Here is a 72,089-nt window from a genome sequence, read left to right on the forward strand (position 1 = left end):
AAAAGAGCAATATTTTGTGTACATATTTATAGTATAAAATTTGGATACACAGATAATATATTATATATGATTATGTATTATTTTATCTTTAATTTAAAATCATTCAATGATATGATGATACGCTCAAATTATATACTAAAAATATGTACGTACAATTTTATTATAAAAAAAAAAAATTGTGTATACAAGTATATAATTGTGTGTGTGTGATTAGATATTATTTTATCATTAATTTAAAATTATTTAATTATATACTTAAAAATATGTACGTATAATTTTATTAATAAAAGAAAATTTTCAACCAATGATTAAGTTCCCATTAATTTCCCTTGTATAAATGATAACTTCTTTATGCACCACCAAATTATTGGTTGGAAAAATTAGAAGGGTGATAATTTTTAGGGTAACTCATTAAAACAGGCTTTTTTTGAGTGGGTTTATACAATATTAACAATATTCTAGGGATATAATTAAGATAAGAAAATGATATCTATTTTACCTCCATCTTTAATTTTATGTAAACCTTAATTACATTTTCTCATTTTCATACACAACTTTAGTTAAAAATCATGAATCCGGGACCAAATTTGTCTTAATCCAAATATAAAATCATTTAATTACATAGTTTCTCATATTTTTCAAAAATCAAATAAGAAGAAATCTATTTTTCTGAAGTCATTATTACTAAATTTATTAGACTGATTTAGTTTTAAAGCAACATTTCGATATTAGTAGAATTAAAGACTTTGTATTATTTTATTATATGAAATCTCCTAAAAATTATAGTTTGGTTGAATGTGTATATGTTAATTATTTTTCTGACCTTCATAAAGCTCACTCACATTTACGATATGTTGTTATTTATAATGACACAATAATGTTATGATACTTAGTCAAACAAACTTACGGTGCAATATCTTTGAATCATTAAGAGATTTTAACTCTTCATGAATCAAATCGAGAATGTATATGATTACTATCTATCATTTATTATATTCAAAATACGTGTAGTCCTCCTTTTGTAATATACATTTTTTCTATATTATATGAAGATAATGCAATTTGTATCATTTAAATTAAAGAAAGACACATTAAATGAGACAAAACCGAACTTTTTTTATCGAAATTCTTTTAAACTAATGAACTTTAATAGAATCAAAAGATTGATATTAAATAAATATGCTCTAGTGAAAACCTTATAAGTTTATTCACTAAGATATTATTAACATCAATATTTGAAAAATTACTATATAATATCAGTATGTGATAACTCAACAAACAACAAAATTAATCCATCTCATCTTATTACAAAAAGGGGAAACATTAATTAAGAGTGAATTCTTGAAATGTGTAACAAATTAGACAAAATATGCACTAAACATTTTTTTTCTTTGACCAAGTCATCCTAATCATGGGTTTTAGAATCTTAAAATATACAATTTGTACTTTATAATCAGGGTTAGGTTTGAATCGAGCCCGTTCGAGCTCGAGTTCGATTCAAATGAGCTTGAAATGAGTCAGCCCTAGTTGAGCTTGGTCGAGCTCGAGTTACTTGTTAAATTTTCTAATTAAAAATTTTGATATAAAATGACATTGTTTTGATCAATATGTATTAAAACGACGTCGTTTTAATAACGAAAAACGAGTTGAATTGAATTCGAATCGAGTTTGAGTTTAGTTTTCACGAACTCGACGAGCTCGAGTTTAGCTACATGTAAACCTAGCCGAGTTTGAGCTCGACTCAGCTTGAATCCAACCCTACTTATAATATGATATAGATAAAAACGATACATATAATGAAGTGTATCAAATTAATACTATATAATAAACATAACAACACGATACATATTACTGATATGAATCGATAATTTTTCAGAAAAAATGATGATATAATAGAAGTATATATAAGAACTTTTTATTTTTCAAAAGTGTTTATGATATTTAAAAAAAAAATGATAATATGTCATTTAAATTTTTATTATTATTTTATTAATTAATTTTGCAAAAGTCATATAATAAGATATGATGCTCAATCATAATATTACAAATTAGATTTTCAATATATAATATAATATATAATTCAATTATCATAATCTCATTAAATTTTCTTAATGAAGTTTTTAATAAAATAATTTAAACATATTTAACCTCTCTTCATATAACATTAAATAATTATTTTTTTTTGTTTTATTCTATGGAGCTCTTTCCTACCCAAGGATAATGTAATTATCCATTCCAAGTGGGAATCCAAGAAGTAATACAACATGTGGATTACCCACCCTCAGTTGTAGTAAGGCGATGGGGGAAACACTGAATGCCCTCTCTCACCCTTTTTCAACCTGAGTTGGTTTCAGCTCTAGAATAAGCGAGCTTTGAGAGTAATAGAAAAATGAAGAATTTTCTCTTTCGTACACTATACTTTCATTCTTTACATTTTAGTCCTCTTTTAATTTCTTCAACTACGTACACAACAAATAATAGAATTATTACCATTGGGAGCCTGATACGAACCTGGTATGCTCAGCCAGCTTCCCTGGAGTGATTGTTGGCCAGAACCTCCCTGTGCAGGTGTACTCAACTCGATCTGCAGAAGCTTCCTCCAGAAGCAACCCAGTTCAAGCAAGCAGAAGTCTCCCAGGGCAAAACCACAGACAACTATGTAATCCAGTTAATATTTAAGCTAGGAGCATCAACACACAACAATATCAACAATTGTATTAATTCAGATTGCTTCAATGAATAAACTGTTCTTCTACAGTACTCAGTTCAAATACATTAATTCAATTCGACATGCGATCTAAACACAACACCGAAGTACAAAATCAAAATCAATCTTCTGCAGTCATCCAAACCCCGAGAGGTTGGCCCCTTCCTGCTGTTCTCTTTCCTCTTAATTGCTTATCCCCTTTTTCTCTTCCTCCTCCCTTTTTATATCCTGCCTTCCCCTGTTGCTTTCCCGCTCTTGTAGTGCCACATCAGGTATAGGAGTTGCTATGGTCCTCTTGGCTTCTGCTGCAAGATTGCTGCTTCTTAGTTGAAACTGTTTTACTGCTTCTGCTCCATTTCCAATGGCCTCATTTTGCTGGTCTTCAGTAGCCTCTCTTGAGCCACCGCTGGCACTCCTTTTCTTGTTAATTTTATTCCTCACATAGACCTTCATCCTAACATCCATAGGCAATTTGTCCCCTTTGAAGCTTTCTCCTTATATATCATGAAAAATAAAAATAACATTAATAATAATACTAATTGTAAGATGACTTACAAATTTGCTCAGCAAATTGTTTGGAACAACAAAGTCCACAAGCAAGAGAAAACTCCAGTCAAACCTCTCACTGTGCTCAAAGTAAGCTTCTGCGCAACTCCCTGCATTACAATATATTCACACAATCCTACTTCCATAAATGCAAGCCCTGATAGTCCTCGTTATTGCACCCTTAAGAAAGATGGAGGTATATGCTATTGCCCTGATTGCCTGTGGCTCTGCGATTAAATCAATTCTACTTCTACTTTTTCGATGCAAAGTAGCACCAAAAAGAAAGACGTTAAGTTTCCCACAACCACAACTGTGAATAACAGAGCTAACGCTGTGCCTTATAGCGCATAACCTGAAGTTAGAAGGAGCCAATTTCAGGCAGTAGCGGCTCAAAAGATGGCATAACTGCATTTCAAGCTGGAGTGCCATTAGCTGCTGTAACAACTACAGCCACTGCAGCTTGTTTGAGTAATGATGAGGATGTGGATTTAGTGGTGCAGGCAACTGTGCAAGTGTGGTAGTTGTGAAGGTGACAGCAGTGGTAGCAGTGGTTTCATGGGTGGCGGAGAAAGTGGTAGTGGTGGTTGCAGTAGTGATGGTTTTGGGGGATGCTGAGTTATACAGCAACTCTTCTGTTATATACAAATAAAAGCTCTGGGAAAACTAGTTGATTTTTTTCTGAAGCTTAAGCTTAAGCTGGTTCTGGGCTCAGTTCGAATCCACCCTTAATTGTAATCCCAACCTACAAATATGATGAAGAATAAGACTGAAATAATATACCAATTGTACGTATAATTATAGAACTCTGTCTGGAGACTGAGGAAGTGAAACTCACTATGTTTATAGGTATGTTTATTATCCAGAATCTGGTATATTGATTGATTCGGTCTCCTTATCTTGGTTCCTTTCCCTCCATCTGTAGTCTGTGAAAAGCAATAATACCTATTGTAACTTCGAACACGAACAAGATTTACTGAGTATAAACTCTTTAATGATATTCACAGAGCTCGATTGACTGCAAATGCTATTGTAAGCAGATGAATACATGTTCTGCAAAAAAAGCAACTGCAAGAAGCAGAGAAAGGTCAGTTATAGGAATACTATGGAAAAAGAAGCACCAATAAAAGATTTTGCCGTGTCAATAGATGCAAAGCTCAAAAAAAGTACACTAGTGGTGATAAAAGCATATGCACACAACAATTAGTACCCAGAATTGGAGTTGTCCTCTCAAGAACAAAAGAAAATAAAGAAACATATGGTATCAACATAATCCTGGTTTCCACAAAAATTTAGTAATAGAATCTTATTAAGTTGATCTAACAGATGGAAACACTTTATAGTGACATTATATTATTAGAAACAGTTATGTCACATTTTAGGTAGCTGGGAAAACGAGTAAAGGAAAACCTCAGTTATCTTTTTCTGGCCATACATAAAGAATATATATTCTTATACAAGAATAGAAATCCATCAGATCTATTAATTAGTAATAGCGAGAGGAAAACATTCAAACAAGAAAATTTGAGAAAATATTCTTTAAGAAGATTTGAAAAAATCATTCCTTCCGCACATTGGATGCAATATTAAAGAAAATTTATCCAAATCCTGACCAAAAGAAAGAAACTTTGGTGCTGGATTTTTCCGTGTAATAATTTTGAAGGCATCAGTACAGAAATCTGGGAAGAACAAAATGACACAGGATGATAAATTGTCAAAATAAGTTTAAGACCTTTAAATATAATAGATTTGATCACCTAACACTGATTAAAGTAAGAAATAGGACAAATTGGGGCCAACAAAATCGAAAACCCCCTTTGATGGTCTGATGAAAGAGATGTTGAAACCCTCAAGAGGTAGCTTAAGTGGTAAAAAAATAGATTATATGTATAAGAGAGTATAAGTTTAAGTATTCTCTAACGACACTTTAGAATTAAATTTTTGACTTACTTGATTCAATGGTTGTAAGGTCAGTTATTGGACCTAAGGTTTGAACAGTTCGGTGTGATTGGTTCAATTTTGAAAGAACTTAGGTGGGGTTCCTTGTTACCCAAAAAAAACAGAGATGTCACACATCAAGTTTCAAGTGACCTCAGCCTGGTAGAGTATAAAAGATACACTAGTTTAAATGATGTATGGTTTACTCATAATCAATTCATCGAAAAAGTACTCTCTAACCAAATGTAATAACAGTGGTTCAAGTATTCAGAAGAGAGACAAAGGCAGGTATATAAAGTGAACGAAATAATGCTTCTGAGTGGCCCAAAAATCCCTGCAATTTGGAATTTGATCTGTATATAACATCACATCCTCACTGGCAGCTTAAATTAAACTTATAAATAAACCATTAAATTAAACTTATAAATAAACCAAAAACCATTTCTCTGAACTAAGGAATTCTCTTGTACACAATCTTTTATACATCAAAATGAATTGAGAAGGCAAAACCTTAGAAGGGCATGACTTTCCATTGAAGAACTCCTTCCATCCAATGATTGAGTTGGATGGCTTCTATAGATATTTACCAAGAAAAAAAAAATGATGGCAAAGACCTAACAAATTTTATGACACATTGATCAAAGGAAACCAGTCATGCCTAGGACAATCCAACTCCCAAATTTCCTTTGAAATTGTCCGTAGTATATCTTCAATCTCCTCCAAGTTCATGTGGCATTTTTCTCCAGCAAGAAACAAATGAACTTTGTCTTTCACAATAATCCAGCTGCAACCTGGACTCTTCTTTATCCCTTTTGATTTCTTGGCCACTCTTACTTGGTTCATATCCTTTGTTTTTCCCAAGATAGAATATATGCTAGACAAGACCACATAAGGGGTTGCACTATCAGGCTGCAACTCAATAAGGTGTCGTGCTGCAAGCTCTGCAAAATCAAGATGTAAATGCATTCTGCTAGCACCAAGAAGAGCACCCCAGACCCCGGCATGTGGTTTAACAGGCATTGAATGGATCAAATCAATAGCATCATCAAGTGATCCAGCTCGACCAAGGATATCAACCATGCATGCATAGTGGTCAGGTTCTGGCTCAATATTATATAAAGATTTCATAGATTTAAAACAGTTTAATCCATCATCTACTAATCCTACATGTGCACAAGCTGACAGCACACCAAGGAAAGTGACTTTATTTGGCTCTAGCCCTTCATTTTCCATCTTCCTAAACAACTTAAGAGCTTCATCCCCGAAGCCATTCTGTGCAAAGCCAGTAATCATTGTGTTATAAGAAACAATATTTGGTGCCTTAATATTTGTAAAGATCCTATATGCATCAGTCAAACCCCCACACTTTGAATACAATGAAACTAAGGTATTTTGAATGGATAAATCAAATTCCATATCCATTTTTACAACATGAGCATGAATCTGCGACCCTTGATTTAATGTCGCCAAACTAGCTGAAGCACTGAGGACGGCACTGAAAGTCATCTGGTTTGGCCTTATTCCTTTTTGAAGCATTTCAATGAACCAGTGGAAAGCCTCCTCATACTCCCCATTATTAAGAAAACCAGAAATGACAGCAGTCCAAACTATATCATCTTGCTGTGGCATCCTTCTGAACAACTCAATGGATCTCTCAACATTCCCTTTGTTAGAAAATCCAGCAATCATAATCGTCCAAGAAGCCATATCCTTTCCTGGCATAATCTCAAAAAGTCTATAAGCCTCTTCAATTTCATTATTGTGCACATAACCTGAAATTAAAGCATTCCAAGAAATCACATCTTTCTTATTAATTAACCAAAACATTTTATCAGCCTCATGAACAAAACCAAATCTACAATACATTATGATAATAGAATTTCCTAGAAAGACATCAAAATCAAACCCCAAATGCAAAACTAACGCATGCACCTGCATTCCCTCCCAATATCTACAAAAATTACCACAAGCCTCAAACATTATAGTCAATGTAGTAGAATTGACCATCACAACTCCTTTTCTCATACTCAAAAACAAGCCAAACCCCTCTTTAAAACATTCACTTTTCATATATCCATTAATCATTGTAGTCCAAGTAACCACATTTCTTTCTGGCATTTTATCAAAAACCTCTCTAGCCTCAACAACCTTTCCCTTCTTACAGTACCCATCAACAATTAGGCTCCAAGAAACCACACCCCTCACCACCATACCCTCAAAAATCCTAAGAGCCTCTTCAAATCTTCCCGTCCTCAAATACCCACTAATCAATGCATTTGAACAAACCGGGTCACGCCACTTAACTGGCAAACTAAAGTACAACACCTCCGCCCTATCAAACATCCCACTCTTAACAAAGCCCGTAACCATGGCCGCGTAAGACACCTCATTACGGTGCGGCATCCTCTCAAACAACTCATATGCTTTATCTACGTCACAATTGTTGTTAATGTAAGCCGTGATCATCGCATTATACGAAGCGGTGTTTCTTTGAGGAATTTCATCGAACAGTTTCTGTGCCTTTTCAATTAGGCCATTTTGCCCGTAAACCGTGAGCATTGCTGTCCAGGAAACAGTACTTTTGCGGGGCATGCGATTGAATATTGACTCAGCTTCTTTGATATTTCCGTTTCTTCCATTAAAAGTGATCTGTGTGTTGCAGTAAATAAGAAAGCTGTCACTTTTTCGGGCTTTCGCAGTAGAGAATTTTGAGTAGTGAAGTGAAGAGCAAAGACGAGAGCGATGTCTACACAGCAGTGTAGTCGCTCGTTTTCTAAGCATAATAGAGAAGTTTTTGAATCACGGAATGCAGCTAACAGCGCGCTCGGTTATTGAGAATTAATGATGGAGATTAAAATTGGGATGTGCCAAAAATACAGGCCCAACTCAACTAATTTAGTTCTCTTAAAGCAAGAAATATTTACCCAATTAGATTCATCACTCATCAGCATCTTGTTTCATTGATATCATGATATAGTAAAACTCAAGGTTTCATTTTCTTTCTTCTTTGGGAGAAAATTTCAGTCACAAACACAACTCGATCTGGGAGAAGATCAGCTAAGTGGCTCCATTCCATTGTTGCCAGTATATTTGCAGATTGCTTGAAGCAGACTGCTTTGAATTGTTCCCAGGTTTAAAATTGTTATGCGTATTATTTCCATTTCCAATTCTGTGTTCTATGAACGCATCAAACACATTGAAGTCGATTGTGACTATGTTCGCATTCAACACCAAGCCAAACTCCTTCAGTGTAGATTCGTTCCCTTCCATAAGCAGTTAGCAGATGTGTTAATTAAGCCGTTGATACTGCTTAATTTCATACAATATTTCAAATCATTAGTTTGAAGAAGGCTGACCCATCATAGCCTGACGGAGACACCATAGAATGTCCAAATAAAAAGGCCAAATGACTGTAATGACAAGTTTCTATCTTTTAATTATAGAAATATTAAATACCTATCCATGGTTGATTAAATTTAACAGAACTTTAATGTCTAAAAATTTTATCTCTTTTTATCCCCCTAAACTTTAAAAACTAAAATTTTTCCTTAGTTTAAGTTTTAAAAACTGACAGTTTCATCCTAAGATTTGGTTTTGAAATCTCTGGCGACCTCTCTGACTCCATTGTTGACGACCTCTCTCTCCTGAAGCATTCTTTCCTTCCAATGATCTCTTTTCTCCCATTTGGAGGGTCAATCGGTCTCAGAGACGTCTTGGGAGACGAAGTTCTTTGTCGGAAAGACCATCGTCTTCCCAGACGAAGACGAAGCCGTCGTCTTCGTTTAGAAAGACGATGGTCTTCTCGATGAAGAACTTCGTCTCCCAAGGCGTCTCTGACGCCGATCGATCCTCCAAATAGGAGGAAAGAGATCGTCGGAAGGAGAGGATGTCTCGAGAGGGAGAGGTTGTCGGTAATGTCGCCGGAAATTTCAAAACCAAACCCTAGGGTGAAACTGCCATTTTTTAAAACTTAGGCTAAGGGAAAATTTTAGTTTTCAAAGTTTAGGGGGATAAAAATAGATTATATTTTAGTTTATTTTGTAATATTATAGAGAAAATGATGATTTTACCCTTACCATCGTTATTTTTAACTGGTCATGGGTAGGTATTTGATATTTCCATAGTTAAAAGGTGGAAACTTGTCATTACAACATACCTTAGGTGGGAAATAGTCGTTTGGCCAAATAAAAATGTATGAGTAAGCTTTGATGTCATTATCACATCAAAGCATAGACGAATTATTACGAATCTGACCTTCGATTACAAGCATTGGTCACATTTACTTTACAAATTTCCTAAAGGCCAAAGGTTTTATTCTCACCCAAAGTTTGATGTAACCCAAGTCACATGGGTCAATTTTTAAAAACCTAAAGTTTCACTCATAATTTATTTTATGTTAAATTTTCAGTTTAGATTCGTTCCCTCCCATAAGCAGTTAGCAAATGTGTTAATTAAGCTATTGATACTGCTTAATTTCATACAATATTTCAAATCATTAGTTTGAAGAAGGTTGACCCTTCATCTCCTGAGGGAGACAAGATAGAATGTCCAAATGAAAGTTCGAGCAAGCTCAGATGTCATTATCACATCAAAATATAAGTGGGGCTATTACGAATCTGACCTTTGATTACAAACATTGGTCACATTTTTTTTTTTCCAGATTTCCTAAAGGCTAAAGGTTTTATTCTCACCCAAAGTTTGATGTAACCCAAGTCACACGGGTCAATTTTTAAAAACCCAAAGTTTTACTTATAATTTAATTAAAATTTTAATTTATTTCCATTTCATTTTAAAATTTATGTTAAAGTTTCACTTAAAAACCCATCATAGCCTGAGGGAGACACAATAAAATGTCCAAATGAAAGTTCGAGCAAGCTTTGATGTCATTATCACATCAAAGCATAAGAGGGGCTATTATGAAGTTGACCTTCAATTACAAGTATTGGTCACATTTTCTTTACAAATTTCCTAAAGGCCAAAGATCTTATTCTCACTCAAAGTTTGATGTAACCCAAGTCATGCGGGTCAATTTTTAAAAACCTAAAGTTTCATTTATAATTTAATTTATGTTAAAATTTTTAATTAGGATTAAGGGTAAAATCGTTACTTTAATAATATTATTAAAAATATATATAATTCATTGATTTCTTCCCTTAGGTTTTAAAAGCTAATATCTTCACTTTTGTCTAAAATTCTTCAGTTTTAAAATATCACATTCTCCCTCATCTTTTTCCTATTCCATCACAAACAAAGATCTGGATGTTGATATTAGAAAATGTCTCGACAAGAAGTAGAGGGCCACAAACTTCTTCGTGAAAGAAGATTTAGACGCCAATATTAGAAAATGCATCGGTAAGAACCTAACAAAGATGCGTCTTTATGATCAAAGATCTGGACAACCTTCGTTAGACATGTTTTAGACGAATGCCATCTAAATCTTTGTCATCGATTTGGATAAAGATCGTCATGCGTTTGTCACCAATCTTTGTCCAAATTGGTTGAGACTTATGCCAATATGGAGCCTTGATCGATACCTGGCTAGAGAAGTCTAGATCAGTCGTCCGTGAGGTGAAGATCAGTGGTTGGAGAGATGAAAATAAAATGTCAGGTTTGGGGGGTCATTGTGATTTTTCAAAACTGAAAAATTTTAGTTAGGGGTGAAGTTGTTAGTTTTTAAAACCTAGGGAGAAAATTAATGAATTATATATATTTTTTAATATTATGATTAAAATGATCATTTTATTTCTAACCCCAACTGAAAATTTTAATAGAAATTAGGTCATGGGTAAGAATTTAGGTTTTTGTAAATTAACAGGTATGAGTTGAAGATTATATCAAACCTTGGGTGGGAAAAAGTACTTTGGCCTTCCCTAAGATCAAGAAAGACATATAAACTTTTACACTTACATTATGTCAAAATATTTTTTTGTGTATTATTTTATAATAAATTATGTCATTTCTTAACATTTGACAAAGTGTTTTTTTATAATGAATCATATAGTTATATGTTGTGTTTTAAAATGACTTTATCTATTACACAGTTTAGGTTGATTTAGATCGAATCAAGTTAACAAGAAAATATTTCAATTTAGTTTGACGTTGAGAAATTTTGACACAATTTTACTTTGAGTCGAATTAGGGTTTAGAGTCTTTAATATAAAATCTAAATTGATATGATACAAATATAATATGATAACACAAATTACCAAGTCTAAGTTATATTTGCTTTAAGTGAAACTCGAGAAAATTTTTCATTCAATTATATCTATGCGTGTTAATCTAAGCTATATTTATGAGAGAAGTACATCTATTCATAATTTTTCTTGACAATTTGTTAATGAACAATGTTATATATATATATATATACAATTAAGTATAATAATAATATATTATTATATGATTAAATATTATTTTATTTTTACGGTTTGAGTGATTTTCAAACTAAATTATAAGTCGTATTTTTTAAAAATATATATAATTGTATTTGATAAAATTTTTCGATAAACAATTAGATGTATAGTTTGTTTTTTTATATTTATTTTATTATTTTCTTTATATGTATATTTCATATTTATTTTACATGTTTATATTATGTTATATAGAAAATTATAATTCAATTAATATTATTAAATAATATATATATATATTTAAAAGTGTATAATTTTAATAAGTTTAAACTGTAATCTAAATTGAATCAAACTGTATTTTTTATTTTCATTTTGTTTGGTTTGAAATCTAAAATGATTTAGTTTGGTTTTAAAATTTTTCAAATTTAGTTTGAAAAAACTTTTAAACTGTATTAAACTAAATTATGTATATTTCTAATTTAATTATATAATAACACATAATATATATATAATATATATATATATATATATATATATATATATATATATATATATATATATATATATATATATAATTTTATTAATAGCAACAATACGTGCATGTCGACCGATTTAGTATCCATGGTAGGAAAAGCTAGAACTCAAAAAGACAAGTTCAATTTCATCAACTACAAAGTTCTTATGTGAATTACAAAGTGAATTAATTAAATAAAATAAGCAAAGATTCCAAATTAAAATATTCCAAAAACTTAGGGGAAAAAAGACCGTACACCATAGTGTATATCTATCAAATCAAAGGGCAAGTTTGGTATTTGACAACAATGTGTATATCACCAAATCCCTCTTGCTGGGATCAGAAAAGGCCAAAGGACTTATCCCTTTCTAAATTATATTGTATTCCCAAATTTTTATTTTTTAAATTTAAAAGTTTTATTTATCTATTTATAAATAATTAAAATTAATACAATTTTAATTTTTTAAAATTTTATTTTATTTTTTTCTAAATTAAAAATTAATCATTTCTCTTTTAGATCAAATTTTAAAAATAATATTTATTTTTTTAGGGTTTAATTTTTAAACTTCAGTACTATCATTGATGGTCTTTCTTTAATAATATCTTTCCTCTCATCTAAACTTCTAATCGATGTTAATAATCATTTTCTTAGAAAAAGATTAATATTTTTTTCATCTTTTTTAAGGAAGATAAAGAGTTATATTCTCAATTTCGATCAACGTTAATTAGAATCGAAGTGAGAATAAAAACATCATCAAAAGAGAGAGGTATCTAATGATAATGTCAAAATTTAAAAATTAAATCCCAAAAAAAATATTAATTTTTACAATTTGACTTATAAAAAAATAAATTAGTGGTTAAAATTAAAAAAAATAAAATTTAAATTTATTTTTAATATTACAATTTGAATTTAAAACTAATATACTTAATTAGCTATCGGTGGGTTTTTATAAAATTAAAGACGTTGGTGAGAATAACACCTTTTGGCCGATCAAAAGATGCAAAAAAAAGCCAGAGTAATTGTCTCTCTCGTCAAAATGAAAACCTCTTCAAAGAAACAAAAACAAAAAATGTTTCTATTTTTAATATAAAGCATTTGGTCTCTTCTTTGGGTTCATTTTTTAGTAAGTTTTCACTCCTCTCTCTCAGCTGAGTTTCCAGGAGTTATTGAAGTTGTTTATTGTGTTATGTTCTGGATTGTTTTCTTTTAGAATTTGGGTTTGTAATTTTGGTGCATTTGGCCTTGAATTTCATTTCAATTTCTGAAAATTACTACTCTTTTGGCCATTTCTGGCGAGGTCCACTTTATTATTTTATCTTTTTTAGATTCTTATGCAAGTGGGTTTGTTTTATTTGAGGATTTTGTGAACTTGGTCCGGAGTGGTAGTTTTTACTCGTTTCATTTAAATTTGATCCATTTATGCTTTAGCTGCTTCTTGAGATATCCACTTTCATATTTGTAAGTTTATATTGGTTTTGATTCGGAACGTTTATGTATAGGTCAAAATTGGTTCATTTCAATTGATGTCATTTAAATTTGACTTATTTTTTTAGTAAATATCTTAGCATATCCCCATGTCTGCCTGTGCTTACTCATTTACAATTTTTCTTTTTTCTGTATGAGGGTATGAGTCTGAGCTGTTTTTTGTGAGCTATTGTTGATTGAAAAGGATGGAATTTTCTTGCAGTTTTTTGCGGCAGCTTTGGAGACTGAATTTACGGGTCCTCCATTTGGTTGAGGTCAGTGTTTGAGGTTTGTGATGGCTATTTATGGAAAATTAGTTTGTTTTGTGTGCTCTGTTTGACTATTGTTTCTTGATTTGTTTTATATGGTTGTGTTGTGTATAAATTGAAGTGTATTTGCCTTTTGTGTAGTGCAGAGTTAGTTTACTTACACTGGGGAAAGTTCAGTTTTACTTGTGAAATGCAGTTTTTCATATAAAGGTTAGATTGATAACATCTGAGTATGAGCAGTAAATCAAAGACTTGATGGAATATATGATGAAATTTAAGGGTCTTAATGAGCTAGCGGGAAAAAAAAAGTCTGGAAAAGGGGTTTTGTTTAATTATTCGATAGAACTACACTTTCTGCTTTCAGTTTGGGGAGTGTTCTGTTGACTACTTGAAAATAAAAAACCGCTTTTCCCCTAAAGAAAGGGGACTGGTTATTGGGTTCCTGTGAGAACACAGATGGAGAATATGGGACCATTTGATGGTGGTTCAGGGAGCTCTGCTTCTGAAGATCCATTCAACTTTTTGGAGCTTATGAATCTTGATTCCTATGCTGGTTGGTGCAACAGCTCAGCTGCAACAGAACAGATGTGTGCATCCTATGGGTTGTCATCGTTTCAGTCTATGCCTTATGACAATTTTGATGCAGTAAATTTCATCAGACCAAATACTTATGCAGTTCCTGATGGTGGTGGCACATCAAATGCTATGGGAAGTTCATACAATCGTGGAGACAAGATGGTTTTTCAAAAAACAATCACTGCATCTTGTAATTCATTGGATCCCAATGATGTGAATGATTTGGTTCATAAACAAAGTAATGGTGGTTATCAAGAAAAAAATGTCTCAGACATCTCAAGTTTGTTTTTTAGGCCAGTTCCTCTATCACTTGATGAGAAGATGGTTAGGGTATTGTCTTTCTTTAAAGAGTCATCTGGAGCGGGCATTTTGGCACAGGTTTGGGTTCCAATAAAGCGTGGAGATCAGTATGTCTTGAGCACTTCTGACCAACCCTACTTGCTTGATCAAATGCTTACAGGGTATCGTGAAGTGTCGAGGGCATATACCTTTTCCACAGAAACGAAACCAGGTTCTTTCCCAGGACTTCCTGGTCGAGTATTTATTTCTAAAGTTCCTGAGTGGACTTCAAATGTTGCTTATTACAACAAGGATGAGTACTTGAGGGTGAGACATGCCGTTAATCATGCCGTCCATGGTTCTATTGCTGTACCAGTCTTTGAATATCCTGACATGTCTTGTTGTGCTGTGCTGGAACTTGTCACTTTGAAAGAGAAGCCCAATTTTGATATAGAGATGGAAAATGTTTGCAATGCTCTTCAGGTTAGTTTATGCTCTTCATAGTTTCACTCTGGACTTCTTTCTTTTAGTAGTTTCCTTGGATTTTTTCTTTGATTTTCTTGCTATGCAATTATATGTAAAAAAACAAAAATATGTTTTTTTGCCTGGATTCCTTACATGGAGTCTGAAGAATATGGTGGGGAAAAGATATGGTTTACTGTGGAAAAAAATGGTTTTAATTCAGCAGTTAAAACAGCCCATAAATAAAACTGCCAAGAACTCTAACCAAAATGATGTTTTTTTCCTTTATGATGTGTTGTTATTTTCTTCCAGTCTCTGCATAGTTTCATTTGCGCATCATTTAATAGAGTGTGTGTGTGTATAAAACATTTTTTGGCATATTTATAGAAGTATGTTTTGTTATGAGAATCCTTGTTTGCAGCTGGAGTCATTGCTGCAAGGATGTGTTATTTAATCCTTATTATAGTTTAAGTAGCATATGTTGGCCCATGTTCTGTATTAGAAAAATGAAATAAAGAGAAGGAAATAATATTTGAGTGATTTTGCTGTGTCAGTTCTCTACAGATATTGTAGAAGCCATTGAATGATGATTGTTTCAAGATTTGAGTAAACATCTGAAACTCTATGTGCTTGTTGTGCAAAGCTTTTTAAGCTGTCATTGACATATGGCTATACTTATAGACCTAACAAATTAGTTTACAAATTACTTCTAATGTGTGGATTTAAACTTTTTTAAAGTAGTGTTTGATGTTATCAAGAGATCTTATTGATTGACATTCTTTTGGCAGGCTGTCAATTTAAGGACTAATGCTCCTCCTCGTCTTCTTCCACAGGTTTTTTCTGAACCTGAAAATTTTCTTTTTGGTTCATATATATTTGCTTTAAAAACTAAATACATAAGAGTAAAATGAAAATGAAAAGAAGAAGCACATCTTTTTTGTGTTTCCTTGGGTAGAAGAATTGGATAGATTTTTTTGCTTTTTTTAATCTTTTATATTCCAGTGCATCTCAAGGAATCAGAGAGCTGCCTTAGCAGAGATCAGTGATGTTCTACGAGCTGTATGTCATGCACATAGATTGCCACTGGCTCTAACATGGATTCCTTGTAATTACAATGAAGAAGCGGTTGATGAAATCATCAAAGTAAGGGTTAGAGAGGGTAATACAAGCTCAATTGGTAAAAATGTGCTATGCATAGAGGGAACAGCTTGTTATGTACATGATAGAGACATGCAAGGGTTCGTACATGCGTGTGCAGAGCATTATCTTGAGGAAGGACAAGGTACAGCTGGAAAAGCTCTTCAGTCAAAGCACCCCTGCTTCTTCCCTGATGTGAAATCATATGATATTAGTGAATATCCACTTGTCCATCATGCACGTAAGTTTGGGCTGAATGCTGCTGTTGCAGTTGGGCTTAGCAGCACTTACACTGGTGATGACAATTATATACTTGAGTTCCTCCTCCCTGTCAATATGAAAGGGAGTTCAGAGCAACAACTTTTGTTAAACAGCCTCTCAGGTACTATGCAGAGAATCTGTAAAAGTTTGAGAATGGTTACAGAGGAAGAATTGGTTGGGAATAAAGGGTCTAAAGTTGCATCTCAAAACGAAACAATTCCAAGTTTTTCGCAATTGTTAATGACAAGGAGTTCTCTGATGGCATTATCAGAGGGTGACTTTAACTCAATTGAGCCAATGCCCTCAAATATATCTAATTCTGAAAATCATGAAATAGAATCAGATGGTCCTCTTGAACAGGTATTATTTTTGAACACATCATTTTTTCTTTTTCTTGATGATATAGGTTTTCTCCAATTTGTTTTCCAAGACAATGGGTAATTCTATGCCTTTTTACCCGCATGTAAGTGCTGGTATGATAATTGCATGATGTGGCTTTGTGGTTGGCATTCTGCCATGTTTTTGCCAATTGAATTTGCATTATATCTCTATTCAACTTTAAGCTTTAAGCTTTAAGCCTTATTATCACAAGGAAAAAAAATCCTTTTCTGAAGCCCATTTATTCCTTTTTATTTCTAAAAAAAATTTATAAATACTATGATTTGATGTGACAAATGATGTTGGATGATTTCTCCGGTAGTTTTTAGAAATGTCTGTCTTGGTTATGATGCACTTGGTGACATCGTTGATCTTGATATGGTCCTGCATATCTCTTAAAATTGAACTAGGGGTAGCATTGGTCTTTTTTACACCATCTCATCTGTTATATGTGCAAGGTTCAATTGATAGAGCATAAGACATGTCTAAATTTCATTTTTATTTTCCAGGTTTTGTAGTTAAAGAAGCATATAAGCAAGTAATGAAGGGAGATTTGTGATGTTAAGTGATTATTTGAGTCTTAAAAATATTTGGGAGTGAAACCACTGTTCCAGGATTGTATCTGGTCAATAATGACTGTCTCCTTTTCTTTTATATTAAGTGGCAGTTGATAATATGTTCCTTAGTAGAGATACTGAGGGACTACTTCTGAGAATCACCCTGTGTAAAGAGACATATCTACCAAAAACCATATAATAATAGAATAAATCAAAATGTAAGAAGTGATTTCTTGGTGCATCATTTAATCAAATGTTTACAGCTGAACTTGTGTTTTTACATTTCTTCTAGGTGAAGATTGGACCACGACGACATCTGGACAAGAAGAAGAGTACAGCAGAGAAAAATGTGAGTTTGAGTGTTCTTCAGCAATACTTTTCTGGGAGTCTTAAGGATGCTGCGAAAAGTATTGGTGGTGAGACTTCATGTTGCATGTCATGTGTATCATTAATGTTAAATCGGTTTTTAAAATTTATGCCATCTTTGATCTTTAACACCATATCAAATTTCATGCCTGTTTTTTCTGGAAGTCATTAAAAAAGGCTTTTGCTTGAACTCAAAACTGAAATAGCATTAGATTTATATATATCAGATTCTTTGAAAAATTATTAGAAGTTATAATCACTGCTGTCACTAGAAAAGCATTATTGATTTGTATTTTCACCTTTTGCCTAGTATAATGGTCAAATTCTGGGGATGTTAAGTGCTTCTCAAATTTCGGTCTTTGATGGGACCTGTACTGAGTGTATATCTTTCGACTTTTTGAAGTTCTAAATGTAGGTTAGTCAGATTTGTTAATAAATAATATGCACAATGTGAATTAGATACTTATGCTGGTTATGATTGGTATTATTAGATATCATGGAGAAGTTCTTGTTATAACCTTACAGTACCAGTTTGCAACTCTGTATATCCCATCAAAAACATTTTTGTATGGAAGACAATCATGGGCTGATATTCTTTTGAGACAATCTATTGCCTTTCAAATTTCTTGTTCTCTTGCAGTCTGCCCGACCACACTGAAAAGGATATGCAGACAACACGGGATCTCTAGATGGCCATCCCGCAAGATAAACAAAGTGAACCGTTCATTAAGGAAAATACAAACTGTGCTTGACTCTGTTCAGGGGGTGGAAGGTGGATTAAAGTTTGACCCAACCACTGGTGGGTTTGTGGCAGCAGGCTCAATCATTCAAGAGTCTGATGCTCGGAAAAATTTTCTCTTCCCTGACAAAAACCTGCCCACCAAGAATCGCAAGCCAATAACCCAAGATGCGGCATCAATACCTCTATCCCCTCGTATAGATGGAGAAAAGTCTGCGGTGAAACTGGAGGAAGATGAATGCAGCTTGTACAAAAACCAAGTAGGCCCTGGAAGGAGCATGATCTTTCCAAATAGCTCTGAGAGACATCTAAATAGATCTAACATATTTCTGATTGATTGTAGTGAAGAATCCAAGTTGTTTGGAATAGACACTGGACAATTTCAGCCTGCTAAGCATGGTACTGCAGCTTGCGTTACTCCTGAAAATGGCTCCATGGGTTCTTGTTTTGCAAAAGGACAAAAATCGGCTCTGAGCAAGGCAGGGTTGAAATTAGAGAATTCTGACTGCCAATATGTGTCTCAGTGCTCAAGCTCCGTGGCTGCTGTGGAGGGGATGGATACCAGAATGGAGGTTTATAATGGATTGATCGAACATAACCAATCTACATCAAGCAGGACAGACTCATCAAACTGCTTGCTGGTACATGGTAGTTCATCAAGCTCTCCAAGCTTTGAAGAGGGGAAGCATTTGAAAGTACAACCAAGTTGTGGTGACAGTAGTACTAAAATTACTGTGAAAGCTAATTACAAAGACGATATCTGTCGATTCAAATTTGAACCCAGTGCAGGGTATTCCCAATTGTATGAAGAAGTTGCAATGAGACTCAACTTGCAAAATGGTATCTTCCTGCTCAGGTATCTAGATGATGAAGAGGAATGGGTGATGTTGGCCTGTGACTTGGATTTGGAGGAGTGTGTTGAGATAATGGAATCCATTGGCACACGAACTGTGAAATTGCTTGTTCGTGATATCTCTTGTGCCGTGGGCAGCTCCAGCAGTAGCAGTTGCATGTTGGCAGGCTCTTCATAGTTAACGAGTAACATCGAGCCAATCTTTTTATCCAGAGCTTTCATACAAGGTGATGTTCTTCCCATAAAGTTGGGAAACTCAGGCCTTCCTTCTTAGTATTTAGCAGTACTCATAAAATGAGGAATCTCTGCCCTTTGGTGTAAGTTAGTGTAGTCAGAATGATAAGTTACACAGAAAAGCCTAGATGATTAGATCATAAATGTCAATGTATTATAGGTCTGTATATGTTAGAAATAGTGATACTTGTAGAATAGATGCATGTATGAGACCTTGCATATTAACTTTGATAAGAATGAAATTGTGTATGTTAAAGGCATGCTATTGAAACTCCGGTCCAATGACTGATACTACAATCAGTAAGCTAAGAGTTAAATTTTAAAATGTTTTCAAACGAGATTAAGCCCTTATTCTTATGCTTTAAGCCTTTGCAATCAAAATTATCTCTGAGACTGTTTTATTTTATTGTTGGTGGGGAAATTGTTTTCAAACCCGAGAATTGAGATCATGATTGAATATTGTAATATGAAACTGTCACTATAACTGTTTTAATGTCTCTTTCCTCTGATAGAATTACCGTTTTAATCTCATTTAAAAAAATGCTATCTTGAGTGATAAAACAGTAAATTTTATATATAAAAAAATATAAATTTAAATCTTTTTTGATAATATATTAAAATTAATTTTTAATTTACTTAATTCGGCTTAACTTTGTGGAGTTCCTTGTCAAAGGAAAAAATCTCTCTACCAAAGCAACCCTTTTTTAAAATTTATTTAATAAATTACTAAAAAATTGTGATCCTTAAAGAAAACCCGAGAGCCTCCTGTATTTACGTCGTTTCCTTTTTTGTTCTTTTGGCGAAACTGTAATGTCGTGTCTCTGCAACTCTAGCACCGATGGAATCCAATGCGCAATCTCCTCCAGGGTTTTTACAAAAATTAATTTTTTCAAAATGTAGTTTAATTTGTTTGATGTTTGTTGTTTTTGGTGCTTTGATCGTTTGAGTTTCGTTAATTGTTCTCGGATTAAGATTTGACGTTCGGCTCTGTTTGGTTGTTGCGAAATTGTGAGAAATTTTTTTTTTTTGAAGGTTCTAACTTAACACTTAAAAGTCGCAGGTAAGTTCATATAAAAGAAAATTCTGTAGTTATCAATTTTTTTCCAAAGAAAAATTTTTATTTTTGTGAGATGATTACATGAAGAAAGATGAGGGAGTTGATTTCTGACGGTTGAGATTTCGTATTACAAATGCGATTGCTGGTATTAATTATAGATGAAAGGGGTGTAATCTTTAACTAATTAAAATTCATTTGATTCTATTTGTTTTCGTTCGTTTATTCTTAGTTATATATATGTGAGAATTCAGGTCCGACTGAAAAATTTTGAATGGTTATTAGATTACTTTTTTATTGATTTAGTTTGGCTGAGTTATGGAAACATTGAATTATTCTAATAATCGGAAAATGGAGGTTTCTGCCTTCCACTTTCTGTTTCTCTAAATCCAATTTCATTGCTGTTATTACACTTTAGTGAATGCTGTTGTAAAACTTTTTCTTGAGTAGCTTTCTTGGTCTAAATTCAATATTTATGTGTTTTTATGGTTTGTCATGGTGCCAAAGTTTCCATTTCTGAAGACTTTGGAATGTGCTTTCTCTTTTGGTTTTGATCTCATTTCTACTTGGGTTTTTGAAGTTGAATTAAGTGATTTGACGTTTGCAGGTAACAGCCCTCCTCCAAAACCTTGGGAGCGAGTAGGTGCTGCTTCTGGGCCGACACCTTTTAAGCCCCCATCAAGTGGCAATACAAGTGATGCAGTTGAGTGTTCAGGAACTGCGAATTCTGGAGGAATTGTTTCTACTTCTGGTAGGCCTGCCACTATTAATAGAAATTCTCTTGGTCGGCCTCTTCCATCAAGGCCTTGGGAGAAAAACTATGGAAGCAACAACTATAGAGGTAAATATGAATCTTTCGTTTGAAAGAAACAGAATTCTGATAATACTGGTGTAAAAGGGACTACCTCTGCCTTTGAATTGTCGCTATCCAAGGTTAATAAAAGAAGCATATCGTAAATATGATAATTATCAATGTGATATTGAGTGGCTCCTTTTTCTGTTTTTCCATTGACTTCTTTCTTTAAACTTTTATTTCCTTCCTAACTCAGGTTATGGGTCTACTATGAACTACACTTCTGGCATAGGTTCTGGAATGTATGGTTCATATGGTGGTTTGGGAGGAGGCATGTATGGTGGAGGGATGAATGGTAATGGCATGTACAGGGGAGGTTATGGTGGGCTTTATGGATCTGGGATGTACGGGGGTGGAATGTATAATGGTGGTTTTGGAGGTCCAATGGGTGGTTATGGAATGGGTCTGGGAGGCCCTTATGGTGTTCAAGATCCAAACAATCCATCTGGCGGTCCTTCATCCCCTCCTGGGTTTTGGATATCACTTCTTCGAGTGGTATGGTTATTTATACAGTTTTATGAATTGAGTTATTTCTTTAGTTAACTACTCAACAACGAATTGTTGTCCATGTGTATAATAGGAACTTTTGTGAACTTACACTATCCAATAGATATAGCTCTTGCCTAGGGGTGGATTCAAAGCTAGCTTGTTTGAGTTTGATACGAGTTTTGTTCGAACGAACCCTAACCCGAGCTAAAATATATTAATTAGTTTTTTTAAATGACTCTACACAAGCCACAAGGAAACCAAATTTGAGTGAACGAGTCCGAAATAGGTTTGGCTTGTCTACATAAACCCAAGCCAAATATGAACTCCCGATCCATGAAACGAGCCTAATATGAATGAGTTATTTTCCAGGCTAGATGAGCCTGAGTTGAGTCCTCTCGAAAGCGAGCTTCACCTTGTTCGGGGTTGATTATGACCAATGCTTAAATGTTGGATTATTATTATGTCTCTTTTTAAGAGTCTTGCCTTCATAGAATTGACTTTATGTCACCATTTATCTGGTTACCATAGTTTGCTTCTGATCAATGCTGTCACTGTTCTTAGTTGCTTGCTTTCGGTTAACTTTTCCTGTATACAATCACTAATTTATCAGAAACAACAGATATTGGATATTGGATATTGGATATTGGTAAGAGCTATGAGATATCGGTTTAATGTGTTATATGTTGAAATTTCCTTTAAAGAGTCTCTGGCTATAATATATTAGCGACGCTTCATGTATTAGTTGTTTGTGGGATTTTCTTTCTGCTGTGCGATCAGTCATTCACAGGTTTTGTTCTGTATGACAGATGCAAAGTGTAGTAAGCTGTTTTGGCCAGATCTCAATCCTTATTTATCAAAATACACAGGCCTTCCACATGTTCATTACTGCACTTCTTCAGGTATTCTCCCCTTTTGTTTCCAATCTTTTGCTTTTTATGTTAATTTGAAAATGTAGAGTTGGCTTCCTGAGGGATATGAGGCCATAAAGATGCAAAAAACATTTTGATATGCTCGTTTGTTCATGATGAATTATACCAAATTATCCAGGCCATGGTTTTAACAACTTGCCATTACTTCAAGATAGCTATGGCAGACCAGCCTTGCGGTTGTTTTAGCTTCATTCACATATTTCTTAACATCGCTTTTGCATAGTGGACACCTATCTAGGTGTACTACAGTATATTTTCATAACACATCCATTATGATCGGACTTTCTGAAAAGTTTCATGTTTAATTGTTGTCATTTTGATGCAGCTTGTCGATCGCACTGGTTTATTATACGGAGAGTTAGCTAGATTCGTACTGAGAATACACGGAATCAAACGAAAGCCAAGGAAGGCTTACCCCCCAGGTCCTAATGAACCAAATGGCATGAATGCAAATCAGAACTCTGTTGAGGGACCAAGGGCTGCCCCTGCAGAGTCTTGGGACAATGTATGGAGAAACAATCTTGGTTAATGAATCAATCCTAACAGCTCAGTTTAGGAAACTTAGTTACCCCTGCCAACTGTGTATTGAACATTACATGATCGTTTGTCAAACATAATGTCTTGCACAAGTGATGTAATTCTATAGAAGACTTCTGGGCAATTCTTGCCCGAAAGTCGAACCCATTTTGCACTCATCAATCCTACTTCCCCACAGAAATACATGAGATTATATGGTATCAGGTTTAATAGATAAATCTAATTTGATTTTTGGTTCAATGCTACAAGAAAACCTCTTTATATTGTATCCAATGGTGTAAAAATTTGCACTCGAGAACAGATTTGAGAAGAAAATTGAGGGGGATTATCAATATATACATAATATATGACAGGTGGAAACCGATATTTGCTTTTAACAAATAAAATTGCTGTAATATTTCTGACCGGAAACCATAATTTCTATGTAATCCCAAGGGAAGAAAGATATTTTGAACTTCCCAAGGGCAACTATTGTCTCCAATAAATAATTTACTGTTGACATAAACAATTGCATAATGAAGATATAATGAATATGGTCGAAGTTACATTACAATTGATGGCTTCCACATCTCTATGCAGCTCCAATAATAATGGATACTCCTTGGGAAGCCTTGTTTAACAATTTTCAGCCATCTTTTACATGAATGACACCTGCAAAAACTAGACAGCAATGGGATTAACAAGTATGAAATTGACATTGGGCCTCCATGGTTCTAGTTTTTGGTCAGTGGATGGCATACCGCAGAAGGTGAATTCCAAGATTGTTTTTCTTTCGTTGGTTCTGGCTATCTATTCAAGCGTTCGTATTCTCCAGCAAACCCATATGTTAACCAAACAATTTTTTTGTTTCTGGCCGACAACGCTGAAATCAGTTATGCATCTATCATCAACTTCTTCAACTTTTTTATTCCACTGCATACATAAAAAAGTCAAACATTTGTAAATGTTAATATGTTTAATTTCATAAATGAACTAGCCAAATGCGAACGTCCGTGCATGAACATTGTAAAACTCCACATTAGAAAGACCTAAAATTTTATTGAGTTTCAAACTAATATCTTAACAGTGCAAAGCATATTAACCAACCACATTGATAAGACAGTCACAAGTACATTGATAAGATGGTCAAATGTGATAGGGAAGTGATTCCTTTGGGAAGGGAGGAGGGTTAAACATTATCTTAAAAAGAGACAAAATAATAATCCAACATTTAAGCAATCTAAATATGTAAAGAAAAGTACCTCTTTGGAAGAGAAGGTACCAACTCTTCAACTATTTGAACTATGTCAGAATTACTTGCATCCTCTTCGGGTGAAGTCTGCCTTTCTGATTTAACTGCTGATTCAGTTAGGAAACAGCATTAACAACTTGCTTTGACAATAAGATAATCAGAAAATATGTACATGTTAGTGTGTGATAAACTAAGTCCTATTTCATCAAGTAAAATACAATTCAATGTAGTGCACATAATATTTTACCAAGCATTGAGTAAAGTTGCACACCAAATGGTAAGGTCCTATGGTTAATTTACACAAACAAAATATGCAGGCTTAATTTTTTGATTATCCACTCTATTTGATTCATACAAAACTATTTCAGAAATATGTACCTTTGAACATAATTATAATATGCCTATATAACAGCAACAGACATAAAAATATAAAGGATCTAAACATCCATTTGAAGCTGCAAAGAAAATGATATTACTTCCCTTATACAGACATTAAATACATATTTAAAAAATTATCATGGAAAGATGATTTAAATACCTTGGGAATGTTCTAGAGTTGATAAGTTGCCTCTGAGATATGAACTGTCATTCCAGTCTAAATCTACTTTTTCTTCCTTCGCAAATTTCTCCAACATGTGACCAATAACATTATAGGCAACCAGACTACTCTCATCATAAATTTCTTGGATCGCAACATATTGGTTTCTACGTCTACTTTGTTTGCTGGTTTTTATATGTTCATATAAGAAGTTATCAGAAAATAAATCGCTTGAGAATACTGGAACCTGACTAGTATTTAGTTCAACTTCATGTCTCTCAAACAAGTTGCAATTAAACCTTTCTTGCGGTGTAAGAAACCAAGAGAAACTATTCCCATCAGTCATGGATGAGCAAACTTTGCGACTTTCTACTTGGTATTGACTAATATCTGCATTAGTGGTGCTACAATGAATAGGCGATCCCAAGGATTGTGCGAGTGAAATAACACCATGGGAATCGGAACCCAGTCTGATAAAACACTCTTGTCCAGGTCCTACACTTGAGGAATTTTTAAGCTGGTCCTTAGGTGTAAGGTAGGCAGAAGATCCATTCTCCATAGTGGTATCAACTGGCACTGACTCCCCAAAGCCTTCCGCTTCATGATCTGATTCAGCATCCACATCACCATCACCATAATCACCATCATCATAAATATCTGATCCATCATCACTTTCTTCTAATTCCTCCATATATGCATCAGCGAAATCCTGATCAAACCCATTGTCAGGAAGCAAATCCCAGACAACCTGTTTTGTGTGAGCACTCACACTCAAGATGCAATCTACCTCTTGCTCAATTTCCTCTTTTGGGAAGCACCAATAAGGTGCACTACGAGAGCTCCGGTTGACAATAGCAAGAGTGTCGAATAAAGACTTTGGAATGATATCCATATCACTGCACTCAAAGAGATACTCAATTAACATTTTCTTAATTGCTGTTCTAAGACAACCATTGGGTATATCAGCATTTGGGTCCAACAAATTCTGTAAAGTTTTCAACTCTGGGAATCTGACCTTTGTTTTAAGCAAACAAATTGCTTTCACTATCTCATTTTGTAAGCTTCTTATTTCAGGGGAAAACCGTTGAAAGCCTGCATCAGATGAATTCTGACATCCTGGTTTTAGTTTTAGCGATAAACCTGCTATAGCCATTGCTTTAGCTAATGGCTTCTGTAGCTCATCCCTTTTACCTAATTCGGAAAGCAATTTCTTGCTATTTTTCCTCACTTTTTCAATTATCTGGCCTCGACTCCGACCATGTCTGTGGCGCTGTAATTGGGGCATACCTCTTTGCACACTTCTTAGTTTCCTGTCCATTGCAAGCAGGGCCTGGAAAGGCAAGTCCTCAAGTCCAGCCAAGACCTTGACAGTGGCAGCATAATGAGATTGAAATGTGGGAGTTAAAAAGTTAGCTGAATTCTCCTGGAAATTTTGTGGGTCATTTAGAAGAAGAGATAGCTGCTTTACGACATCTGTCTTCCAATGATTATTTTTACTTCTAGAGTCCTTAGAAAGTGATTCCCTAATAACCATTTTCATTTGCCTTCTAGTTTTCTCAAACTGGACTAAGCCTCCTGTAAGTATCTTGGCAATGTGGTAAAGCCCCATATTTGTGAAAGCATCAAGGTGTAAGTTAAGGATTCTTTCTATATTGTGCATGTCATACAATAACATATTGTCTTGATCATCATGCTCTCTTTCAGCTGTAGATGCTCCAAAGGATTCTTCAACATGTTTTTTTATGGTCTCACAGAATATCTGAGTCACGAATAAGAGAAAACATGAAATCTACAAATGCCAAGCCAAATGAAACCAGACAAGCAAGGAAATACTTTTAAAAAGAGGAATATTTTACTAGTAAACTAATCAGGTGTATCACCTTTTAGAAACAATTTAACCATAATCAGTTTTACTGCAAATCTTCTTTCCAATCATATTGGAAAAAAGTTCTTTTTTCAAGCACTGGGTTGTCAGTAGAAACATAAAATAACTAAGAGGTAATATATATGGCTATGTATCTTTCTATTACGAAACATCACATGCATTGGCTTTGATAAGACTAGCAAAAATGTCCCAAGAGCCAACACCAAAGCTCGAACTAAGAACAGACTCCAGCAAAACATCCTGACATGTTCAATCAGGCATAAATTTGAAATTTATAGAAATATAGCTTCTATAAAAGGCATCCAGGCAGTTAATGGAAAACGAAATGGATGGCGCATGGATCTAGCATTGAAACTGTACTTGGTTCAGCTTGGTTTTCCATTCAATTCAACCTATCAAGCTTGAGTTCACAACCCTACAAAAGTTTCTTCCCAAACAATCATAAGATGAGTACATGTCACACCTGCTCATGTCGCATGTCACAGTTGGTTGTTTGTATGTACAACCATTATAGGGAAAAGTTTTTCCAAGAAAACATAACCAGATTTTCAAATACAAAAATATCTCTATGTGCATTTATTTTTTTAATAATTAAAAGTCTTCCTTTTTATTTAAATTATAAATTCACAAATACTAAATATCAAAATACAATGAATAAAAGAACTTACATCATCATCCCTAAGCAGAGATTCAGGCAATGACCTGAAAGATCAAACCGACATCATTCAATAAAATTAGGCACAGATGAAAAGAAAATACTTGCATGCCTTTGTCTTTTGTGGTATTGGCATGCAATATTTTAATCGGAAAAGATACCTGCATCACTTACCTATGTTTCTTTAAGAACTTTGGCTCTTTTAACCGATTTCTTTTAGATTTGGACGTAGCGAGTCCCATCAGCCACCTGAATATATCAATTTAGTTCAAACATACAATAAAAATTATAGATAAAAAACATATTATTTTTCAAGCTGCAGAGACATAATTGAAACCATATCAAGCTAATGCTCTCAGTGAACTTTTATACCACCACAAATTTTATATTTTTATTTTTTATTATAATAAAAATCAATCTGTCAAAGATTTGAATTATACATAAATTAAAAATTTAATTACATCAATTAGGCTCCACTTAAAAAGAAATAACATATATATTTCAAAGCGTCTGTATAATCAAAAGTTTAAATTTTTGCAGAAAGCGCCCTTAAATTTGTACAGAATCAAATGAATCGTAAATTAAAAGGGAGTGAAGACTGACCGTCTTTTGAGTTTAAGCTGCTTCTCTTGACGCTTAATTTCCAACAAAATCGATTTGCAATCAGTCCCGAACAATCCCATCGACTCCATTCGAATGTATTTGTATGAGATTACGAATGCGCTGGAGTTTGTTGATCGATCTGACGGCGGAGAGAGACGGCGAGATTTAGAGTTAGGGCTTTCAGGTCAGAAATTTTGTTAATATACGGAGGTAGAAGGGTTTTGTTTTCTTTTGTTTTTAATGGGTGGAGAGGGTTTTAGAAGACGAGTCAGGCACGTCCTTATATAGGATATAGATATCATAAACACCCTTCAATGTAACTTTTCTTTTTAAAAAGTTTAATGTATTTTACAATCTATTAAGAACCCCTCAGTAAAGAAAAATTCTGAAATTTATGTAAAAATTATATTTACTTTTAGACTAGGATACTAGAAAAGTAAGATCATGGTTTAAAAAAACAAAATTATTTTAAATAATTTTTTATCATAAATATATAAAATTATAAGCTGTTTTAATAATGATTTATTTAATGTAAAAATAAATTACTCCAGAAATAATTTCCTCGTGATAATTGTTATCTTATATAATATCAGTATTCACTTTAAATTTTCATTTCATAGTAGTTAATTTAACATGTTCAATTTTATTTATAGTTATAATTAGGTTTGAATTTGAGCTAAGCCAAACTTGAATTTGACTTAGCTATTGAATAGTCAAGCTTGAGCCAGATCTTAGACTTGGTGAGCCACGAAAATGGTTGACTGAGTAAGAAATTAAGCCACAACTAAAATAGTACACAATGACTATTAAAGAAGCTTCATATAGTTACTATTACCCATAAAAATGACTCTTATTTTCCTTGAACAATGAAGAAATGTAAACATCTGACTATTTTGATGGCAAGAACACATCAATACAACAACTCATAAAAGTAAAGAGTTAAAAAACCCTCAAATTAGTAACCCTAATTCCAAAATTAGGGTTCAAAAAATTCCAGCAAACAATTTGTTATAAAGTGAACTGAAATGCATTGGCGAAGAGTCGAGTAATGTGGAAAGAAGAAGAAGTAGAGTTAGTTAGTTCTAAATGGTGTCGTTGGGCATTAGTTTTGTATAGTAATGAGGTCTCGTTTGAATTGTTACTTTGTACCTTTTAAAATATCGAAATGGTATCATTCCATTTTTACAAATAATTGATGTTGGCGCTTGGATTTAATCTTCATTCTCCTTTGGATTTTGATCTTGTCTTCTTTTTCTCTTTGTGATTCAATCTTTTCTCTCTTTACAATTTCACTATAACTTGCATTATTCGCATCAGAGCAAGTCCTAGTTATGGCAGATGGAGCACGTGCATAAGAGTTATATCGAGATCTTACACAACTGGTTACTTAACTTCTATTGGATTAAGAAGTGACAACAAAAGTTTGTTCATGAGTTTGAAAAATGGCAACAGGAGTTCGTACGAGATTCAATTGCAAAAATTTAGAAATTGATTGGAAGATTAAACATTCAACAAATGGAAGTTCTTTCACAATTAACAAGCCATAATGAGGAAAGTAGTTCAAGAAACATGCCTGAAATTTGATCGCCATGGAAGAAGGTAATGGGGTTAGACCTTCCTCGATTTAATGGTAAACATTTTGATCATTGGATTACAAAAGTAGAGTAGTATTTCGATGTAGATGGAACTTTGAATGAAGATAAAGTTAAAATTGCCCTTTGCATTTAGAGGATTGTGCTATACAATGGTACCAAAGTTTTATGAAATCTTATAACAATATAGTGTTAACTTGGGAGGAGTATTCGACAATAATGAGAGCTAGGTTTGGCCATTATGTTTATGATGATCTTTTGGTTAACCTATGAAACCTTAATCAAGGGGCCTATTTGTAGTGATATCTAGACGAATTTGATGAATTGTATCCTAAGGCTGGTATTCGGAAAGATTAGACATTGAGTTTCTTCTTTTCTAGTTTGGTAGACTTGCTACAAATGCATATACGAATGTTTCATCCTAAAACTATATCAAAAGCCTATACATTGGCAAAACTCCAAGAACTTACCGTGGCTGATATTAAGGAACAACTAAGGCCTAGTACTCACACCCCATACATGCCATCTATGTCTAAGTCCTCACACTATAGCCATAACACTAATCCTAGATAACACAAACCAACTTATCCTACTGGTTTATTGCCAATACCTAATATGTCTAAACTCCACTTATCGACGTTTATTGGTTCTAAAACAACTTCCAACAAATTGTTTAATGAGAAGATAACTAAGGGAATTTGCTTTTGGTGTGATGACAAATATGTTTCTGGTCACAAGTGCCCAAAGAAGCAAACATATTTGTTGCAGTTGAAGGATGAGCAGGGGAAGAGGATTGTAGTGAAACTAAAGAGCAAAAGGTTCCTGTGAAAAACCATGGACTAAGATGCAATTGTCTCTACAAACTCTTTAGGGTTTAGTGGGTTCAAAGACCATGTATTTGATTGGGATGCACAGAAGGAAACAATTGTACATCTTGATTGACTCATAGAGCACTTATAATTTCTTGAGAGTGTAAACTGCAAACAGGTTGAGGTCTTTATTGAATTCAGTAGATTGAGTAAGGGTTATGATTGCTAATGGGAAAGATCTCTATTGCACAGTTCAGTGTGAGAAGTTTGAAGTCAAAATTCAGGGCCAAAATTTTTATGTAGATGTTTATACCTTGCCCCTTGACAATTATGATCTTAACTTGGGGGCTCAATGGTTAGCTGACCTAGGTGATATTGTATGGAACTTCAAAAAATTAATTATGAAATTTTCGGTAGAACAATAACAATTTTATTTGTAAGAGGAGAAAAAGATGAGGTTAAGCTTGATAGGAGGAAATCAACTAACTAAATTGTTGAAAAAACAACATCAGCTTGTCTCCATTCAATTGTTATGGACCACTGATATGAATACAAAAAGGCAATTGTATGACTAACAAGTGGTTAATAAGGATGTTAGAGAAATATTGTAAGGTGTTTACAAAATCGAAGAGGTTACCACTTGAGAGATTTCAATAACACAAAATAGTCTTGAAAGAAGGATCCCACGACCCTAGTAATCTCTAGCCCTATAGATATGAGGGAATATGGCAATTGGGCTGGGTCAAATAGAGACCTGACCTAATACTATAGCACATGGGCCTAACCATGGGACTTTTGAGTCAGGCTGCGGGCTTTAATATTAAGCCCATGGCTTGGCTTGGCTTGGCTTGATACTATTCACAAATTTAGAAAAAAAAAAAAAAAGCTAGGCTTCTGCTTTTGACAATTATTTTTTTAAATTTTTTTTTATAAACCAATCAAAATCTTTTTTATTTTCAATTTTATTTACAAATATCTCAATCTCAATTCTTTCACTATACTCTCAATCTCATTTTATCTTCAGAAATTGTTTGAATTTGTAAATAATAATTTTTTGTGTTGATAATTTCATTTTTATTTTAATTTATCATTACAAAATATTATAAATAAATTCAATATCAAATAAATCCAATGTCAAATGAATTTAGAAATTTAGATGTTGAGGACAAGTAAATAAATAGTATAATATATATATTTTATTTATGTTTGTAATTATACATATGTAAATTAATTTATTTGTACTATACTATAAACTTATAATATTTTTGATCATGTAACCACGATATTCCTCCATCACAAATGAGAGATTATAAATAAAATGTTTTGGATATTATCCTCAGTTTTAATAATTAAAAAATAATGTGTTTAAAAGTTTTAGTTAAAATTAAATAAAAAATTGTTTAAATGGGCCTACCCAATTAAAGCTCGTGGGTCACCTGTTTAAGGCTTGACCTGACCTTATATATAGGGTTAGGCCTTAAAAAATGCATGGGTCAACCTGACCCAAAGACCTATTACTATGCAAGCCTAGGGCCTTGACCCGACCCATTGACGTCTTTAAGGAATACAAAAGGATGTTATAAAAAAGATGGTGAAGGTGATGTTAGATTTTAGTATGATCAGGGAAAATAACAACCCTTATGCTAGTCTAGTGGGTTTGGTGAAGAAGAATGATGAAACATGGAAAATGTGTATCATTTATAGAGCTTTAAATCAAGCCACTATCAAGGATAAATATCTAATTTCTTTGATTGAGGAGTTGCTTAATGAACTTGGGAGAGCTGTGATTTTTTTCAAAAATTGATCTAGGCTCAGGTATTGACAAATTCAGATGCACTGTTCCTCTATTCCAAGAAAACCTTTAAGACACATGAAGGTTATTATGAGTTCTTGGTAATGCTTTTTGGCCTTACCAATGAACTTTCAACCTTCTAGAACATCATGAATTGTATTTTTAGGCCCCACCTTTATAAATTTGTCTTTGTGTTTTTTGATGACATCTTGATGTACAGTTTAAAGCAAGGAAAAACACTTGTTACACTTGGAGAACGTTCTACAACTATTGGAGATGAACCAACTATATGACAAGCATAGTAAATGCACTTTTGGAACTTCTCAAGTAAAATATTTAAGATACATTATCAATACATTAGGGATTTAAAAGGCTATGTCGAAGAATTTGAAGCAATTGAAGGGCTTCCTTAGGCTGACAAGCTATTATCGGTGCTTCATCAAGAGTTATAGAGTGATTTTCAAGCCTCTTATTGACCTTTTGAAGAAGGATGGGTTATTATGGAATGTAACAAATTAACACTCCATCGATAAACTAAAAAATTGTTTTACTATAACTTTTGTTTTGACTAAAGAATTCCTATTGAAATGAATGACTAGTGATGGAATTGGAGCTATACTTATTTAGGAAGGGCATCTTATTGCCTACATTAGCAAGCCTCTGTCACTAAGGAACCAATTATTATTGGTCTATGAGAAAGAAATGTGGACCATTCTTTTTTCCATCTGTAAATGGGAACACTATCTACACTATCAGCATTTCATCATCCACATAGACCATCGAAGCTTTAAATACCTTTTTGAGTAGAAACTTACCACTCATTCACAACAAGCTTAAGTGGCTAAGCTGATGCAATTTGATTATGAAAATCGATATAAGAAAAGAAAAGAAAATGTTGTTATGAATGCTTTTTCTAGATGTAATAGTTTGACTTCAGTAGTTTTATCTAATGATTTGATGGCACAAATTCAGGACGGTTGGCAATAGGATTCACACTTGCAAGCTATTATTGCAACTAAGTTAGTTGATTCCATTGCTTTTAGCAAATATGAATAAAAGAATGGGCAACTGTGTTACCAGGGAAAACTTGTAATAGTCAATATTCCTGATTTGTAACAACAACTACTGTTATTCCATGATTTAGCAGTTGGAGGCCATTCTGGCATTGCTACCACAATAAAGAAGTTTGTTTCAAATTATGCAGAATTACATTAAGAGTCATCCCACTTGCTAACAATGCAAACCTGGGAATGTTGCTTCCTCAGGCTTGTTGTAGCCTCTTTTAATCCTTGAGGGCATTTTTGTTAATCTTATCATGGACTTTGTTGAAAGGGTTACCTTGGTCTTAAGGCCGAAATGCAATCTTAGTTGTGATGGATATACTCACCAAGTGTGCTTATTTTATAAGTCTCGTTCACTATTTCTCTATTCAGATAATAGCTTAGCTCTTCCTTGACAATGTTTACAAGTTCCATGACAATCCTTGCACAATCACTAGTGACGAAAGAGCTATATTCCTTAGTAAGTTTTGGCAGAAACTCTTTTGGCTCAAAGAAATTAGTCTTCAATACTCTATGACCTGTAATCCTTAAACAGATAACCAAATTAAAGTTGTCAATTGGTATTTGAAGAGTTATTTTGGTGTATGGCTGGTGATCTCCCTCAGACATGGTTCCATTTTTTTTCACTTATCGAATTATGGTATAACACTAGCCATCACTCTAGTATCATTATGAGTCCCTTTGAGGCATTGTATGGATATCTAGCTCCTATTCATATTTTGTACTTCCCTAAGGATTAATTGATGGTTGAGGTAGACACCATGTTATGTTTAAGGGAGGGTGCCATTCGGGTTTTTCAACACAACTTGCGTAAGGCTTTACATCGAATGAAAACTATGGTTGATTCAAAACAAATTGATTGGTAGTATCAAGTGGGTGATACGGTTTATGTTAAGCTTTAACCTTACTAACAAGTTTCCATGCATCATGGTAATAAGAAACTTCACCCTAAGGTAACTTATTAGGGGCAACTTTCTTCTGATGCTTTGATCCATAATGTTTTCCACGTGTCTTTGTTTTGCCCTACTTATGCACTAGTGGTTACGTCTCCTACTTTTCCACCTAAATTTTAGTAGCATTTTTGTGTCCCTCAAACCGTCCTTGAGAGAAAGCTAATTCATTATGGTAACGTGGTTACTGCCAAGTTGCTAATTCAGTGGCAAAAAGAATCCAAAGAGACTACTACTTAGGAGTTTACTGATGATATTCATCACAAATTTCCAAGCTTCCTCTTTGAGGACAATGAAGCTAGGAAGAGGGAACTTGTTAGAGTCAAGTAATGTGGAAAAGAGAAGAAGCAGAGTTGGTTGGTTCCAAACGATGTTGTTAGGCATTAGTTTTGTACAATGATGTGGTGTCATTTGAATTGTTACTTTATATCTTTTGTATTGTCTAAATAGTGTCGTTCCATTTTTACAAATAATTTATGTTGGCGACTAGTTAAGGTGGGAGATGTAATATACGCTTTGAACAATTCAGTTACAACACGTGTGTGGAATGTATTCTTCGTTCTCTTGTGGATTTTGATCTTGTTTTCTCTTTCTCTGTGTGATTCAATCTTTTCTCTATTTACAATTTCACTCCGGCTTGCATCATAATTAACAAATTCAAATAAATAAATAACAAACAACAAACATGATATGCCCTTGTTTCATCATCACTGAACTCGTCATCCTCAAACATGAATGTTAGACAAACAAAGGTACTTAAACACTGAACACGAAAATGCTATGTGACTGGAGCATGTGGAACTATCGAACGTTATCATCAATTACCTAAATCTGGAACATGGAATGGATGCGCGGAGATGAAGATTGATAAGATTATGAAAGCTGAAAGAAGAAGAGAAGGCTAGAAGACTAGAGAGGAAAGACGAAGAGTCTACATGCGTGTATGAAGAGGCAAAGGGAAAAAAGTCTTTCACCCTAATTTAAATTTCAAAGTGAAATGACATTGTTCATTTTAAATATTTAATGACACTTATGCAAGCTCAACCAGGTCGCAAACCGCTTGGGTTTGGGCTTGGACTCATTTATATTGATATTCAAAGTTTGAGCTTGTTTTTATTAGACTCATTTTAGACTCATTCAAATCAGATTCAATTTTGAACTCAAATAATTTCAATTCGAATTTAACCTTAGTTATAATTGACAAATGGATAAGTCACTTGCAGGTGTATATATGTATTTGTTAAAAAAACGAATACGAGTAATGCATATTTTAATTTGATAAACAATATTTTTTTCATAAAATTATTTTATTACTTTTATCATTTTTTTTTTAAATTTAAACGAAGATAATTTGGGGTTATGCTATCACAATCATGCTCGTTGATCTTTCACGACCACGAGAAGAAAATCCAAGACAATAAGGAATAGAAAGAGAGTGAAATACTAATGAGGTCTGTGATCATGATCATCATCAGAATGATAATCAGTGTGGCTTCTATAAGTAAGGATCTTTTAGATACAAATAAATTGATATAATGTTCGGAATTTGAATAGTCCAAACTTAAACAACATTGTTGGCAATGGCTCTCAAACAGATCAACATGGTGTTTTGGGTCAAGGAATGGTCAATGGTGACATTTAGCCAATAAATAGACAAACAATGAGTTGAACTTGTTTTTGAGTTTGAACAAGCTTTGCTAGAATTCAACTTTACTAACGAGTGTGACAATTATTCAAATTAGTACAAGATTCCATGCAAATGAAATTTCAAAAAACAAATTGAAAGTTTTTGTTCCTCATTGTCTTCACTTCTTTTTTGTGTTATGTTTCAATTCTTAATAGTTCCATTGAATCTAATATCAAGATGCATCAAGTGGTATTAGAGCTGATGTTCTTGATCATGGTTAAAGGTACCCGAGCTTGAGAACTCAGGCGAGAAATGGCTTAGATGGTACAGGAGGCAAAGCTACACTAGTGACATTTGCAACAAGAATCCATTGACAAAATTAAGAGCTTGATCGAAGGACTCAACATGCAGTAATGTGAAAGTTATGAAATAGAAGTTAGTTGATTTGATGGAAAAAGGAGTACTTATAGGATCGAGTCAAAAGGTACATTGGGGTGAATTCACAAAGTTAGAATTCTTGAAATTCAGTGGAAAAGATCTTGATAGTTGGTTGTTACTGGTCTCTTACTTCCTTAAGGTAGATGGGATGACTCCACAATACTGGGTTGAGGTGATAAGACTTCACTTGGAAGGAAAGGTGATCGAACGACACAAAGGATTCATCAAATCTAGAAGACACCAGTTTGTACATCATAAATGACTTAGGTGCACATGGGTATGTATGCTTGAAATTTGGCTTGTGTACAGATGTGCATTTAATTGTTGACTTTGCCTTGACTTAAACCCTAATGCATGACTTGTCCTGGTCGTGACTCTTTCACAAGGAATCTTTCGAATGCATAGGCATGCATAAAATATTGACTTTGATAGGAGTTGACCTAGTTATGTAGATACATGTGATGCCTTGTACGAGATGCCTTGCTTGTGACTCCTTCATATGTCTATGCATGGGCAAGCATGTATCGTTTACACGGGCATGCATCATTTGTTAACCAAAACCCGTGATAACTTCAATTGAGGCGTGAACAGATGTTTGTGCATTGGAAGAGCTTGCTCATGATCGACCTTAAATATGTCATTCATGTATGGTCTCATATCTTTGTATGCACAACTTTAATTTGAATGATACATGAGCATGCATTGTGCAACACCTTAATACTTTGCATTTTTTAAATTTTGTCCAAATTGTTCATTATCTAACTCATGTGACTTTTACATTATTATTGTTATCATTGAAGGTATAAACTTGTAATTTGACCTTTTAAAAATGAAAGAAATTTAAAGTTTGTTAGTGACATTATTATAATTAAATTGTAAATCCTTATGAGGCTTAGAATTTGCTTTCTTCTTATTTCTTATGTTAAATTAGGAAACTTCTACTAAAATGGTCAATCATGATTCACTAAGGGTTATCAAATTCCTATATTAAAGGATTTGTTAAAATAAGATTTTACACATTCTTGCTTTTATTCATTAGTCATTACACTCCATATAAACATTCGCTCATGAATAGGATTGGATTTAAATTAAGCTTGTTCGAGTTCAAAATGAATCCAACATCAATGAGGTTGAGCATTCTGATATCATATTTGCCAGCTTGCTATCACATGCCAGCTTCAAGTTTCTGAGTGTCATCGTTTGCTATCACATATGCCAGCTTCAAGTTTGCATTCCGATATGGATGATTATTAGTGGAAGTGTCTGATGCCAGAAGCAAGCAAAGAAGAGATTGTATCTATGGAAATGCCCACGGACGATTTATTAATGGGTTCTTTCGACACCCAGCCAAGTTTGGTTTGTAACTCCTCTTCTTTCTAAGCAACGAATTCCAGAGGCCTTCCACACATAATCACACCAGAATACTACTCAATGGTTGCACTAATAGCCAGACGCCAATGGCCAATCCCTGTGTGTCTAGCGAACACGGAGACTCTGAGTAGTTTCTTAAAAGGGATACAAAGATAAAACTAAAACTGGAGGGGCAGTCGAAGAATTTAGTCATAGTTTTTCTACAAGGTATCTAGACCTGTTCACCCTTACATATTATGCAAAATGCCTTTTGGAGTGTCACGGGGGAATAAAAACCAATGGCTACACCAATGGAGCCACGCTTGAAGTCAAGAAAGTTGCTAGAAGCTTGTTGGCAGCCTAATCTACTAAACAATCACAAGATCTGATATCAAATGTTCTATTGGGGTTGTTTCTCAGCTTATGCAGGCTCTACGAGTCCATTTGGATGTTGCCAAAGGAATCATATGCCATATCAAAGGATCTCTAGATTTTGGTCTCACGTACAAGAAAAGATCTCTAGATTTTGGTGTCATGTACAAGAGAACTAAATGTTTTTTTCGTAAGTGGCTACATTGATGCAAACTGGGCTAGAAATATAAATGATTGTCGATTAACTTCGAGCTACTACTTCAATACTGGTTCAATTGCAATCACATGGTGCAACAAGAAGCAATCAAATGTTTCTTCTATCAAGCACCGAAACAAAGTATGTGGCAACAACTAGTGCTACATAGGAGTGTATTTGGCTCAAGCGTTTGGTGGAAGAAATTTTGTGCATAAGAGGGAAAGAGAGTGCAAACATTAAGAAAAAAGTGAAAACATATGCTATACAAAAAGGATTACTCAGAAATATACATGTAAAATCCCCCACACTGTCTGATTACCAAAAAACCCCTATTCCAAACCAGCTCCACTCGGCTCAACCCTCTACTATCTCTCAGTACAACAATGCACTAAAAACAAAGAATGAAAAAATGGGAACACGGGCTTCCAAAAGACGACCGCTACAACCTGCCATATATAATGACATCAAAAAGTTAAGATATCGCTGAAGCAGAGAACAAAGACAAATTCAAACTACTGGGATGGGAAATCAAACTTGCCAGAATAATTGGCCCTGAGAAATCTATATTTACCATTTGTGAGAGTTACATTTTATTTGTAACTAAAGAGCACCAATAACAAATAACAAAATTTGGCAGACAAGTCTCAACAAGCCAATAATCAAATTTCAAATATATCATTCTGCGTGAAAGTAAATGTGCTAACTTATAACCCTCCATAATGCATTGCATGAACATAAATCCACCTCAAAAGTAAAATGTCAAAAGGCATATTCTGTCCTTCAGGATATACAATTGCTCAGCATATTTTCATTGATTGCTAAAATACCATTTCATTATAAATACTGTTGAACATGCCAGCTTTCACTTGTCCAAGTTTGTTAATTTATCATCTATTCTTTCTTGCAAACTTAATAACTAATTTATGATGTGTATAAAACAAATATGGTAAGAGCAGATAGAAAGGCCAGGAATTGCATAGTACAAACCATGATTTTTCAAAGTCTCCGATGTTGGCAGTGCAGGCAATGACATCTCTGCCAAATTAGAAGTAGAAATTAAGTTTTCAATGTAAGAACAACTTGCAAGTGCACTTTCTACTAAATCTCATCTTTAACTGCATCATAGTTGTCAAAGACGAAAAGCGCCAAAAGGCAATGAGAGGTCCTCTTGCTTAAGCGAAAAAGGCAAAGTAAAGGTGTCACTTTTTTATCAAAGGCAATTAAAAAATTCCATTATTTTTTATTTTATTTCCATTAAATTTAAATTATTTGTTACTACATCAATAATAAAAAATTGATTAACAACTGCATCAATAGTCTCAGATCTGACAACAATTAGTTATCATGCCTAGATTTCTCTAACGACCATCTATAATAGATCAGTGAATCTATCCGACGACCTTAGATCTCTCCAACAACCCTAGAACTCGCTGACAACCTCTTAGCAATCTTATAACTCATTGTTGACCTCTCGACGACTTTAGAACTTATTAGTGATCTCTTTAACAACTTTGAACCTCACTGGAGCCTTAAGAATTGTTAGTAACTCTCATATGAGACTGAAAATTGCCCAAAACCTGCCTAAAAACTTGAAACTGTGCCAAAAACTGTCTAGGATTTGTTGATAACCCTATAATCTAGTTGTGGATAACCTAAGTGATAATAAAGAGAGCTTTTTTGGTGCCTATAGCTTCTCACAAGGTGTCAAAAAAGTGCTAAAAGTGATCTCCTTTGAACCACTGATTGCCTAGAGCATACTCATGGTGATGTGGCCATTGCCTTGAGAAAAACATCGCTTAAGCATGCCAAAGGCGTGTGTCTTTGACAACTATGAACAACATGACAGAAAACAAATCTTTTGCCTATCAGTTACCAGGAGCACACAGAGACAGGGATGACATTGAGGATGGTAAAGGCCATGGAGCTGCAATGTTGTCAGTAAGGTCGCATGTGAAGCTGTAGCCTGTTGAATTGTCAAAGGACACATCTGCAGGCAAGCTTCGAAGTAGACATCCTATATAAAATAAGGAATCAAAATTTATTAACTTACAAATGCAAAATTAAATTTCATTAGATTAATCAAAAGAGTAATAATGTGGGTCAACCAAATTCCCTTAACATAAGAATACAAAATACAGAAGAATGCTTATTAAACTTAAATTTAGGGTCTGTTAATTAACATATACCAATTGGTTTCCTATACAATTACAGAAAGCAATAAATCATATTTCTCTCCATGATTAAGTAAGAGAAACAATACTGATCCTCACCTTACAGAGCACACTTTTAAACTTAAGCAATTACACACAAGACGCCTTGCCTATATTTATATCTATCCATCTGTATGACTGCTCTTATTACAAGGGTCTTCTGTGCTTATGATGATTAATATTACAAGGCAAAATGCATCCACTTTTGGGATTTTGAAAGCCAGTATTAGGTATGGAATTACGGTAACCCCACTTTAAATAATCAAATGGCATTCTGCTAGAACTTTGTTAATGAAGCTTTTTTGAACATCCAGCAAAAAATATTTATAATTTTCCCAGTAGATAAATGAGGTGTCCAATATTTCTGTTCTTTTTTCTTTTGGTCCTTTAAAAAACAACTGAGGTAATTAATCTTTTTAACAAGGCAAAATAATCTTCCCCCAACACCACATCCATTGTCTTTTAGAACATATGAATAAACTAATGATTATGATTATGCTGACTAAATTTACAGAAAAAATGCATACCACCAACTGAAAAAGTAACATACAAAATTACAACATATAATATAAGAGGGGGAGGACAATAGGAGAAAATATTGAAGCAAACCTTGTTGTCCATATGCTGATTGAGAATCCACATCACAAATGACAAAACAGAGAAAAAAAACACATCAGATGAATTCAAAAATAAAAAGGGAAAGATTACAAGACCATCATCACAGGAATTTATGTACCTTGAATACTAAAGTCTTTCAAGTCAACGTCACAGAGCTCATAGACATTTGTCATAACCCCTCCTTTCTGTAACATAGAACCAAAAAATGCAGCACAGATTATAGCTTGTTTATTTGTAATTAGCATTTGCTTCTGTATTCCTTCAATATAGGTATTTAACGAGCTACAGCATGTAGGACTAGGAGCGGCTGCATTATGGCATGCTTTGATTACTTCTGAAGGCTGCCTAAACTCCAATGGGCAAACTGCAGCAGAATAGTTTTGTCACCATAAGCAAATAACAGAAAGCACCAAACACCAGAATGCAATGTGTCATGTTATGATAGGAAAGGAATAAAAAAGCTTATTACATATCTGAAAATGTAAAGCAAAGTATATATTCCCTAAAGCTCTAATCAACATTATGATAAACGCTATATGATTATCCAATATATAGAGCAACTTAATTAAAAAGAATAAAGTAGAAGCACAAGGAATTTCAAAATTTTTCTGCAAGTACTACATCTAGTAACATGCATGTAAGATGATTAAACACTGTACCTTTGTTAACTTTGCAGGCAGATAATATTCGTAATGCAGTATTGGCAGCATCTGCTGATAATTTACTTGAAAGATACGAGTATACAACCCCTTTACAGTCATTTAGTGCATTAAATGATTTGATCCTCCAACTAGATTTTTATTTTCATTAATTGCCAATGATGATCCTGAAATCTGCAGAGCAGCCTCCGTAATGGCAGGTTGACAAACTGGTCCGCAACACTCTTTAAGAGGATCAACAGTGCTGCAAGCCTCCAATAGCTTGCTTGTGTTTACTGCCCTCTCAAAACTAATAACATCCTTAACAGGACAAGAACCACCTGTGAGATTCAATGATGTTACAGAGCACAGTGCATGAATTGTGCTGTTGGCCCCTTTACTAGCTAATATACTAATGATATCTGAAAAACAATCATTAGCAACCGCATTTTCCAAGACCAAATTTTCAGATTTCATGCTGTAGAAACCCTGGAATATGTGAAGTAAAGCACCAAACTGCGGACAACATATTACATTTCCTACAAGTGCAGCTAAAGGTTGGGAACAATCAGTTGCTGTTTTGTCCATGATAATTGACATTGCAGAGAAATTTACAGGGCATCTCCCAGTTAAATTTGGTTCATATGTAGTCGGGAAAGTCGGATACATTGGTGGCACAGTTTCACCAGTATGAGGATAATGTGGAAATACAGCTGGTGATATTTCTATAGGTTCAAACAGTCCACTGCTAGGAGCATTAGCAAACTCAGATGTGGAAGAATCATGACGAGGCATAAGCACTGTATCGGTATACAATGCCGCTACATCTTGGAAACTAAACAACCAGGTGATGAATAATAAAAACACCTGACAAAGGGATCCTACAATCAAACACAAGTACGAAATCAGCATTTAGATTTGTAGTCAGTCATATCTATAGAAGAAAATGAACCAACAACAGTAAAGGAGAAACAGCACAGCAAAATAAGAGCAAAAGAAAACTTTTGTGTGTGATGGGTTGAGCAACAAACTAAAACGCAAACTTCATTTCTTTTAAAATCAGAGAAAACATTACATGATAAAATAACTGATAGTGATTAAATCTCCAGATCATGAAAGAAAAACATCATGAACAAGATACATAAACACAACAAATATCAAGCAGCTTCATACAACCAATTAGAAGATAGTGTTATAATAAATCATTCTAATGGTTGGGAAGACACAAGAACTTAAAAGACGTCTTTCCCTGTCCAATTGATGTTTTTGTCAAAATAGGCCACGCCACAACAAATAAATTCCAATAGCTCACCTTTAAGATGCCTCACAGTCTGAAAACAGTCCATAGCTCCCCTAGCCTGCAGGCACCATTGAATTTTATGAAAGAAAACAATATGGCTGTTGATTGGCAGAATAAGAGATGCTCACCGCAATACCTGTACCATATTCAAGCATTATGACCAGAGCGACAAGGGAAAAAATAATTATAAGGCTGAGTAAAATTATACTTCAAGTAAACAAAAGAATTATATCAAAAGAAAAAATGAAATTACTGCTACATCCCAGCATTGTAAAACTATATAGCTTTATGTCTTCAGATTTGCAGTCAATTGAGCCCAAGTCTAATCACTTTTGTGAAGATAAAAAACCCGAACAATCACACCGAACACAATTAAATAAAGGTTCCCCAAAAAATATAAAATGACAATGAAAATCTTCACATAGAAATTTCAATTTTTCCCCTGATTTTCCACATTTTCTCAGCTACCAAACATATAACCAGAGCTTTGCATGGGAGTGAGAGAGAAAATCAAGTCATCTATGTCAAAAACAATCCATAACAAATTCCAATTTTTCTCACCTCTGCCACAAATTTCTCAGCCACTAAACAAATCAGCCCAATTGATCAACCCCTCCCTCAAAAACAATAAATAAATTTAATAAGACTTGCATTCCCTCTTCATTCCACATTTTCTCCTAACCACACTAGAAAATCATTTCTTCAAGGAAATAAAAAACGAAACCCTCAACTCAGCCAAGGCAACAACCAAGTAAAAGCTTCAAATTTCCTTCATTTTCTAACGATTTATCAGAAACAAAAGAAGCAAAAATCATTTCTTGGATTAAAAAAAAAATCAACTCAAGCAAATTAACTAACCAAACTGCCCTTAATAAAACAAAACTTTCCCGAAAATTATCTTATAACACTAAAAGCTTCAATTTCCCTTCACTTTACCACGTTCTTTAATCTCTCAGCTCCGGATATTAACTTCAAAGAATATAAAGTTAATAGAACAAAAACGAAAAAAAACACCTGCATAGGAGATACCAAACAAGCAACCTCAACCAGCTAAATCTTCTTAAAAAAAAAAGCTCTAAAACTGACATTTTCTCAGCAACCATCACCGAAATCAAGAACAAAACCACCCAACTAAACCGAGCAAACTCCCCAAAATGTACTCAATTAACCATCTTCCACCTTCATTTTCATCTTTCCTTCATCTTCCCACGCTTTCCCAGCTCCCAACCCCTTCAAGGGGAAAAAAAAAAAGCTATACCTGAACACAATGTTGCAGCTGGGCCCATTAAACGAGCATATCAAATCACAAGAGCATAAAAATTGAACTTCACGAACTCAAAACGCAGAAGAGGAAGTCGTTTTGGAGGCGATCGGTAGGTGAATGATGAGAAAACCTACAAATAAAGGGGATGTAGTGACTGAGCTAAGTGAGTGCAGAGTGTCAATGTGAAGTTATAAAGGTGTGGATAAAAGTGAAGGAGAAGAGAGAGAGGAGAAATGGCAACGTTAATAACTTTACCTTTCAAGACTTGACCCGGAATTTTCCGGATTTGGAGTCTCGCTTCTTTTTCTATTTGTCGGGTTTTGAGGTCCTCCTTGTGTGATAATAAGTAAATACCCATATTATTTATATTTTTATATTATTCATATATTAAATATATTCAAAAAAAGTTTTGAACCAAAAACTTATTAAAAGGGTGTTTTTACACCCTTCCCATGTTAAACGGGAATTATATATCATATTTTATGTTTATCGTATTTTTATATTTTTCTCTTATGTAGTATATACAAATATTCACTCTAATTTGAAGTATAAAATACAAACTAATTAATTTGTTTATTTTTTCCAACTGACTAGTATGTTATTTGTTGTACAAAGAATTTTAATTATGTATTATATTATATTAAGTTTAATATTAATTAAATATTTTACATTTGAATTGTTATATTGATTTTCAATAGGAGATTCGTGAAAAGTACTAAAATTATTATGATATTACCGTATTTTTAGAAACGTATTATTAACGATGTATTGTATTAAACTCATATATTTACGTTATGTACTTTTCCCATATAAAAATTTTAAGGACATTTTTTTTACAAATTATTTTTTATTATTCATCATATTATACTCATATAATTCATATACCTTTTTTTTTCTGCTTCTATATTTACTAATTAGTATATATATATATATATATATATATATATATATATATATATATATATATAAAGGACTATTTCTCACCTATATTTTCGTCTAATCTCAAAATCATACTGATGGTAGATAAAAAACTCAAATACCCATCCATGAGTTACCTGTCATAAAATTTTTAGTTAGAGATAGGGACAAAATCGTTATTTGACATCCCCCTAAACACTAAAACCTTAAAATTTATATCATTTCCCCCATAGGTTTTAAAAACTAATATTTTACCCCATTCTTAAAGCTTGAAAAGTTTAGTTTCACCCCTAGGGTTTATTTTTCTTCTCCGGCTACCACCATTCCGACTAACAATCGATGCTTTTTACCCATCTTTCGGATCTAACCATGAAGGAAGACGAAGGATGACCACCCATGATAATGAAGTATCGTCCTTCGTTGTTTGGAAGATATGATAAAACGTCATCCTTTGTCGCTACTTTCAGATTTGGATGACTCTTCATTGTGGTCGTCCTTTGTCAGAGAAGACCGTCACATCTTCTCGATCTCCGATCAAATTTTCTAGGCCACCGAAGATGAAACCTAAAAAGGAGAGAAAATTAAATTTTTCAAAGTTTAATTATGAAGGGAAATTGTTAGTTTTCTAAACTAAAAGAGGAAATGATATAAACTTTTAAAGTTTTAAGTTTATGGGTAAAATAACGATTTTACCTTTATTTTTAACTAAAAATTTTAACTATAGTTAACCTATAGGTGGGTGTTTTGATTTTTTATTTATCGTGAGTATATTTTTAAGATTGACTAAAACTTGGGTGAAAGATTGTCTCTTTCCATATACATATATATATATATATATATATATATATATATATATATATATATATATATATATATATATATATATATATATATTTACACATGGGCGCGTGTTGTGTGCTCCAACCGAAGGAAATGAAAGGGTTTATTAGAAAAGGGACTAAAGTGTAGTGTCACGTCATTTTATATCTTTTTTATGATTGTTTAAAAGAAAATTAATTAAAATATCAAAATTCAAGGAATAGACATAGTAAAGATATATATCCAATATTATATAATTGGACAAAAATAATAATAAAATTATGTATATATTTTTTATATAATTTAAATATACAGATAATATATAATTATGTGATTAAATAATTTTATATTAAAGATAAAGTAATACTTAATTATATGATAATATATTATCTGTATAAAAAATATATACACATAACATTTTTTTAGAAAAGAATTATATATAAACAAGCTTTAAATTTATTTCCAACTTTGAAATTTCGCATTCTCACTATATGTATTGAAACTAACTAGGCACCCTTGTTCACTCTTTCAAAGATTCGACAATTTCACTCATTTTCTAATGATAAAAATGGCAAAAGAAAAAAAGTCAATAAATCATTCCTTATCATGTTTAATAGCTTACAGTGTAGAGATTTAAATATTTCAATAAATATTTAGGGAGTTCCTTGGGTAAATCATTTCTTATGGTTGAATTCTTGTGTAAAATAACTTGAATTCTTTGCAATTTTGATTATATTTGTTAATGAATTTGTGTTAAAATAGGTGTAGAATCGATTGGTAATCATGTGTGGTGGTCGAGGTTGAAGATGAGATGATTTTGTTGATTTTTCAAACCACATGGGTCACGTGTGGTAGGAGTTTGGGGTTATTTTTAAGGATGGTTAGAGTTTTTGGTTATTTTTTAAGTATGCAATGGAGTTTTTGATATGAAACTTGTAAGTGTGATCCATATGGTGGGGGTTCTTGGTTATTTTTAAGTACACACGAGGGAGGGAGGGAGGGGGGGGGGGGGGGGGGGGGGCATGAGTTGGGGTTGGGTTTATAATTAATCATGCAAGGGTGCATGTAATGGGGGTATTTGATTATTTTCCACCATATGAGTTTTATTTTGTGCATGTGATCCGTTTTATAGGGCTTGTTTTTGGATATTTTCTAATTTTGGCCATTTTTTATATTTTTCAATTTATAAGATTTTTTATGTTTTTTATTTTAAAGGTAAATTGATATTTTTTAATTTAGAGTTTTTCAACGTATAGTTGTAATGACTTTTCTAGCAATATCATCCTCTGGAGGGAAATGTTACATTACTTAACTAACAGAGCATACATTCACTTGAACATTTGATAAATCTCATACACACATCCACATTATATCATATAGAAATTTCAAAGATATCTTTTATTAATAATAAGCCAATGGAAGTAAAACCGTCAATCCAAACTCATTACATGATAACATCACTAATAAAAAAAAGTCCTAATGTAAAGTAATAACCGAGTCTCCGAATACATAATAAGACATAATAATTTAAAATCATTGAAATGTTGCTAAAATATGCCTACACCAATTGACCTTCTCGCATTGTAGCCGTCATGATCACTTGTCACCTACAAAACATAAAAATAGGGGAGTGAGTGATGATTACTTAATAAGTAGGAGCCTTTACTTAAAATTTTTACTTGATCCTCCTTTTACCCTCAACTTGATCCACCCTAACTTGGTCATCGGGAGTACACCTTTCACTCCTTACTTGGATAACGTAGATCTAATTACTTATTTACTTAACTTAATATCTCTTTTGGTCCCTTAAACCTACCTCAAGAAACTCTAAGATCCTATATGGTTACTTATGATTCTTTTTGGGTCCTAAACTTGGATGACTTACTAAACTTTGATATTCAGTGAAAGCTTATAACTTAATTGTGAATTGTAACTTAACCTTTATACCAATCAAATTAGGTGAAGATATAAATTTGACACCTTGACCATATGAACTAGTAATTACTATACACTCCATTTTCCTTACACCGTTGGACTGTGAGATTATGATTTGGGCATATTACGGCCACTACACCCCATTGTAGGTGGCTATGCCTTATTGCAGAATATTATGCCTTATCATGAGTGGCGCCCTTCTGCAAGTGGGCATAGAAAATGTCTCACATAGACAAAGTAGCTAGGGTATAATCATGTATATGCATGCATGCAACTTAAGCCACCTAACTATGGGCTTGTAAGTCGTTTTCACCTTATTTAAACTTATTTTCATGTCCTTTCACGATTTATATTTTTAAGTAGGGGTTTTGGTATTGTTATATATCATATAGGTCTTTACTATCCTCTAGAACTATTTTATGATCACTTGGTCTCAACACTTAGATTATCTTACTTTATTTCTTAAGTGTAGGACCATGCATTATTGGGTGTTGTACCTTCTTTCCTTTTATACATGACTTGACTTTTCATGGGGTAACCTTTGTTGTAACTCATTGCACAAACGTGCGTTTTCAAGTGCATGTGTGTTCATCCATCTACTTTTGCACGAGCTAACCCATCATGAGCATTCTCAAGTGTGACTAAGTGCACAAACATACATAGTTAGAAGCATGGGCATGCATCCCTTCTCATGCATGACTTTTCTTTTTTCAGAATCATACGTGTTTTCTAGAGGTAATTCCATCATGTAAACAACCTGTACACCATTTCTATATAGGCGCCCACCACGACTTAGTCAACATGTCATAGACGGTTTTGTGTGTCATCCACACGATCATCCTTTGGTCATCAGAGAAACTTGAGATGCATGCATACCTTCTTGCACGTTTGTACATGAAGTTACTTTTGTATCATTTTAGGCATGCCACATTTGTGTTTGTCCTTGAGATGATTGTATATACACATGTGGAACTATTTTTAAGTTTGTTTTGCATTTGATCTAACATCTAATTGTATCTAACGTTTTCATTATGCATTATTTCAAATCTGTAACACCCTAAAGAAATAAAGTCTTGCACACAATAACTCAGTTCAAACATGATCTAGCTATTTCATCAAGCATCATTAATCAATCCTTACATCAATTTGAATAACCACACATCAACCAAACTTATTTTCTTTCTAGCCCTTCTTTAAAACAACATACAATTTATCATGCATACAATGACTATATGTATAATTCCTGGGTCTTGTTTTAATTGCTTATCATCTTTACTACAAACACACACACACACAAAAGACCAACCATACATTCACATCACAATAGAAGATATACACAAGCGAATTACAGTAACAAGGCTTAAAAATTGCTTCTACTTGGTTGTGTGATGAGTTTGAAGTAACCTTTTTCCTTTCTTTACTCTGGTTTGAAAACACTCCAACACATCAAAAATCTCACTAGATCTTATCTCTAGTGGTCACAACTTAAACACTCAACTCTCTAGAAAAGAACAATTTCTGAAAATTTGGGATAACATCCCAAGTTATACGATAACATGCAAGTATTCTAAGCTTGCACGGTTGTGTGCCTTTTTTAAAATCTCCTACTTGACACACTTTTCATTTTACTAATGTAACATCGAATGAGCAGTGCATCCTTAATGCATAATTATTCATCAACTTAAAAATTTAATTAAAACACTAATTTCACGTCCTTAACCTATGTCACTTCATACATATAAAAAAAAGTAAAGAAAATACATTTTTTAATCTTGAGATTTAGCTATAGATGTTACATTTTCAAATTAAACATTTATTATGAAAATTAACTTATTTTTATTTATTTTCTTGCAAGATATCGCTTCAAGACACAAATAAAGAGGAATTGGTGATCTCATATATGCTTTAGAGTGTCACTTTAAAGTACAAATTACAATGCATGACGATTAAGACAATAGCCTAAGTTCCAATCGACACAATCACCCATAACATGGCCATGCAGATCATACTTCAATCCTCAAAGTCATTACAAATCATATACAATCCTTCGTTAAGCAAATATAATCCATCAATAGTCATATATTATATCACAATATTATATTACAACATACTAGGTTCATATAAAACTCATTCTATATAATAAAAGCTAAACTCTCACTTACCTTATCTCTTATCGTTGAGTTTGATGTCGATACTCTCCTTTGGGTTGTCAAAAGATTTCTTTAAAATGATCTAAAAACATCACAAAATATCAGAGTATTGAAACAAAAGTTGATCAAAAACACAAATAATGACCCCATCATGCGGTACATAATTTTTAAATAGAAATTCAAATTCAAATATTGTTGGAATGGTTGTGTATTCTCAATGAATGATTATGCATTCTCAATGAATGCTCATTCAATCACTTAAATTATCTGATGTGGCACGATATCCATATTATCTACTTGACACGATAAGAACAAGCATGCATGACTGTGCAATAGCCAAAATTTGAAATCATAGAACACTCAACCATTTTCTTTTATTCAAAAGCCTTAACATATATAAAATGACTAAAATAGCCTTCTGGTATACATGTGGGTGTTACAACAAATTAAAAAAAATATATTATCAATTTGAATAAAATGAAAACTAAATATTGTAACTATCAACAACATTCTGATTAGGAAGTTTGTTAATATATTCTTGCAGGACAAATTTTGTAAGAATATCTCGCAGAAAATTCCAAATTGATTTCTCTTTCGGTAGGAGTAGTTACTGCCTCAATTTGGAGAAATTTTTTTCTGACAGAGTGTCGGGTAGGAAGTTGTTATTTTGTTAGTTGTTTGTCGAGACATCCATGCCTCAAGTAGAATTTCTACGTATTACGGAATTCTACATAACACAATTTTAGGGAAAAATAATGGAAATAAACAATTTACTTCCATTTTAAAACTTTGTTGTTGAGTATGTGTTTGTAATTTCCAGGGTTCTTGATTTTGAATGAACACATAAAGATGTATTTTTCAAAGAACACCTTTTTTATTTTAATTTGATTAAGTTACTGCAGATTGCATATAGGAACAATGCCAAAAGACTTATTCCCACCCAAGATTTAGTACATTGTCAAAGTGATACCTTTTAACTTTCAAAAATTCAAATATCCACTTATCATCTAATTTTGTTAAAATTTTCCGTAAAAACATCATTTAATCAGTAATATTAAAAAAAATAATCTCATTTTCTCACCTTAGTTTTGAAAACTGACATTTCCCCCTAATTTAGTTTTAAAAACTTTTTTTTTTCCCTCTTTCTAGGGTTTTATTATTTTACCCTCAAAACAAGGAAAAAGAGCTGAGGCCTTTAGAGACAGTGGATGCTAGTTGAGAAGGCAGCCAGGGAGTCTGAGGTTTGCCCTCTCCTTTTGTCGAATCTTTTTGGCTTCCTCGCTTTGCAAATTGTTTACTAATGAGGAAAGAATTAATTTGGGATTAAATTTCAGGGTGAGGCAATTAGAAAAATACTATTTTTTCAATATCTTGCAACTGAAAACGAATTTTAATTGGGGAGCTTACATGCTATCCAGGAGAAGGCTGCAAATGCTATGATGCTTGCATCAAACACTGTTAGATGGACCATGGGTCCTTCATGGACATTTGTAACAATCCCCGACGAGGTGGGCTTGCCAAGCATCTTCAACCACAAAACTTGCAGGTATAGATCAATATTCGTCTGGCCCTTTAAAGTTTACATTTCGCTTCAACTCTTTTACATCAGCTGGCTGTTACTGGAAGTATAACAAAACCCTAAAATGACAGGACAAGCAAGTTTTTAACACTATACTAGAGGAAAATTATTATTTTCAAAGTTGAAGGTAAAAAAATGAGATAAAATTTTATTTAGTTTTTAATATTGCTAGTTAAATTTTGTTTTTTTACTCTATAACTAATGTAAAATTTTAACCGAATTAGATGACGGTTGGGTATTTGGATTTTTAAAACTTAATGGGTTTCATCGGCGTTGGATTAAATCTCGGGTGGGAAAAAGTCTTTTGGCCACAGGAACAATTTGTAAATCTTAAAACACTTTTGTAGATTTTCATTTCAATGAAGCCATGAAGGTAGGGTGAAGCTACCAAAATACCCTTGTGACGTCAATGCTTTTTAGACGGGTTAAGTAAACCAATGGTTGGTGCATATTTTTGTAAAGGCCAATCAGGATTTGGTTAAAGGTATAAAAAAATTACTTTAGTAATTTATTTTTTATAAATTATTAATATTACTTTATTTAGTTTGTAAGTAACAACAAATTTTATAATAAGTTTTTATATGTTCCTTGAAGATTAACAAACTTATATAACATCTCAAGAAAGCTTTTGGAGTCTTCTACTTTCCCTGCAGTAATCAAAACAGTCAGGCAAATTATATAAGAAACTTGTCAGACAAATTGACAGAAGTATTAATCCATTTTATTAGTTTTTTATATACCAATAAGACTGATAAAGACAGGTTTGTAAGTTGTTTTGAAAAAAAAAAATTAAAAATCCCTTGTTAAAAAAATAAATTTATTTAGTTTTAACGAAAGAACATATAATTAATAATTAAAATTATAAAAATAATAGTTATCACAACAAAATATTTATTTTTTCATTGGTTTTTTTTTGTTAAAGACATTTTTTTTTTTGTAGTGGAAGGCCCGCAGCCAGACCTAAGGCCTCTTAGGTCATATTGTGCTAGACATGACAATTATATATAAAATTATATTTTTATCATTTTAATATATAATTAAATTTAAATAATTTATATTCACTTTCAAATAAATGGAAATGAGGACAGTTCATCAAAAATTTTATTGAAAATCTCTCATTTATAGTAGACAAATACTGTGATTATACTATGAAACAATAAAAACAATCTAACATAATAAAAATAAATTCAATTATAAAATTCAAGTTCAAATTCTTATCTATATATTTTTAACTCATCTTCAACATTCAAGTTTTTGAATTCTTCAAAAATATCATTTACTATCCAATTCCGCAGCTTGAATTCAACAATGATACAATCTTTAATGCATATAATCGTCTCAACTATATTTGATTGTAAGTTAGATTGTCTACGATCCAACGTGCATGCATCCACCTACATTAAGAGTTGATTTCAATGCTAAAGTAAACACCAAATCATGCATTAGTAGATCACGTGTTATGGTGAAAAGCATAAGATAAGTGTTTTGATGTGTTTTCGAAAAAATAATCAATATTAATAAAATTATAAAAACTCACTATAATTAGAGCTTCCACCTACTTGTTGCTTACCTTTGCGCATTGAAGTTGGCCTTTACAAACTCACTATAAATTTTTTTCTTATAAAATTTTATATTAATGATAAGACTTTTTTTTTTGTCGTTAATACTTTTAACAGCGAAAACTATAATGACTGGTGACGACGAGATTTTTCCTTTCATTGAAACTCTTTAATGACGGAAAATAAATTTTTAACAATTAATTTTTCTCTTGTTATAATCTTTTTTTTTTTTTTTCAGTATTCATCTATTGGTGGGCTCACCTAACCTATTAAGTAAACATAACTTGACCCACCATCATTGATGGATGAAGCCAACATGACCATTGACGCCTCTAGGTTAGCCACACAAATTTCACATTGTCACGCAAAATTGCTTTTGTTATACATCATTGCATACAATGAAAGTTGAAGTCAGAATGAGATAAGCTTTCATGTTGTGTCGTCTCATTCTAGTGATGGCTCACCAAAAAATGGGTTTTCTAACATTTCATCTTACAATGAAATCTGAAAAACACATTGTGTACAATCATGCGCCATGAATGCACGTCTGTGCATAGGTGTATATTCATGATGCATAGGTCGTGACTTTCCTCTTGTGACACTTTGTATGATTATGTCTACGTGCACACCTGTGCATAAGCACGTTTTCACAAACGTATGGGTTCTAAATCTCGATTGTCTAACTTTTAGAATTTTGTTGAATTTAAGAAATAATAGGATGAACAATCATACAAGACACAAACATGCCCATACATAAGGTCAAAATACAGTTTTAGCCTTGACTTCAATAGGGACAAAAATACAATTTTTGAAACATTTGGGGTCTAAAAAATTCTATAAAAATTAAGGTGAAAAAAATGATTTATTCACCATCAAAATGTTTGATTCCAAGTTTAAATCCAGAAAACCCAGCTTCAAAAATGTTTAAAATTGTTCAACAAATTCATAGCAAGAGTTGTATGAAAAGCTGACATTTATAGGGCAAAAACTTCTAACAAAATTAGCAGAAAATTAATTCAATTATTTTCTAGAATCTGATATGGTTGACCAGAATTAGATAATATATGGCAAGAAAAAGTTCTATAGTTTAAATATGGCAGGAGTTAGGTTAATAAAGTAAGATTTTAAAATTCTTTCCATATTAGCAAAAGATAATTTTATATATGGAAATAAATAAGGAAGTGAAACCCAATATTTAAACATTGAAAGAATGTGCACAATTCATAAATTAAACGCTTTATTTTTTCAAATTTTCACTATAAAAAGCAGTCAACATTAGGGTTTTACTCATCAGTTTCATCACATCTCTCTATCCTCAAAAGCTTGTAGCATCATGGGCCGCAGAAAGATTGAGATGAAGATAGTGAAGGATAGCAATGCAAGGCAAGTCACCTTCTCGAAGCGTCGGAACAAGCTTTTCAAGAATGCCTATGAACTTGCTTCTCTATGCGCTATGCAACTTGCCATAGTTGTCTTCTCACCAAGTGGAAAAGCGTTCTCATTTGGAAACCCTAGCGTTGATGAAATAGCTCAACGCTTTTTCAATAAGGATTACACTATTAAGGTTGATCCTGAGCAACAGGTGATAATTGATAAACTTAGCCAAGAACTCAATGAGTTGCTCAAACAACTTCACTTGGAGAAGAAACGAGGAAAGATGCTTGAGAAGGCTCTCAAAGAAAGTGGAGCATCAAGAGAATTATTGAACATCAATGAACTTAGTTATGATGAGCTCGTGAAACAGTGGGCAAAGTTGGAGGAGCTTGAGAAGTCTTTGCAAGGCTCCATCAATGAAATTGAGGCATCCTCTTCATTGGTGTTGTTGAAAAAGGCCGGCGGTGGAGAAGAAGATTATTAAGTTATGGCTCAAGCCTGAAAAAGAAACTGTAGAAATTACCATCTCCCTTTTATATGAGCCTCAAGTACATGAATTATGGCTAATTTCTATCTAAATAAGAGCTATCATTGAAAATTTTTGTCTTTGATTAATATATTGGCAGTTATCATATCCATTACATAAAATTTTGTGGTTCTAACTAGTATTTTATGCATCAACAGATTCAGAATTGCATGCTACGCCACTGTTTCTATTCATTATTGCTTATTTCACCCAAACACAAGGACTCTTTTCCTTGATGTTCATCATCTGGTGAATAGAACTAATGGTGATAGAAGTGATTAGCTGTAATCAGTTACTTTTTAACAACTTTTAATTGTATTTACGTGTTTTTGAACAACTTTAATTGTGTTTACATTTATAGATGAATGGTATGTACACGCGCATGTAGATACATGCATGCACGCGCACACACATTCATGCAAGCACATATATATACATATACACACGCAAGGTTATAAGTGAATACAAACACATACTGGCAAGCATGTGTATGCATGTGTACACACGCATGCATGTAAAGGCATGAATTATGAATAATTTAATTTTTTTCCTATAATTTTATGGAGATACAAGATTACAAGTAGCATAAGAAAATTAAAATATATTTTTGTGTTAAATTCTTTGAATTTAATTAATTACAACTAAATTTTATTGTGCTTATATGTATAGATGTGTAAGCCTACTCATGTGCATGCGGCTATAAACATTTGTCGTTTTAATAGTTTACTTATGATAAAATGACAAATTCCCACCCTTTAAAATAAAAAAAAAAAAAAACTATCTTTTCCACTTATTTGTCAAGCTTAGCCGTTAGTTCTAACAGTTAAAGGGTATTTATATTATTTTGTTTAAATATCACAATAACACTCCTATCGGACTGAAATGTGAATAACTTCAATGGGGTTTAATGTCATTTTTTAAAATTTTACTAGGGGTAAATGGATATGTTCCCTTATTTTGTATTATAAATTATTATATTCACTCATATATTTTGAAATATTATTATAATCATAATAGTTTGTAATATGATATTTAAATCATAATTTGTTGGGTTCAGTACAATTCTTTGAGAATGTAATTATCTTTTTCTAAACTATTGAAGGGAATATTTAATTTTAAAATTTTCAAAAACACCCCAAATGATTTTCAAATTCAAAAACCCCTAAAAAAATCTTTAACACTTGTACTAGTTTAAAAATTTATAGTTCATCCCTATACATATGATTATACGTTATTTTATTTTATTTAAGTTAAACGTTAATTTCTCAACACTCTAGTTATTTACACGTGTGACCAAATGTGGTTGAGAGATGTATGATCTAGTGTTATCAGAAGATCTGGTTCTGAATTCCAGGTGATCCAATAATTCCCTTCTAAGAATTTCGGATGTTTCATTGGATAACTGAAATGATTCTATAAACTGCCAGAAAATGATTCTATAAATCTTACAAATTCAGCAATATAATGTATTGATGTTGCTTTGTTCTTTTGGTCTAATGATTAAAAACTTTTTCACTGTTCGATTGAATTTGAAAATAAAACTAAGTTTTCTGATGAGTTAAATTTGGTGTTTAAAGTTCACATTACTTGAGTTTAGCTTAAGTGCTTCATATTAAGTGACTCGTTGGTTCAGTAATCAATTTTCACAAATATTATTATTACATACAAATCTGATTTTATTTGATACTGATTTTTTTTCTTTTCTTTCCAAAAAATGGAAATTAATACAAATTTGACATTATTCATTTGTTTAAAAGTTCAAAAATAATAGAGAAGTTCATCCCAATGTACTCCATGCTTCTTCCAATCACTACTTTAAGTAATAGAGAAATTGTTCGTTACTCAATTTCATCTTGTCCCATCTACTTAAAGTGATACTTTTACACTTGTTCAATTCAACATTAAGGCATTTTAAGGCTGAAGATTTTAATCCTGATCTTTCATCTCTTCATCCTACTACTTTGTTGTAGCCATCTCAGAAACGTCTCTAACTTTCGCCATTTTCAACTCATAATCCTTAAAAAACTTTTTGGCATCAGTTCCTATGGCTTTCCCATCAAAAGTGTACTTGTTGTTCCCTAGAAAATTTGCAAGAGATTGAGACAAAAGATGAGGCATCTGTGGCCTACACAAAGTTGAAACTTCACAAACTTATGGTTGGTCTTGACACTGAATGGTGTCTACCCTCCAAGACAAGTGGTAATAATTATACAACTTTGTGTAGGTCATAGATGCCTGATCTTTCAGCTTTGTCATTGAAATGCGATGCCTCGATCTCTTGCAAATTTTTTAGGGAACAATAAGTTTGCTTTTGTGGGGAAAGCTATACGAACTGATGCCAAAAAGCTTTTTGAGGATTATGAGTTGAAAGTGGCGAAAGTTGGAGATGTATCAAAGATGGCTGTAACAAAGTATCAGGATGAAGAGCTGAAAAGATCAGGATTAAGGACTTTGGCCTTAAAATGCCTTAATGTTGAATTGGACAAGTGTAAACGTATCACTTTAAGTAAATGGGACAAGATGAAATTGAGTAGTGAACAAATTACATGTGAATTAAATGAACTTCTCTATTATTTTTCAACTTTTAAACAAATGAATTAAATGAAATTTGTATTAATTATCATTTTTTTGGAAAGAAAAATAAAATCAGATTTGTATATAATAATAATATTGCTTGCTTTTTCACTTTTAGTAGTTGTGTTAGAGCCAGATTAGTCAAATATTTCTTTTTTTTTTTTATAGGTGTGTTGAATTACAAATGAGAAATTGGATTCATTAGGGAGTAGAGGATGAGAATAAGGGAGAATTTGGAGGAGCAAAGGCCCGTTGAGTTAGAAGAAGAATTTGGTACTTAAAAATAAAACCCTAACAAGCATGAAGATGCCCCTTAACCTTTGATTCAAACTGCTTGGATCAGATTGATTGATCGTGCTGCACTCCTCCTGGCCTTGAAGAAAAGTCAAAAGTTAAATAAAAGTAAAATATAAGAAAGCCAATGAAAAAAATAATAAAAGTAAAATTTGTGGTGCTAATAGTAGTTTTTCACTCACATCGAGAACCTACTTACTCTACGAAATGCTATGTATGTTATTCCTTTTCTGCCTTTGATTATAAATTGCAAATAAAAAATCATTAATATTGATGTGAATAACACAAGTTAATCTGAAATACTGAAAAGATAGCCAGCACTTACTGGGATGTGATTTCAGGCATGCTAATATCTGGTAAGTTACTAATCCGACTTCGAGAGAAAACAAATTCTTTGTTGCATCTCTCTTGAGAATTAGTTTTGAGAACAAACATCTTGGAGAAGATGGGAGACAAAAGTTCTATAGAGTTTTGAAGAAACAATTTTTCTTTCTGATTGTAATTGATCAGATGCGATGGTGAAAACATTGCACTCCTCAATTTATAGTCGCATAGGTGACAATATATAATTATTATAATTATAAACTTACCATTAATGTCATTTAAAATGTAATCTGGCTCAAAAATTTTTTATATCAATAATTAAATGTGATAAAATCACTTCCATATTAGTTATAAACTTCCATCTTTAACATAAATAATACTATTCATGCAAATCACTAAATTCACTTCCATATCAGATTGTTATTAGGCCTACACTTTCAACTTAACCCAAACAAATAATTCAAATTCAATCTAAATTTTACACTTATAGTTTTATAAGTCGATAAGTGTTATCATATTACCATCGATGTTTAATTTAGCAACTTAATCTTAACAAGATAAGAATTTTTGTCATTTTTGAAACTTATTAAATTTTTTGATATATGTAAGGGGATTAATGTTATTGTGTGGTCAGACTTCTCTTTGGTCAAATTCACACATGGGGCAACGACAGTTGCGAAGAGGCAACTATGGTAACTAGCTATATGAACTGCATGTAGCGACTGACAATGTTATTTGCACGTCAGTTTATGACATAATGCAAGCAAAGAAAAGAACAACCCTTGATAGTTACAATAATTTTCCTTGATTTTTTCAACATGCTTTTTTTCATTCTCTACCATTATGGGATAATAGAAATTTTTTACCAAATCGAGAGTACACGATCTGTTTCTTTTCTATAATATTAGAACTCAAACATCTAATTATATAATTACTCTTATAACCTTAATCTATTGTTCTATAAATTCATGATTGGATAAAGGTCAAGCTATGTACTTGTAACATTCATAGCGTTATGTCGCTAAATTGTAATATTAAATACTAATAACATAATAATACACGTAGGTTTCTTAGTGGCAAGCCAAACCAGTGAAACACCAATTTATTCATTACAATTTTACAATTTCACTAATATTTCAAATGACCTTGTACAAAATTACACCTGCTATTCCACATGCTTATCATTCTAATCAATAATTGGGTTTTAGAATTTAGTATGCAATAAGTAAGAAGGTCAAACCACCGTCTTAATCAACAGATTAATTTGGCAAAAATATAAACTGATTAATTTAGATATCAACTTAATATATTATTGGATCAAATTTGTTGTGGGGGTTGGGACTGTTTTTAAGTCAAATTGACCATGAAATCAACAATAAAGAGATGATTAATAATTTTATGACGACTAGCTGTATGAATTACACACAACAGTTTGATCATGTTAGTTATATGCAAATCAACAGAAATCAGTACTTTAGACTGACTTGACCAATTTCACACTCAATACTTTGGTTTACTTTTAGCATTTGCATATCATCCTAAAAAGCCTGTACACTTGAAAAAAGGTTGCTGGATATTTGTATATAAAAGATTCTATATTTTTCACATTTACACGTTTTGTTATATATATGTTTCCTATATTTTTTAGAAAATATGATTTAGTGTTTTTGTTTTTACGTTTTCGCAATTCCATTTCCATGCCAATTAATCTGGTACTAACTTGTAGTTCTCATTTAAGAAGAGACTAGATTTTTTAAGATTGGAAGTCATCTTCATAGATAACAATTAAGGGGGAAGAGACTTAAGCAGGGGCATTTAAGAGAGTCTTGCTCTTTAGTACCAGCTTATCCATGTCCACTGGACGAATTAATGAATCTTGAATAATATGTATAACAAACCATTAAGAAAGTATTGTATAATCAATATCCATATAAGATAAGTATATGTATAAGATATATCTTATTATATGATCTATATCATATATATATATATATATATATATATATATATATATATATATATATATATATATATATATATATATATATATATATATATATAGAGAGAGAGAGAGAGAGAGAGAGAGAGAGAGAGAGAGAGAGAGAGAGAGAGAGAGAGAGAGAGAGAGAGAGAAGGATTAATGTGATTTTGCAGATAGACTCCATTATGGTCAAACACACTCATGGGGCGATGACAAAGAGACGATTATAGCAACTAGATACATGAACTGCATGTTATATGCACGTAAGTCATTGACTCAATGAAAGTGGAAGACCTTCTATCAAGAGAACGGGAAGGAGAATCCTTGACAATTATAATAATTCTCCACACTCCATAATTTCCTCAATATGTCTTTTTATTCTCCATCATTATGAGTTAACATACACTTTCTACAAAATCAAAGCCCGACACAATCCTTCATTTTTCATAACATTAGGTTCTAACATCTAACTATGTAATTACTCATATAACTCAACCTTTCTTCAATTGAAATAATATAACATATCCTTCAATTTTGATTTTTCATCTAACGTGTCTTTTTAATCATATTTTTGAGGACATATTTGAAGATTTGAATTCTTTGGTCAACAACATTTTTTTTCCAAGATTAGACTTCAAATATCTCAGAATGTGCATAACTGCATTCATATGCCAAGACTATACAAATATAGACTAACAACACTTAATGAATAAGCTAGATTTAGTCTTGTGTGTGATAGATACATCAATCTCCCCACAAGTCCTTGGTATCTTCCTATATTAGTAAGAATTTTTATAGGTTCAAAGTTTAACTTCAAACCTTTTTCTACTAGTGTATCAACTAGTTGACATCCTAACATCCTTGTTTTTTCCAAGAGATCTAAGACATACATTTTTTGGAAAAACTTCAATGCCAAGAAAATACCATAGAAGGCTTAGATCTTTCATTTCAAATTTTCTAGATAAATGTCTTTGTCGAGTCTTTCTTTCTTCTAGACTATCCCTAGTGACCACCGTATCATCCATATATACAATGAGTGCAGTGATCTTACCATTTCATTTCTTCAAGAATAGAGTATGATTTAAGTTACTTTGATGGTAACCAAAGTCTATCATTGACCTTATGAACCTTCCAAACCAAGCTTTAGGAGACTATTTCAACTCATACAATGATTTCTTTAACTTGCATACCATTTTACTATGTTGTTTTGGTACCATGCATCCTGGTGGGAGATCCATGTAGACTTCCTTGGATAATTCTCCATGCAAAAAAACATTTTTCACATTAAATTGTTGTAGTAGCTAATTCAAGTTTGCAGACAATGATAACAATACTCGAACATTGTTGTTGTTTGTAACAAGTGCAAATCTCTATGTATAGTTGATCACATAAGTTTGAGTGTATCCTTTTGTCACCAACCTTTATTTGAATTGTTCAATCATACCATCTACTTTGTATTTTATAATATAAATCCATCTACACTTATTTAGCTTCTTCTCGAATGGGTAATCAACTAGTTCCTAAGTGTTGTTTTTCTATAAATATTTCATTTCCTCATTCATCACCACTTTCCATCTAAGATTAGCTAAGGCTTTTTACACACTGTTAGGAATAGCTACAATAGAAAATTGATTTACAAATGACTTATTTGATTCTAACAAGTGGTGATATGACACAAAATTAGTTATAGGATATTTAACTTTGCGAGAAAGATCAACTTCAAATGTGGGTTTAGACATAACTCTATTATGACATTATGGTAACTGTCTTCTAGATGGTTTAGGTTATGGATCAGAGACATCCTTAATCAACAGTTGGTTTGATGTGTTTGTGAGTGATTCTAACTTTAAAGACTCAACAGTTGTTAAAGGTGTATTTATGTTTGCTATTTTTGAATGATTATTGCCCTTTCGGTTATTTGAAGTTATACCATTCTCATCCAAGATACTTGTCTCTTGTTCATTCAATGTACTTATGTCTTGATTAATAGACTCTGAAAATCTTCTTTCTACAAAGATATGATGACTTTCATAATCTAGAGTCTAAATATCCCTTTGATACTCCCCCTAAAGCTCAGGTTTAGATGAAATATACATTAAATCTTTATTAAATGTTACATCCATTGTGATAAACATTTGGTGATTAGAGGATGATAACACTATAACCTTTTTGTAGTACAACATACTTAATAAAAACATATCTTAATGCTCTAGAAGCTAACTTGTTCTATTGATGCTTGTAAAAGTGAACAAACACAACCAAAAACATGAAGAGGTAGATTTGGAATAGATGAAGCAACTATAGTATCATTGAAGGTCTGCAATGGTGTGCAAAAGTCAAGGGAGCTAGTAGGTACACAATTAATTTAGTATGCTATAGAAGTAAGTGTTTCACCCTATTATGATAAAGGCATATGACTTCAATTAACGATGCTTAAATAACTTATAACAAATATCGATTTTTTCTCCTAACCACTTTATTCTGTTGGGGTGTATTAAGACAAGTTGTTTGATGAACTATCCCATGTGTTTCAATGTGTTTTTGAAAATCAGAACTTTGATATTTTCCACCATTATAGACGCAAAGGACTTGTATCTTTGCATTGTATTGATTCTTAACCATTTTATGAAACTTCCAAAATAACAAATACACTTCTCCTTTAGTTTTTATTAAACATAACCATGTTATTCTAATGCAATGATCAATAAAAGTAACAAACAATCTGGATCCTTTTAAGGTTGACACCTTTGAGAGACCCCAAACATCAGAATAAATAATTATAAATGGACATGGACTTTTATTCAAACTTAAAGGAAAAGAAGTATGGTGACTTTTTGTAAGTTCACATATATCACAACGAAAAAGAGAAACATTATATTTGAAAAACATATTCAAGACTATTTTTTTTAAATAACCAAATGAAACATGTCCTAGACAATGATGCCATAACCATTTATCAAACTTTGTTTTTTCCCCCTCAATATAGGCTACACTTAAAGCTTGTTGAAGTTTGTTTGAATCTTTTGATTTTAAATCTAAGTAGTATAACTTTCCTCGCTTAACACTATATCCAATTGTCTGTCTTGTTTGGATGTCCTTTAACACACAAAAATTAGGCCAAAAAAAAAAAAAACAACACAAGATAAGGCTTTAGTTGGTTAGGAAACTGCATAAGGTTATAATCTAAATATGACACAATTAAAACAAATTCTAAATCTAGAGTATTAGTAAAGGTCATGGATCCTTTCTTAATAACTAAGGTTATGTTACCATTTGCAGTGGAAACAATTTTCTATGAAAATGATTTAAGATACGAGATATGTTTAGAATCAAATATCATATGATCTATAGCACCAGAATCAATTATCCATGCACAATTAGAAACATGTGAAAATATATTTAAAATCATATCTCCACTATTTGTAGTTGTGACTAATGCATAGGTTGTTTCTGCAACATTATCTTCTGTCTTTGTCTCGACAATTGTTGCCATAGAGAATCTTTTTTAATTTTTCTTCCTTTGATCAGGATTATGGTCCCACCATTTTAGATATCTTGTAAGTTCATAACAACGACTTTTAGTATGACCAATTTTATTGCAATGTGTACATTTATAACAAGATTTGTCAGTACCCTTAGTGATTTTTGGATGGTGTGTCTTTGGTCCCTTATGTTCATTGTAAGTTGACTAATTTCATGTAATCATGACTAAAGTGTCAAAACTTCCAACTTCTCCTTTAAGAGTCACTCCACGAACTGTTTCACAATGAATTATTACATAACATTCTTCTAGATTTAGAGTTGTTTCTTTGCAAAGAATCTCCCTACAAATTTGTTCAAATTCACCATCTAATTCAACAAGCAATATGTGCACCTTCAATTGTTCAATGGATTGTCGATACACTACCACATCATTTGGGTCGTTCATAACAACTTTATCACAATAGTCTAACTCATGAAAGACTTCAATCAACTCTTTATGATAATTAGAGTGAGATTTATCATTCTGTTTAGTAGTGAAGGCCTTTTGATTCAATGAAAAAACTTGTAACTCACCACTCCTATCAAAGAAACCTTTTGACAAGGCCTCAAATTTCGCACATTGTGGGTTATCATAAATAACGCTTCATGATTTATGGACTCACTGACATCAATAGCCATCTCTTAACTTTTTGATCATTTGCATACCATTTTTCGTAGTCATTTTCATCTTTTGTAAACATTTAAACTTTGCAATGGATATAGAAAAGTTTTTCTCGCTCCGTAATATGCATCTCTATCAACTGTGACCATATGTCATAATTTGATTCAATAAGAATAGTTTTTTATTAAAAACATTATCAGATTGAATAATAACCAAAATTGATTTTGTTTCAAACATCCTAATAATGGTTTCAAATTCAAGCCCTATGACAATTATTGGTAGATGCTTTTTGACGGCCCACAAGGTACATCCGGGCTCTAATACCAACTTAAATTTGAAGAAATAATTATTTATGAATTTTTGTATATCTTGATCATATTAATGAATTTACATCAAATCTATAGGTACGAAATACAATCATGGATTTAATTGACAATCTATAATTTCCTAATTCATCTTGCCACAATAGGAAGGAATCATGTGATAATAGGAAGGGAGAAATATCATAAATATTCACGCAATCAATCTCAATTCTCAACAAATTGGGAATAATCACATAATCAAAATCAATCTTAATCTTCAACAGATGTAAAATTAGCCTTGACAGTAGTCATAAATTTTAATACTAGGACGAGATTCTTATGAAAATTACTAAGAACATAGAGCAAAAAACGAACTAAATAATCTTCAAAAATCAATCTTACTTGCATAATAATAAAATTACAACAATATTGTATGTATACAACCAACAATATGATAAAATTACAACAATAATCTTTGAAATTTGAACCATTCCCACGTTTCTTTTTACTAAATTTTTTAGAATATACATTTGAACATTCTCCTCTTTGCATTTCCATATTTCATTTTCTTGTTACTTGGTCCAACAATAACTTGTAAGCCTCAATGAGCTGCAAACAATTGGGTTTGATATAAATGATGACGTTTGCATTATATGTGCGAATTGGAGAACACTTGATTTGTTGCAATAGACGTCCCTCAACCTTTCCTTCAAACTACTTGAATGTGGAGGTAAGATTGATTGATAATGTTGCACTCCTCCTAGCTCTGGGGACAAGCAGTGGAAAAATCAAAAATAAAACTTAGGGGAATCAAGGTTAAACAAAAGTAAAATATAGTCAATGAAGAAATAATAAAAGTAATAAATTTTGTGGTGTTGGTAGTAGTATTTCACTCACGTTGACAGCTTGCTTACTATGCAAAATAGAATGTTTGTTATTCCTTTTCTCCCTGTGATTATAAATTGCAAAAAAAAAAAGAAAAAATCATTATTATTAATGTAAATAGCATAAATTAACCTAGAATATAGAAAGCGATAACTAGCACTTACTGGGATGTGATTTCAAGGAATTATAACGTCTGGTGAGTTACTAATCTAATGATGAGAGAAGGCGAATCCTTCGTCGCTTCTCTCATGAAAATTGTTCTTAAGAATAACCAACTTGGAGAAGATGGAGACTAGAGCTCCATAAAGCTGAAAGAAACAATATTTTTTATGGGTTGTAACTGATGAGATGCAATGATGATAATATTGCATTCTACAACTTATAGTCATAAGGATGATGACAATGTATCAATATCATGACATGTTTATACTGTATACATTTTTAGGATTATAATGAATGTAATTTAAAATATAATCTGGCTCATAGATTTTTTAATATTAATAATTAAATGTAATAAAATCACTTCCATAATAATATCAATAATTAAATATCATTTTTAGGACTATAATGAATGTCATTTAAAATGTAATCTGGCACATAGATTTTTTAATATCAATAATTAAAAGTAATAATATCACTTCTATATTTGCTATAAATTTCCATTTTGACATAAAATAATACTATACATGCAAATATTATATCCACTTCCATATTAGATTATTATTAGGGATAGACTTTCAGTTTAATCCAAACAAATAATTCATATTCAATTCAAATCCCTAAATTTAACATTTTCCATTTAAATAACTATTTTTATAGTTTTATAAGTTGATAAATATTATAAAATTACTTTTGTATTTTTTAATTTAACAACTAATCTTAACATGATAAGAGTTTTTGTTATTTCTGTAACTTGAAGAAAATTTTTTAGTATTATATTATATATTAACGGATTAATGTTACTGTGCCTCTTTAATGAAATGCATGCATGAGACGATAACGAAAAGATGATTATAACACTACTCACATGAACTACACGATGTGACAACGAAAAGGCGATTATAACAACTAATTACATGAACTACATGTAGTGACCAACAACATTATTTGCCCATCAATCTATGACACAATGCAAGTGAAAGGTCTTCTACCTAAAGAATGGGAATGATCGAAAACCCTTGAAAGTTACAATAATTTTTCACAATTTTCTCAACATATATTTTTATTCTCTACCATTACAAGATAAGAGACACTTCCTACCCAATTGGAGCACATAGTTCTTCATTTTCTATTAAAATTAGGATTCTAATACCAAACTATGTGATTACTCAAATGACCATGATCTTTTGTTTTAGCAATTCAAGATTGTGTATAAATAATTTGCCAAAAGAGAGAGATTGGAACCACGGCCAAATTCTCGACCTTTCTTGCTTATATATTTTGTATAAATAAGGCAAATAATTAATTAGCGATAATTTTCTCTATTGGGCATAGAATTTGAAAAATTGTTGATGGCAAACATAAGAGGAAAAGTGGTGGATCAGTCATACCAATTCTATATGACTATAAAATTATAATTTGGAATTCATAATGTATTCTAGTTTAAGTTTTTGTTTTTTTTAACATAAATCTTCCTCAATATAAACCCCTTTAAGAAGGAGCTTATCCATCCTAGGAAAATAACAAAAATGGGTTCGGTTAGAGTAGAAGAAGAAAATGTCGAAAATGATGATGAAGAGAAAGGAAAGATCTTCAATTTTTCATAATCAGATCAATGGTTTATGGTATTATTAACCCATCAAGCAACACAACTCAAAATTTTCGATTATAATTTCATTGATATCTTTATTTATTTTTTCATTTTTAATTTGATCTATTAATTTTTTTTTTTTGTGTATGGTGTCAGAATATATTAGGTCTATAAGTGTAGAGATATACAAAACAAATTGAATTATGTTAAAGTCCAATCAACCATAGTTATATATCACTCACTTATTTTGGTTTTATTATATGTGAGACTTTAGGTTTCATCACCCACCCTCAAATGCAATTACTATACACTGTTATATATGTCATTTGGTTGGGTGGGTTGCCATTTGGTATAAAAATTATTTTAGACTGTTAGACTTACCCATTTGATTTTGGGTTTTGATACTATATCGAAAATATATTGACTTCATAAATATATAAATCGAAACTCATACTACACAAAATTAATTGGTTTGTATTAAAGTTTAATATACTATACTTATATACCACTCACCTATATTATTTTTATTAGATATGAGACTTTAGTCTCTAACATATGTGTATGTGTGTGTAAATATGTATGCGTTAAGATGTGAAGAAAAAAGGTGCGTTTTGGTTAAACTCAAAATGCACCGTGTGTGTAAGTGTGCATGTGTTAAGATGTGAAGAAAAAAGGTACGTTTTGGTTAGTCTCTAAAGTGTGTGTGTGTGTGTGTGTGTGTAAATGTGTGTGTGTTAAGATGTGAAGAAAAAAGGTGCGTTTTTGGGTCAATTGTCAATCCACCAAAAACAGTAGCGACTTTGCTACCAAGTCTGAAAAATGGGTCGTCTTATGGACTTGTCCAATCTAGATTCAATGTACACAAAATTCTTTTCTAATAATATTGTGAAAAACATGAAGGGATAACGATTTCAGTTGGCGAAGAGCACAAGGAAGTAAGCCTATAACCAACTTAAGAACAAAACTGTATTTACATAGAATTTAAAAAACAAAGAGCAAGCACCTAGCTGCCATAGGAAGATAATGGCACATTCATCCACATCTTTTCTAGTCTAGAATCTTGAAAAAGTTTTCACAAGAATAAAAATAGGAAGTTTTTTCCATTGTTTCAATCTATTTTCACAATTTAAATTTGGGCTTTCTCCAACCACATTCATAAAGGTTTTCAGAAAAGACTTTCTTGAAAAATCCTTTCTGGAAATTTAAGTCTTCTAATTTTTCACGTAAATTGGGTATACAATTACGTATAACCAACGACATACCAAGCACTCAAGTTCTTCAACTGCAAGCAAATATTCAATCCTACTCCATACACTTTTGAAAGAATCTGTGAGTCAGAAGATAAAAGAGCAGAAAATGTATAAATTCCAAATTTCAATATATCGTCAAAACTAGGGCACAAACTTTCTTCTGAAATTCCTCAAAATCGTTTATTAACTTTGCAAACTAGCTAATACAGACATTTATACAAACACTTGAACTGTCAGGCTGTCAGTAACTGAATTCTACATTCTGGCCATTGATTAAAACCAGATTTCCTAAAATCTACAGCTCATCATCAAATACAACTGAACAGTAACTAAGTATACAAAGAAAACATAAAACATACACTGGATACTCTTTTAACAAAAAGTCAATTTGCACAGTACTTGAGCTAAACTCTGTGACTTATTGAACTCAGCATCTCCAACTTAATACAGTGCATTTTGCATCATTTACATTAATAAAACGCACCGTGTCATACACCTCATTTACTTAACAGCATTTGGGCCACGTCTAGGCTTTAGACTTGCACATAAATTGGGCTTCTATTTAATATCCTCCCTCAAGTCTAAAGTAATCAGAAGTGGCACCAAGCTTTGCCTTTCAAAACTCTCCATCCGAACTAAAGCCAAAACTACAACAGCTTGTTGTTCAAACTTGATAACCACACTGCTTCCAATTTTGCAAAAAAAATTCTCTTTCCCAAATCAACATACAAGATCACAAACTGGGAGCTACTTCTATCTCTACAGTAACCACACACTTCGAAAAAAAAAAAAAAACTTCACCATGACTACAAGCATATTCAACTAAATCATCATCAACAATTGGACTTCTTCCAAAAAAAAAATTAACCACATCCTCCTTGAATCAACTGCAGAAGAACTATCACTAATTCACAATTATCCTCTCTTAAGCCAAAACTACTATATATATATATATATATTGCACACTCAGCTTCTGCAATATCAACTACTCATTTGCTTCACTTCATTACACTCATCTGCATCCTCCTGCCACTCCACCATACTCAATCTAGATCTCAGTAATTCAAACCTAGCAATAGGTAATGGCTTAGTTAGAATATCAGCCACTTGATGCTTTGTGGGTACATATTGCACCTTTAACTTCTTTTCTGCCACTTGTTCTCTTACAAAGTGCACATCTATTTCTATGTGCTTAGCTTTACCATGAAAAACAACATTTGAAGTAAGTCAAGGCCCCTGCACTCGTGTTATCACACCATATAATGGGCATTGAAAAACTATCAAACTTCAATTCAGAGAGCAAACTCTTAATCCGCATGAGTTCTGTTGAAGCCTGACTCACAGACCTGTATTCTACTTCTGTAGATGACAAGGCTATAACCTTCTGCTTCTTAGAAGCCCACTGTACTGGATTTGGACCAAAGAAAGTGGTGAAACCATTAGTTGACCTTCTATCGTCCAATCCTCCAACCTAGTCAGCATCTGCATAAGATTGCAAAGTAAAAATAACAGTTGGTTTAAGTAAAATACCATAAAACCTTATTCCTTTAATGTATCTTAGAGTTCTTTTACAAGCCTGCCATTGCAAGGTTGAGGGCTCCTTGAGAAATTGACATAATTTGTTCACAATATAGGCTAAATTTGGTCGTGTGAGAGTAAGGTATTGTAAGGCACCAACTGTGCTTCTATATAGCTTTGGATCCTCAAAAGCTGCACTATCTCCCACAAATAACTTGGTTCCAATAGTTATTGGATTTTGACAAGGCTTAAAGTCTTGCATCCCAGTTTTTAAAAGTAATTCTTCTACATATTTTGACTGACAGAGATGCAGGCCTTCACTATTCCTATGAGCTTGAATTTCTAAAAAATAGTTAAGCTCTCCTAGATCTTTTAAAGAGAATTGGCTATTGAGATCTTCGATCAGCTCTCTTATATAGTTATCATCAGGACCTGTGATGAGGATATCATCTACATAAATCAACATAAATACCTTCACTTTTCCTTCTGCCAAAACAAACAAGCTAGAGTCTGAGATTGTATTAGTGAACCCTCTACTCAATAAGGCACTCTTCAGTTTGTCATACCAGGCCCTTGGGGCCTGTTTGAGTCTATATAGAGCTTTTTTAAGCTTGCAAACATGTTGTGGCTTTTTTGAGTTGACAAAACCTTGAGGTTGACTCATATAAACCTCCTCTTGCAAGTCTCCATTCAAAAAGGCATTATTTATGTCTACCTGGTGCACTACCTAATTGAAAGAAACAACCAAGGTTAGGATGATTCTTATGGTTACAGTCTTTACCATTGGACTAAAGGTGTTAAAGTAATCTATGCCAGGAGTTTGTTGGAAACCTTTTGCCACAAGCCTAGCCTTCAACTTCTACATTGAACCATCTGCATTATGCTTCACCTTGTAAACCTATTTGTGACCTACAAGATGCTAATCAGGCTTGGGAGGAACCAATTCCCAAGTCTGGTTTTTTATCAAGGCTTCATACTCAACTTCCATTACTTTATACCAATCTGCATTGTTTAAGGCTTCCATTGTACTAGCAGGTTCTCTAATAGTAGATTCAATCAACAAAGACCATTTCCTTGGTGGTGGAAGATGCCTAGTCTTAGCCCTTGTCAGCATAGGATATCTTGATATGTCTAATGATGTGGCAACCCTCTCTATCAAATCATGTGGAAAAGCAACAGCCTCTTGTCTAGGTAGTTGAGTGTCCATACTTGTAATTATACTAGGAACAATTGTTTTGGATGATTGAGACAAGGGCTGTGAATTGGTTGTGAACTTTTCATGCTCAGTAGAATTATATTTAAGTGTAGAACAAGGTTGAATATGATTGGTTTAAGAACAATTAGGTATAATAGTTGTTTCAATGTTAGATGGACATTTGGTAGGCATAGAGACTTGTTCAAATGATGACATAATTGGAGAGAACCTTGAAGTGATAGATGTCTGTGTAGGAATTAAAACACCAGGATTGTTGCCCTTAGATATACTCATTTTAGGTACTGCATGAATAACAACTTCACTACATTTTTGGTAGGGTAGAAAGATACCAAGGGGTGAGATTAAAGACTCAGAATTTGAAGTAAACTCAAACTT

At 32.7% G+C, this 72,089-nt stretch overlaps 6 protein-coding genes and 1 pseudogene across 24 annotated transcripts; 3 read left to right on the top strand and 4 right to left on the bottom strand.

Moving 5' to 3' along the window:
* Window positions 1-2,692: 2,692 nt before the first annotated feature.
* LOC123202417 lies at window positions 2,693-4,579 on the bottom strand. 2 transcript variants are annotated; one of them, XM_044618352.1, is made up of 3 exons: window positions 4,089-4,575; window positions 3,327-3,995; window positions 2,693-3,201 (listed from the first exon to the last, which is right to left on the bottom strand). In XM_044618352.1, the coding sequence occupies exons 2-3, from the start codon at window positions 3,397-3,399 to the stop codon at window positions 2,891-2,893; spliced, it is 384 nt and encodes a 127-aa protein (XP_044474287.1). In that variant the 5' UTR covers window positions 3,400-3,995; window positions 4,089-4,575; the 3' UTR covers window positions 2,693-2,890. The 2 variants fall into 2 exon arrangements, 1 of the variants encoding a protein (XP_044474287.1); XR_006498960.1 differs by having other exon boundaries at window positions 2,693-3,161; window positions 3,263-3,995; window positions 4,089-4,579.
* Window positions 4,580-5,508: 929 nt separating this feature from the next.
* Window positions 5,509-8,523, bottom strand: LOC123201588 (pentatricopeptide repeat-containing protein At1g53600, mitochondrial-like). The gene has a single exon (XM_044617166.1). It carries the CDS (start codon window positions 7,967-7,969, stop codon window positions 5,813-5,815), a length of 2,157 nt encoding a protein of 718 aa, XP_044473101.1. The 5' UTR covers window positions 7,970-8,523; the 3' UTR covers window positions 5,509-5,812.
* A 4,493-nt stretch (window positions 8,524-13,016) lies between these two features.
* On the top strand, window positions 13,017-21,423 carry LOC123202367 (protein NLP9-like). Of its 14 annotated transcripts, none has more exons than XM_044618267.1 (8): window positions 13,017-13,173; window positions 13,738-13,789; window positions 13,925-15,121; window positions 15,889-15,933; window positions 16,103-16,858; window positions 17,726-17,849; window positions 18,440-19,618; window positions 21,287-21,423. In XM_044618267.1, the coding sequence occupies exons 3-7, from the start codon at window positions 14,240-14,242 to the stop codon at window positions 19,567-19,569; spliced, it is 2,937 nt and encodes a 978-aa protein (XP_044474202.1). In that variant the 5' UTR covers window positions 13,017-13,173; window positions 13,738-13,789; window positions 13,925-14,239; the 3' UTR covers window positions 19,570-19,618; window positions 21,287-21,423. The 14 variants fall into 14 exon arrangements, with proteins under 14 accessions (XP_044474202.1, XP_044474204.1, XP_044474201.1 ...); XM_044618269.1 differs by lacking the exon at window positions 21,287-21,423 and having other exon boundaries at window positions 13,738-13,802; window positions 13,925-13,993; window positions 14,148-15,121; window positions 18,440-19,896; XM_044618266.1 differs by lacking the exon at window positions 21,287-21,423 and having other exon boundaries at window positions 13,925-13,993; window positions 14,148-15,121; window positions 18,440-19,896.
* On the top strand, window positions 20,288-23,649 carry LOC123202369 (peroxisomal membrane protein 13-like). 2 transcript variants are annotated; one of them, XM_044618275.1, is made up of 5 exons: window positions 20,288-20,521; window positions 21,287-21,520; window positions 21,729-22,027; window positions 22,828-22,920; window positions 23,276-23,649. In XM_044618275.1, exons 1-5 carry the CDS (start codon window positions 20,464-20,466, stop codon window positions 23,477-23,479), a joined length of 888 nt encoding a protein of 295 aa, XP_044474210.1. In that variant the 5' UTR covers window positions 20,288-20,463; the 3' UTR covers window positions 23,480-23,649. The 2 variants fall into 2 exon arrangements, with proteins under 2 accessions (XP_044474210.1, XP_044474211.1); XM_044618276.1 differs by having other exon boundaries at window positions 20,288-20,492.
* A 185-nt stretch (window positions 23,650-23,834) lies between these two features.
* On the bottom strand, window positions 23,835-28,650 carry LOC123202368. 4 transcript variants are annotated; one of them, XR_006498948.1, is made up of 7 exons: window positions 28,400-28,650; window positions 27,971-28,045; window positions 27,810-27,843; window positions 25,257-27,015; window positions 24,729-24,822; window positions 24,228-24,399; window positions 23,835-24,138 (listed from the first exon to the last, which is right to left on the bottom strand). XR_006498948.1 is itself a non-coding variant. In XM_044618273.1 (6 exons), exons 1-6 carry the CDS (start codon window positions 28,486-28,488, stop codon window positions 24,360-24,362), a joined length of 2,094 nt encoding a protein of 697 aa, XP_044474208.1. In that variant the 5' UTR covers window positions 28,489-28,650; the 3' UTR covers window positions 23,835-24,359. The 4 variants fall into 4 exon arrangements, 1 of the variants encoding a protein (XP_044474208.1); XR_006498946.1 differs by having other exon boundaries at window positions 24,729-24,825; XR_006498947.1 differs by having other exon boundaries at window positions 23,835-24,147; window positions 24,729-24,825.
* Window positions 28,651-38,779: 10,129 nt separating this feature from the next.
* Window positions 38,780-44,842, bottom strand: LOC123202453 (annotated as a pseudogene).
* A 10,005-nt stretch (window positions 44,843-54,847) lies between these two features.
* On the top strand, window positions 54,848-55,552 carry LOC123202459 (agamous-like MADS-box protein AGL29). The gene has a single exon (XM_044618412.1). The coding sequence runs from the start codon at window positions 54,910-54,912 to the stop codon at window positions 55,432-55,434; it is 525 nt and encodes a 174-aa protein (XP_044474347.1). The 5' UTR covers window positions 54,848-54,909; the 3' UTR covers window positions 55,435-55,552.
* Window positions 55,553-72,089: the final 16,537 nt, after the last annotated feature.

This window comes from Mangifera indica, chromosome 18 (assembly GCF_011075055.1).
Source record: "Mangifera indica cultivar Alphonso chromosome 18, CATAS_Mindica_2.1, whole genome shotgun sequence".
Lineage (NCBI taxonomy): Eukaryota > Viridiplantae > Streptophyta > Magnoliopsida > Sapindales > Anacardiaceae > Mangifera > Mangifera indica.

Excerpts from the sequence above, each read along its gene's own strand:
- LOC123202417 (XM_044618352.1), bottom strand. The coding sequence starts at position 3,399 with ATGGAAGTAGGATTGTGTGAATATATTGTAATGCAGGGAGTTGCGCAG. Across the intron at positions 3,202-3,326 it reads TACTTTGAGCACAGTGAGAG|GAGAAAGCTTCAAAGGGGAC; the intron begins GTTTGACTGGAG and ends ATGATATATAAG.
- LOC123201588 (XM_044617166.1), bottom strand. The coding sequence starts at position 7,969 with ATGCTTAGAAAACGAGCGACTACACTGCTGTGTAGACATCGCTCTCGT.
- LOC123202367 (XM_044618267.1), top strand. The coding sequence starts at position 14,240 with ATGGAGAATATGGGACCATTTGATGGTGGTTCAGGGAGCTCTGCTTCT. Across the intron at positions 15,934-16,102 it reads CTCCTCGTCTTCTTCCACAG|TGCATCTCAAGGAATCAGAG; the intron begins GTTTTTTCTGAA and ends TTTATATTCCAG. Across the intron at positions 17,850-18,439 it reads TGCTGCGAAAAGTATTGGTG|TCTGCCCGACCACACTGAAA; the intron begins GTGAGACTTCAT and ends GTTCTCTTGCAG.
- LOC123202369 (XM_044618275.1), top strand. The coding sequence starts at position 20,464 with ATGGAATCCAATGCGCAATCTCCTCCAGGGTTTTTACAAAAATTAATT. Across the intron at positions 20,522-21,286 it reads AAAATTAATTTTTTCAAAAT|GTAACAGCCCTCCTCCAAAA; the intron begins GTAGTTTAATTT and ends TGACGTTTGCAG. Across the intron at positions 22,921-23,275 it reads TCATTACTGCACTTCTTCAG|CTTGTCGATCGCACTGGTTT; the intron begins GTATTCTCCCCT and ends ATTTTGATGCAG.
- LOC123202368 (XM_044618273.1), bottom strand. The coding sequence starts at position 28,488 with ATGGAGTCGATGGGATTGTTCGGGACTGATTGCAAATCGATTTTGTTG. Across the intron at positions 24,826-25,256 it reads AACTCTAGAACATTCCCAAG|CAGTTAAATCAGAAAGGCAG; the intron begins GTATTTAAATCA and ends TAACTGAATCAG. Across the intron at positions 24,400-24,728 it reads GTACCTTCTCTTCCAAAGAG|TGGAATAAAAAAGTTGAAGA; the intron begins GTACTTTTCTTT and ends TTATGTATGCAG.
- LOC123202459 (XM_044618412.1), top strand. The coding sequence starts at position 54,910 with ATGGGCCGCAGAAAGATTGAGATGAAGATAGTGAAGGATAGCAATGCA.